Below are 69,317 nucleotides of genomic sequence, written 5' to 3' on the forward strand. Positions count from 1 at the left end.
AATCTCTCCTACTTGGTGTATTAAATCACAAATTGCTGTCACAATTGGTAGTTTTTTGGTGTGTGTGTGTTGTTGTTTTTGCCTTTTTTAAAAAATATCTTTATTGTTGCAAGTATTATATAGGTCCTCCTTTTTCCTCATTAAATTCCTCCACCCCATTCCCATCTCCCCCCTTCCCAGGCCCTTACCACACTATTGTCTGTGTCCATGGGTTATGCATACATACATATACGTACAAGTTAATTGGTTGATCTCTTCCCATCCACCCTTCTCTCCCCTCCCTCTGAGGTTCAACAGTCAGTTCATGCTTCTATGTCTCTGAGTCTATTTTTGATTATCAGTTTATTTGATTCATTAGATTCCACAAATGAGTGAGTTCATGTGATACTTAACTTTCCCTGACTGGCTTATTTCGCTCAGTCTAATGTTCTCCAGGTCCATCCATGCTGTTGCAAATGGTAAGAGTTCTTTCTTTTTGTGTGCATGTGTGTTTTTAATTTTTTTTTATTGATTAAGGTATTACATATGTGTCCTTATACCCCCATTGCCTCCCACCCCCACTGCTTGTGCCCTCACCCCCCTAGTATCTGCGTCCATTGGTTATGCTTATATGCATGCATACAAGTCCTTTGGTTGAACTCTCCCTCTTCTCCCCACCCTCCCCAGCTTTCCCTCTGAGGTTTGAGGGTCTGATCCATACTTCTCTGTCTCTGGATCTGTTTTTGTTCATCAGTGTATGTTTTTCATTATATTCCACAAATGAGTGAGATCTTTTATCTTTCTCTGACTATTTCACTTAGCATAATACTCTCCAGGTCCATCCATGCTGTTGCAAATGGTAGGAGTTCCTTCCTTTTTACAGCAATATAGTATTCCATTGTGTAGATGTACCACAATTGTTAATCCACTCATATGCAGATGGGCACTTAGGCTGTTTCCAAATCTTAGCTATGGTGAATTGCACTGCTATGAACATAGGGGTGCATGTATCCTTTCTGATTGGTGTTTCTAGCTTTTTGGGATATATTCCTAGAAGTGGGATCACTGGGTCAAATGGGAGTTCCATTTTTAGTTTTTTGAGGAAACTCCATACTGTTCTCCACAGTGGCTGCACCAGTCTGCATTCCCACCAGCACTGCACCAGGGTTCCTTGTTCTCCACATCCTCGACAGCACTTGTCATTTGTTGATTTGTTAATGATAGCCTTTCTGACAGGTGTGAGATGGTACCTCATTGTTGTTTTGATTTGCATCTCTTGGATGATTAGTGACTTTGAGCACGTTTTCAGATGACTCTTGGCCTTCTTTACATCCTCTTTCGAAAAGTATCTATTTAGGTCCATTGCCCATTTTTTGATTGAATTTTTATCTTCCTTTGTTAAGTTGTATGAGTTCCCTGTAAATGTTGGAGATTAAACCCTTATCGGAGATAACACTGGCAAATAGATTCTCCCATTCAGCAGGCTCCATTTTCATTTTGTTGATGGTTTCTTTTGCTATGAAAAAGCTTTTTATTTTGATGCAGTCCCATTTGTTTATTTTCTCTTTAGTTTCCATTGCCCTAGGAGCTGTACGGGTGAAGATATTGCTATGACATATGTCTGAGATTTTGATGCCTGTGGATTCCTCTAAGACAGTGTTTCTCAACCTTTCTAATGCTGCAACTCTTTAATACAGTTCCTCATGTTGTGGTGACCCCCAACCATAAAATTATTTTCATTGCTACTTCATAACTGTAATTTTGCTACTGTTATGAATCGTAATGTAAATATCTGTGTTTTCCGATGGTCTTAGGCTCTAAAGCAGCGGTTCTCAATCTGTGGGTTGCGACCCACAGGTTGAGAACCGCTAGCAGGGTCGCCTAAGACCATCGGAAAACACAGATATTTACATTACTAGAGGCCCAGTGCATGATTGAATCATGCACGTGTAGGGTCCCCTACACGCTTTCGCTTTTCGCAGTGGAGCCTGGTGCCGGAGCAGACAGGCACCCAGCTCCCACGCTTTTGATGGTCCGCGGCTGCTGAGGGGGGCTACCCTGCTGTTGAGAGGCGCAGGGGGCAGGACTCCCGCCCCCTGCGCCTCTCAACGGCAGCTGAGGGGGGCTGCCGCGGACACCTGGCTAGCCTGCCGTTGAGAGGCGCAGCTGGGTGTCCGCAGCAGGCCCCCTCAGCGGCCGCGGATCTGGCCATTGAGAGGCACAGGGGGCGGGAGTCCCGCCCCCTGCGCCTCTCAACAGCAGGGTAGCTCCCCTCAGTGGCAGCAGATCCGTGCCTCTCAATGGCAGGATAGGCCACCCCGAGTCCCGCCCCCCAGCCTCCCGCCGCCCAATCGTGGGCATAGCGGAGTGATGGTAATTTACATGTTACTCTATTATTAGATAGGATGATTCATAACAGTAGCAAAATTACAGTTATGAAGTAGCAATGAAAATAATTTTATGGTTGGGGTCCCTACAACATGAGGAACTGTATTAAAGGGTCACAGCATTAGAAAGGTTGAGAACCACTGCTCTAAGATTTTTATGGTTTCCCATCTCATGTTTAAGCCATTTATCCAATTTGAGTTTATTTTTGTGTATGGTATAAGTTGGTGATCTAGTTTCATTTTTTAATGAAAAATTTTCATTAAAACCATTTATTGAAGTGATTGTCTTGATTCCATTGTATGTTCTTGCCTCCTTTGTCAAATATTAATTGAACATAGTGGTTTGGGTCTATTTCTGGGTTTTCTGTTCTATTCCATTGGTCTATACGTCTGTTCTTGTGCCAGTACCAGGCAGTTTTGAAAATAGTGGTTTTGTAATACAGCTTGATATCTGGTATTGAGATCCCTCCTACTTTATTCTTCTTTCTCAGGATTGCTGCAGCTATTCTGGGTCTTTTTTTATTCCAGATGAATTTTTGGAGAGTTCTTTCCAGGTCTGTGAAATATGCCATTGGTATTTTAATGGGGATTGCATTGAATCTACAGATTGCTTTGGATAGTAGGAACATTTTAATGATGTTGATTCTACCAATCCATGAACACGGTAGGTTCTTCCACCTATTTATGTCTTCCTCTATCTCTTTTTTCAGTGTCCTGTAGTTTTCTGCATACAGGTCTTTTACCTCCTTAGTTAAGTTTATTCTTAGGTATCTTAGTATTTTGTGTGCAATGGTAAATGAGATTGTTTTTATAATCTCTCTTTCTGTAAATTCACCATTGGTGTATAAGTATGCCATAGATTTATGGACATTAATTTTGCATTCTGCTAGATTGCCAAATTCATTTAAGTTTAATAAATTTTTGACGGAGTCTTTAGGGTTTTCTATGTACAGTATCATGTCAATTGCAAATAGTGACAGTTTTACTTCTTCTTTTCCAATTTGGATACCTTTTATTAATTCTTCTTGTCTAATCACTATGATTAGCACTTCCAGTACTATGTCAAACAGGAGTGATGAAAGTGGGCATCCCTGTCTCATTCCTGTTCTCAGGTGAAATGGTTTTAGTTTTTGCTCATTGAATATGATGTTGGTTGTGGATTTGTCATATAAGGCTTTTATTATGTTGAGGTATGATCCCTCTATTTCCACTTTGCTGAGGGTTTTTATCAAGAAATGGTGTTGGATTTTGTCAAATGCTATTTCTGCATCAATTGATATGACTATGTGGTTTTTATCTTTCAATTTGTTTATGTGATGTATCACGTTTATTGATTTGCGGATACTGTACCAGCCTTGCATCCCCAGGATAAATCCTACTTGGTCACAGTGTATGATTTTTCTGATGTAATGCTGGATTTAATTTACTAGAATTTTGTGGAGCATTTTGTCATCTATGTTCATGAGGGATATTGAGCTGTAATTCTCTTTCATTGTGTTGTATTTATCTGTTTTTGGTATTAGGGTAATGCTGGCTTCATAGAATGAGCTTGGAAGTGTTCCTTCCTCTTGAAGTTTTTGGAATAGTCTGAGGAGGATATGTTTTAGTTCTTCTTTGAATGTTTGGTAAAACTCCCTTGTGAAGCTGACTCGCCCAGGGCTTTTGTTTGCTGGAAGCTTTTTGATGACTGCTACAATTTCCTGCATAGTTATTAGTCTATTAAGATTTTTCGATTCTTATTCATTGAGTTTTGGAAGGTTGTATTTTTCTAGGAATATGCCCATTTCTTCTAAGTTGTCTAGTTTGTTGGAATAGAGTTGTTCATAGTTTTTTTTTTTGTTTGTTTTTTTTTTTTTACAATCCTTTGTATTTCTGTGGGGTCTGTTTTTATTTCACCTCTTTCATTTCAGATTTCATTTATTTGTGTCCTCTCTCTTTTCTTCTTGGTGAGCCTGGCTAGAGGTTAATCAATCTTGTTTGTCCTTTCAAAGAAACAGCTCTTGGTTTCCTTGATCTTTTGAATATTTTGTATTTTTGGGGTCTCTATGTCATTTATTTCTGCTATGATCTTTATTATCTCCTTCCTTTTGCTCACTCTGAGCTTTTCTTGTTTCTCTCTTTCTAATTCTTTAAGTTGTAGAGATAATTTATTACCATTTTTCTTGTGTTTTTTTTAGGTAGGCCTGTAATGCTATGAACTTCCCTCCCAGGACTGCTTTCACTATGTCCCATAGACTTTGGATTGTTGTGTTTTCATTCTCATTAATTTCCAGGATATTTTTAATTTTTTTCTTCTATCTCTTTGGTAACCCAATCATTGTTTAATAGCATGCTATTTAGCTTCCAAGTGTTTGATGTTTTTCATTGTTTTTATTGTAGTTGATATCTAATTTATGCCTTTGTGATCTGAGAAGATGCTTGTTATAATTTTTATCTTTTTGAATTTGAAGAGACTTTGCCCTGTCCTAATACTTGGTCTATCATTGAAATGTCCTGTGTGCACTTGAGAAGAATGTATATTCTGTAGCTTTGGGGTGAAATGTTCTGAAGATGTCAATTAGTTCCATAGAATCTAGTGAGTATTTTAGGTTTGCTGTTTCTTTGCTGATTTTTTGTCTAGGGGATTTATCCAGTGATATCAGTGGGGTATTAAAGACCCCTACTATGACTGTGTTGTTGGTGATGTCTCCCTTGATATCATCCAGGAGTTTTGTTTTTTTTTATGTGTTTGGGTGCTCCTGCATTGGGTGCATATATGTTTACCAGAGTTATATCTTCTTGTTGAATGGCTCCCTTTAGTATTATGAAGTGGCCTTCCTTTTCTCTTGTTATGGCCTTCACTTTGAGTTCTACTTTGTCTGATATAAGTATTGATTCCCCTGCTTTTTTCTCCTTTCCATTAGCCTGAAAGATATTTTTCCATCCCTTCACTTTCAGTCTGTATGAGTCCCTTTTCTGAGGTGGGTCTCTTGTAGACAGCATATATATGTATCATTGTTTCTTATCAATTCAGCCACTCGATGTCTTTTGATTGGAACATTTAGTCCATTTCAGTTTAAAGTTATTATTGATAGATACTTGTTTGTAGCCATTTTTATTTTTGTGCCTGTGTTCCTTCTTTCATTTTTATTTCTTCATTTTATACCAGTCCCTTTAGCATTTCTTGCATTTCCGGTGTGGTATTAATAAAATCCCTTAGCATTTTTTTTTTTTTTTTGTCTGTGAAGCTCATTATTTCCCCTTCAATTTTGAATGATAGCCTTGGTGGATAGAGCAGTGGTCAGCAAACTCATTAGTCAACAGAGCGGCAAACCGCGGCTCGCGAGCTGCATGTGGCTCACAAGCCGCAGTTTGCCGACCACTGGGATAAAGTATTCTTATATTCAGTCCCTTGATTTGCATCACTTTGTAAACTTTCTTCCATTCTTTTCTGGCCTGATGTGTTTCTGTTGAGAAATCATTTGATAATCTAGTGTGAGATCCCTTGTATGTAACTTTCTGTCTCTCTCTTGTAGCTTTTAGGATTCTCTCTTTGCCTGTACATTTGCCATCGTAATTACGACATGTCTAGGTTGGGCATTTTTTATTTCATTTTGTTTGAGACTCTCTGCTGATGTGACTTTTTTCTTTCCCAAGTCAGGGGAGTTTTCTGACATTATTTCTTCAGATAAGTTTCCTAACCCTTGTTCCTCTTCTGGTTGTTTTGGCACTCCTATTATCCTTATGTTGCTTCATTTCCTGTTGTTGCAAAGCTCCCTTAGGCTCTCCTCCTATTTTTTTAATTTATTTTTTCTCCAATTGCAGTTTAGTTTGTGCGTGTGTTTTGCTGCCCTGTCTTCTAATTTTCTAATTCAGTCTTCTGCCTATCCTAGTCTGCTGTTGAAACTTTCCATAGTGTTTTTTACTGTAGCTTTATTTCCTCTAATTCTTTCATAAGTTGTTGATTTTTTCATCTATCTGGTTTATGAACTGTATGACCCTTATTCTGAATTATTTTTGATTGGGGTGGGAGAGTCCAATCAGGGGCAGGCAGGCAAGGAGAGGGGCTGTGAGGTTGGCCATCCAGCCCACCCCTGATCAGGCCAGTTCGCTGGCCATAGTGGGCATCATAGTGACCAGTCTTTATGGTAGTTATGGCCGTTACAGTTGCTGGCTTTTTATATATATAGATTATATGTTCACCAAAATATATATACAGGCAGTCCTCGGGTTACATAGGAACTTGATGTACATTGTTTTGTAGTTATGTTGCCATCTCCCATTTACCGTATTTTCCGGCATATAAGACGACTTTTTAACCCAGGAAAATCTCAAAAGTCGGGGGTCGTCTTATACGCCGGGTGTCATCTTACAGGGCGGGTATATCCCAAACTCTATATTTTAACTGGAAAAGTTGAGGGTCATCTTATATGACCAGTCATCTTATATGCCAGAAAATACGGTATTTATTTAAAAAAAAAAAGTTCCATCATTTCAACATATGTACATATGTGCTTTATGTTTTTTATTATTTATTTACCACAAGTAAAGGTCAGGGGGGGAGGAGGTCCCTCAGCCCGGATTGCGAGAGGGTGCAGGCCAGGCCGAGGGACTCCACCAGTGCACAATTGGGGCCAGGGAGAGACACAGGAGGTTGGCCAGCTGGGGAGGGACCAGAGGAGTGCCCCAAGGCGTGTCTGGCCCATCTCGCTCAGTCCTGATCAGCAAAGACCCCAACAGCAAGCTAACCTACTGGTCAGAACATTTGCCCCTGGTGGTCAGTGCACATCATAGCGACTGGTTGACCAGTCGAATGTCCGTCCCCTGACGGTCAGTGAGCAATTGAGCGGCCTTAGCATATCATTAGCATATTATGCTTTGATTGATTGATAGGACAACCAGACAACTGGACACTTAGCATATTAGGCTTTTATTATATACAATTCTTTATTCATTTTAATTCCTGTATAATTTTTATTAGTAAAATATACCTAAATATATTATTTCTTCTCTTTGTGTAAATATTTTGCTTATTTCCATTGTCTCCTTACTATTATATTACTGCAAAGGACATTCTTTTTAAAATTGAATTATAAACATTGGTTAATAAATTACCTAGGTTTCAAGTGTACAGTTCTATAATACATTATCTGTATATTATATTGTGTGTTCTCCACCTCAAGTCATATCCCCTCCCATTGCTATGAACATTCTTGAAAATGAGGGTCCATGGACTTCCCTAGAAATCCTGGGTCACATTTTACCGCATTTAAAATGTTCAGACTTAAAAAATTTATCTCCAAAGATGCTATTCCAAGCCATATAATTTAAAATATTTAAACTAGGAAGATTATGATCCCTCACCCTTACTATTCAGTAGTCTATTCTTTATTAGAGAGCCTTTCTAAAGTTATTTCTGAGGATAGAATATGATTACATAATTGGTTGGTAAATCTTTCATTCACCTTGCACCTCTGCTGTTGAGTTACTTCACTAGTTCTCTGGCTCTTTGCTGCCCTGGAGACCAGCTCTCCAGAACTACTAACCAATGAGCACCCATTCTTAAGGCCTTACTGTTGTTCTCTTTGAGCTTTCCCATCTTGTGCCTGGAGCTTGACATTCCTGAATACATTGCATTTAAAGAATATCGTGGGAATATTTTTTTTTCTCTCTCTCATTCCCAAATATATTCCATTTCTAGAGCCAAATATACTTTAGAACAATTGGTGGAGGGCACCTTTACTGTATTGACCTAAGTCCCTATTAAATCACTATACTATAGTCTGATATGGTTCCCATGGCCTGAGCTATTAAATGTTTTCTATTGTCATTTTGTTATATAGATACTTAGTTTGTTTATCTATAATAATAAAAGTGTAATATGCTAATTAGACTGGACGTCCTTCTGGTTGACCTTCTGGACGAAGCCAGGGCTGTGAGGGAAGCCTGGGTCCCAGGTGCTTGCTGGCGGCTGGAGGGAAGACCGGGTCCTGGGTGCCAGAGAGAAGCTGGTGCATCAGGCCTCTAGTTAAAGAACAAAATGAATGAGAGAGAAATCATTGGCTAAAATCTATCTATCTCTATCTTTATTTTTTCCTTTTAAACAAACTATTCTATTTCTCTGATCACTTAGAAAAAAATTTTGATCATGTGTGGTAGGCAGTGTAATGCTGCCTCCCTCCCCAATGAGAAGCTCTCATTTTAGCCCCTGGAATTGGTGAATACATTCTTACAAGACAAAAAGGGTCTTTGTAGTTGCCAGCAAGTTAAGGATCAATAGCTAGGGAGAAGGAGATTATCCTGGATAATCTGGTTGCACACAATGTAACTGCAAGGGTCTTTACAAATCAAAGAGGGAGGTAGGAGAGCCAGGGTCAGAAGAGGCATGACAAGTGAACAGGTGGGAGTGGTGGGAATTTGACTTTAAAGAAGGCAGGGGTGGGTCACTACCCAAGCAATGCTAATTAATGGTAGTCTCTACAAACTGGCAAAATCAAGGACACCAATTCTCCCTTGGAGCCTCCAGAAGCAATGCAGTTCTGTCAACACTTTGGGTTTATCCCAGTGAGACCCATTTCAGAGTTCTGACCTTCAGAACTGTAAGAAAATTAATTTGGGTTGTTTTATGTTACCAAACTTGTATTACTTTGTTATAGCTTCAGCAGGAAACCAGTGCACTGCTTTTCATTTTACTATAATGATTCTATCTGTAGACTATTTTGCGTATCACTCACATCTTTATTCATTAACAGGACATGGTCAAGTATTACTTCTTCTAATAATGCTTGTTGCATTGTCAAAGCATTGCCCTGGTTGGCTACCCTGGTTACCCTGAGAATGCCTAACATCCTAGCTCTCACATCAAACTTGGAGGCTGGGAACATTGGCAGGTGAGACACTTTAATGCTGGAGGCCCTGGGACACCACTCCCACAGCTTCCCAGAGGCCTTTACCACTCTCCAAAGAGCCAGTACTGAATGCTTTTTAGCAGGTGCCCACTCTTCAAGGATTTCTTCCAAGTTTAGGAGGTTCTTTCTCTATTCCTGCTCCTCTGAAAAGCACACCTTGTTTTGCTTTTACTCTTTAAACCTTCTAGCATATTGAGTTTAGTCACTTTAAGCTATTGCAAATCACAAGAAGAATTACCGACTTGCACCAACTTCTGATATTAGGACAGCAAAATTCCCTCAGAGAAAGAAATGCAAAATTATGGCTAACGTATTGAAAGAGAGACTCTAAAATATTAAATGCAAAATAACATCTGAATGAATTATCCTGCTTATTTATATTCATCACTTTAGTTTGTATTTTGTAGTGTCTGTGTTATTTAATTTTACAGATCTCTCAAGCAGCAAAGTCACAGAGTTGTTCAATAAAGAACCACAAACCTTTAATTCTTTCAGACAGAAATAGGTATTTGTTTTGTTTTTTAATGTTAAACTTTGTTGTTGTATTTTATGTTTGGCACATAAAAAGGACAATATTTCATGCCCAGGTGTATTGTGCATTTCCAGAAAATATCTGCACCCTTACTGTGGTGCTGCTTCCAGGAATATCGAGGGAGTGGGGAAAACTTCACTGCTCATCTCTAATCCAATTCCCTTCACTGCCAGCTGTACTTGAGTTTCATGAACCGTATTTCTCAAATAAATGACACCTATTCCTCTAAAAAGAGACTCCTGTAATTCCATTTGAAAGCTATAACAACACAGATTTCCTTTCTTTTCACAACTTTTATGATTTGAAATAAAGTAACAACTAAACCAGTGAGGAAACACTTTAGAACTTTTACTAGAAGGACATTGTTAGGGTCTGCATTTAAAATATTGAAAACTCAGTCATGATAAGACTATGTTCTGGCTAAGAAATATGATAATAAAGTAGTCCCAGATCATGCCCCCCCTATATTTTATAGGGTGTCATTTAATTTGGTATTGATTTTCATCACTTCTTCTAATAAAAACACACATATTTAAAGATAGGTCATTTTCTAGCACATTTAGGAATGTTACTAGCAATGGCCAAAGAGCATTTGGATTGGAGTCATATTTTAAATATTTTTCTATTGCTATCAATGAGAACAGGTCTTTGATTATATTTTCCCATCTTTTAAGTGGTGGTATTTTTCATCCTCACCAGGAAGGAAAAAGAAGACAGGGGAGAGGGATTAGGAAGCAGGAATGAGAACTGAAACAGAAACAGAAACTTGGAAAGCAAAGCAACTGTATCATAACTCACCAAACAGATAAAGTGAACAAACGATGACATGCAACATAGCCTGAGTTCAATTTACTTTTAATACCAACTTGTTAAGGCCATATTTTCCAAGATAAGAGAGCATAGACTGATTTAACTCTAACAACACACAAACTCGTGTTCCAAGAATGAATTTGCCAACGTTTCTTACAAATTGTCCATTTTAGGAAATCCCACCAATCATTCCAGACTTGCCCCTCTGAGACATTGCTGAGACTTTGAAAAGATTGTACTCTGCCTTAAAAGTTAATAAAGCCAGATTTGCATGATCAACAAGTGTTCCTGGTGGCCTTTGTATGAAAACTTCAGCAGGAGAAACAGGTAGAAGTGCAGGACTTTGAAAGCATGGTTGTATACAAGTCAAGCAGAACATATGACAGAACAAAAAAAAAACACGTCAACTGGAACATAGTTAAAGGAATTTCTGTAAACTAGTGATTTTTTTTTTTTGGTCCAAATATTAACCATAAGAGTGACTTCTTAAGGAATTAAGTATTTTTTTTAAAGTAACAAAATGGGAGCAAGTATAAAAACAGAAGAAAGCAGAAGAAAAACTAAATGTGAAAACCATGCATGGAAATAAAGGAAAACAAGTTACATTTAAAAGTGGTTTTGACTAGTTTATCATTTTTGTTTGTTTGTTATTTTCTAGGTGTTTGCATCAAAGATAAGAATCATGAAGATAACAGAGGGCAAAGGAGGTAAAAGTACTTAGGCAGTTTCTTTGGAGCAGCAAAAGAAACAGTGAGGGTTGAAGCTACTTGCCCAGCATAAGATTACTAATTCACCTGAGATCAACATCAATGTTTATAGTTACAAAATACAAACTCCAAGAATAAAGTTTCTGATATGATTTTTAGATGCCTAGGATAAAATGCATGTATTTTGGGATTGTATCAGGTACAAAAGGACCAAGACATATAAAAGTTTAATCTGAAATGAATGATATTTTAATCTTTCTGAAGAATAGATAAGGAAAATATAATAATTTTATATAAAATTTATTTTAATATTTATAATAAAAGAAGAAGATAGAAGTGAAGTTCAGATTAAGATATAATTTAAAAGTTATTTCTTCAGTATCTTCTATATGTCAGATAATGTTCAAAGAACATTACTTATTATACACAATAATCCCACACATCCCTATCAGGTACTATTATTGCCATCTTACAGAACAGTGAATTGGGGATTGATAGATTTAAATTTTACTTATAACCATGTCATTGTGCATGTAGAATTTAAGTTCTTTCCTTCTTTGCAAGCTACTTTAAGTATACAAATAAAACCAAAACCAAAACCAATAAAATGTCTATAAATGAAATAGATATTAAGTGCTTCATATTTTATATTTAGGAATTAAAACCAGTGTCAACTAAATTAAAATCAAAGTTGTATGCTACAATTATCAATAAAACTCTTAATATGAAAGGAATAATGAATTTTCTTAAAGTGTATAAGATGAATAGTGCATACTGCTATGCAAAGTGTCCCAAAGCATCTTAAAATCAAAGGCATGATGGCATAGACTGATTTATGCTAATACTACTGTTATTAGTAGTATTGTCTCCACCACTCAAAAAAAACTATTATATATTTGCGGTGTGCAAAATTTTGTGCTAAGTGCTTTATGTATTTATCACGTGATACTTTTTAATAACTCAGAAAATGAATTACCATTACTATCATTTTAATGAATTTAATAGATTCCTGAGAATACACAGGAAATAAGAAGCAATCCTAATATTAGGAGTCAATTTAAATTGTGTAGTATAAAATATGTTGTCAAAAATAAAGCCAAGTCTGATTTTAGTAAGTACCTGAGGATGGATTAGGTAAATATGTTTAAAATCAATAAATAACATATGGGAAAAATAAACTACTTTATTGCTAAAATTTATATCCTTATAACCCCTTAGGAGTATAGGGATGGTGCAATATAAGAAAATGTAAATAAAGTCATGCTACTTATTTAACATGAGAGATAAAATATTGTAGATAAAGCATTAAAATGGGGAAAGACTTTTTATGCCCATTAACTAAAAATAAACTAAAATTTTATAAGCAAATATGGGTAACCATATATTTTCATGATTTATCAAATGTATTTCATGAACTTAAATTAAAAACACAGTAGACAACATTAAATGTGAATAAATAATAGGCAACTATTATGTATATAAATAGATGCCTTTTTCATTAATATATTAAAAGCACATAAGTCAAGTAGGAAAACATGATTAATTTGGAAGAAAACATGAGCAAAGAGCATAAATAGTTACTTTTTAATTCTATTAGTCACAAAACCATTTAAAATAAGAATTCAACATCACAAGTGATCAAATAAAAGAAAATATGACACTTGCACTATTTATCTTTATATAACTTATATGTGCGTCTAAGAATTCAATAATAGAACTATTATAGGTAAGATGGTATGGAAACAGACACCCCTAATTTAAAGTGAATATATATGTATGTATTTGTATGCTTTTTCTGAAAGGCAAGTTGAAAATGTAAATTATTGATAGTTTTCTTTTGGCAATTTATTTTTAAAAGTCTATTAGTGTTTAAAAAAATCTTGTGTATGGGAGATTCCAAAATGGTGGCAGAAGAAGTAGAAGCTATACTGACATGCTCCCAGGATCAAACTGGAGTTACAAATAAAATACAGATAAACCATTCTGAATAATCAACTGAAGACTAGCTAGAGAACCCTGATATCCAAGGATAGAATATGGAGACCACAGAGAGACTGTTAGGAAGTTCAGAGGTGTGAAAATGCTAGCCAGACTTCCACAGACAACAGCTGAAGTTGCAAAGGGATATGTTAGCTGTGGTGTGTGTGTGGGGAGGGGGTTTCCCATTGAGACCTATGGAGTCTGAACACTAGAGCACTAGAACTGAGAAAGGTGCGGACAGAACATCTGTCTTTGAAAAGCAGGAGGGTTGATGTCTGCTAGGGAGAGACTGCTGGAAATGCAGCCACCCGCTTAAAGGGAAAAGGCATAAAATAGCATGTGCAGGCACTCACCTTGGGCTCTAGAGGAGGGAGGGCAGAATGAACTGGAGCTGTATGAGCAGACTCTAGTGTTGAGGGCTCTGGAGGCAGCCACCTCAGTTTCATGTGCTGAGTCATCCCCTCATATCACAGAGGACATCCTTCTCTGGAAGACCTTTATTATCCAGGCAACTTTTGCCTGGGAGGGGAAGCAATAACTCTACCCTGTTAATAATATCTTGCTTTACCCTGTGGTTGATAACCTGAGGCTAATAAAAATTAATAATAATCATTTCAGGAGAATTTGAGTCTTTGTCTGATCTGCTTCTGGGCGCTGGGCTAGGAAAAGTACACTCTGGTGCACATTGTAGGGCTTTACAAAGGCACCTAGCCCCAGCAGAGGGAGCAACAGCTATGGATTGCTGACAGCTCCAAACAGAGTATTCAGGACCAGTCACAAATAGTGTCTGACAATGTCCTGCATTAGAGGTTGGGAACATAGCATCTACCTAATACATAGACACAAACCCAAACAGGCAGCCAAAATGGGGAGACATAAACACAAACCCCAAATAAAAGAACAAGAGAATTCTCCAGAAGAAGAGCTAAATGAAATGGATTAAGAAATTTATTAGATACTAGATGCCTGGTGCATGGATTCATGTATAGGTGGGGTCCCTTGGCCTGGCCTGCACCCTCTTGGAATCCGGGACCCTTTAAGGGATGTTGGTCTGGCAGTTTCAGCTCGATTCCCACAGGCCAGGCCGAGGGACTCCACCAGTGCATGATTTCTGTGCACTGAGCTGCTAGTATGCATATAAGATCTTTGGTTAATCCCTTCCCACCCTCCCCCCTTCCCTCTGAGATTCATCAGTTTGTTCTATGTTTCCATGTCTGTGCATTGTGCATCTGCCCCCTGGTGGTCAGTGAGCATCATAGCTACTGGTCTTTATATATATATATATATATATATATATATATATATATATATATGCCTTTATATATATAGACTAGAGGCCTGGTGCATGAAATTCATGTATGGGGGGGTCCCTCAGCATGGCCTGCACCCTCTCCAATCCGGGACCCCTCGGGGGATGTCTGACTGCTGATTTAGGCCCTATCCCACAGGATCCCTGCAGGATGGTGCCTAAACCGGCAGTCAGATATCCCTCTTGCAATCTGGGACTGCTGGCTCCTAACCACTTGCCTGCCTGCCTGCCTGATCACCCCTAACCTCTCTGCCTGCCTGCCTGATCACCCCTAACTGCTCCCCTGCTGGCCTGGTCATCCCTAACTGCCCTCCCATGCTGGCTTGGTCACCTCTAACTGCCCTCCACTGCTGGCCTGGTAGCCCCTAACTGCCCTCCCCTGCTGGCCTGATCACCCCTAACCTCCTCTGCCTTGGCCCCTGCCACCGTGGCTTTGTCCAGATGAAAGTCCGGATGGATGTCTGGTCTAATTAGCATATTATCCTTTTATTAGTATAGATAGAGTTCAGAATAATGATGGCAAGGATACACAAAAGCATAAAAAAAGATATCTTAACTGATAAAGATCAGTCAGAAGTTAAGAATGACATAAAACTAATAAAGAACACATTGGAAGGAATATACAGAAGATTATGGGAAGCCAAGTATTGGATTAGTGTTTTAGAATACAAGGTAGGAAAAAAAATCACTCAATCAGAAAACCAAAAAGAAAAACAATTTAAAAAGAGGAGGAGAGATTAAGGGAGCTCAGGTACAACATGAAATGTAACAATATTCACATTATAGGAATAGCAGAAGGGAAAGAAAGTGAGCAAGGGATAGAGAACCTGTTTGAAGAAATAATGGCAGAAAACTTCCCTAACCTTGTGAAGGAAAAAGTCACACAAGTTCAGGAGGCAAGAAGTGAGTCCCAAGCAAGAAGAACCCAAATAAGCCCATGCTCAGACACATCATAATTAAAATGCCAAAAATTAAAGTCAAACAGAGAATCCTAAAGGCAGCAATTTGTTATCTTAAAAACAGCTTCTATAAGTATGTCAGCTGATTTCTTATCAGAAATTCTATAGGCCAGAAAATAATGGTATGAACACTCAAGGTAATGAAAATCAAGGATCTGAAACCAAGATTACTATATCCACCAATACAATAATTCAAAATAGATGGTGGAATAAAGAGCTTTCCAGACCAAAAAAAAAAAATGCTAAAGGATTTTATCACCACCAAACCAGCACTGCAAGAAATTCTAAAGGAACTGCTGTAATGAGAATAGAGGGGGACCAAAACATACACATATTTAAAATAGCAATAAATAAGCACTTATCAATAATAACCTTAAATGTAAATGGGATAAATGCTTGATTCAAAAGATATAGGGAAGCTTAATGATACAAATAAAAGCTTTCTATAAGATACCCTTCTCAGAAAAAAAGACTCACACAGAATACGAGTGGAGAGATGGAAAAATAATTCCTTACAAATAGAGATTTAAAAAAAAAAAGCTTGGTAACAATACACATATCTGATAAAAACAGATTTCAAAATGAAGGCCATCACAAGAGACAGTAAAGGTCAATAAATAATATTAAAGAGATTGATCCAACAAAAGGACCTGGTAAACATATTTGCACACTATATAGGAACATATAGTGTTTAATATATATTTAAAACAAAAAAAAACTTCTAAAGAACGTTAAGGGAGAGACCAATAGCAATACAGTCATATTAGGGGACTTTAACACCCCACTGACTTCACTGGCTAGATCTTCCAGACAAAAGATTAACAAGGAATCAGTGACTCTAAATGACACAGTAGATCAGATGGATTTAATTGAAATTTATAGAACATTTCACCCCAAAGCTGCAGAATCTTCTCAAGTGCACAGGAGTCATTCTCAGAGATAGACTACATGTTAGGATGCAAAACAAGTCTCTACAAGTTCAAGAAGATTGAAATCATATCAAGCATATTCTCAGATCACAATGGAATGGAATTAGAAATAAACTACAATAAAAAACACCCCAACACACTCAAACACATGAAGGCTAAATAGCATGTTATTAAACAATGAATTGGTTACCAATGAGCTCAAGAAAGAAATAAAAAAGTCATGAAAATTTGCACAAAATAACCAAAAATATATGGGACACAGCAAAAGCAGTCCTTAGAAGGAAGTTCATAGCACTAAAACCCTATCCCCCAAATCAAGAAAAGTTAATAATAAACTATTTAATCCCACAACTTAAAGAATTAGAAAGAGAACAACAAGAAAAGTACAGAGTGAGTAGAAAGAAGGAAATAATAATGATTAGAGCAGAAATAAATTATATGAAGACTAAAAAAATGAGATTAATAAAATCAAGAGCTGGTTCTTTGAAAATATAAACAAGATTGATGATCCTTTAGCCAGAATCATCAAGAAAAAAAGATAAAGGACCTAAATAAATAAAATAAATTGTATTAGTGAAGTAACATCTGACACCACAGAAATACAAAGGATTATATGAAAACTAGAGGCCCAGTGCATGAGTTCATGCACCAGTGGCATCCCTCAGCCTGTCCTGCGGGATCAGGCTGAAGCCAGCTTTCCGACATCCCCTGAGGGGTCTCTGATTGTGAGAGGGTGCAGGCCAGGCCAAGAGACCCCACTGGTGCATGATCAGGGCTAGAGAGGGATGCAGGAGGTTGGCCAGCCAGGGAGGGACCACGGGAGGGCACTAGGGTATGTCCAGCCCATCTAGCTCAGACCAGATTGGCCATACCCCAGCATCAAGCTAACCTACCAATTGAAGTGTCCACTCCCTGGTGGACAGAGCACATATAGCGACTGGTTGACCAGTTGACTGTCTGCCCCCTGGTGGCCAGTGCATATCATAGTGACTGGTCAACCAGTCGACTGTCTGCCCCCTAGTGATCAGTGCATGTCATAGCGAGCAGTTGAGCAGCATTAGCATATCATGATATTACACTTTGATTGGTTGACCAGATGACCAGATGACCGGACACTTAGCATATTAGGCTTTTATTTTATAGGATACTATGGACAACTATATGCCAATACGCATAAAATGTGGATGAAATGGGAAAATTACCAGAAAAGTACAATCTCCCAAAACTGAATCAGAAAGAATCAGAAAAGCTGACTAGGCCAATAACAATGGAAAAAAAGAAGCAGTAATAAAAAAAAAAAAAAAAAAAAACTTCCATCAAACAAAAGCCCTGGACTGGACAGCGTCACAGTGAAGTTCTACAAAACATTTAAAGAGCAACTAACAGCTATCCTCCTCAAACTATTCCAAAAGAAAGGAACACTTCCAAGCTGTTTTTATGAATCCAAGCTCATCCTAATTACAAAACCAAACAAAGACACTACAAAGAAAGAAAATTACAGATTGATATCCCTGATGAACAAATGTGCTAAAACCCTCAACAAAATATTAGCAAATTGTATTCAGCAATATATTAAAAAGATCATCCACCATGATGAAGTGGGATTTATTCCAGGGATGCAAGGTTGGTACAATATTCACAAGTCAATAAACGTGATACATCACATAAATGAATTGAAAAACAAAAATCACATGATCATATCAATAGATGCAGAAAAAGCATTCAACAAAATCAACACCCATTTTTTATAAAAACTCTTAGCAAAGAGGGAATTGAAGGATCATACCTCAACATAATAAAGGCCATACATGACAAACCTATAGCTAATATCACACTCAATGTGCAAAAACTAGAATCATTTCCCCTAAGAACAGGAACAAGACAGGGATGTCCACTTTCATCACTCTTATTCAACATAGTAGTGTTAGCCACAGTGATCATAAGTGTTAGCCACCGCGATTGTACAAAAGAAAACATAAAAGTCATCAAAATTGGAAAGGAGGAAGTCAAACTGTTATTTGCAGATGACATGATATTATACATAGTAAATATAAAGACTCCACTAATATTTGTCAATGTAACATGATACAAAATTAACACCGAGAAAATCAATGACATTTTTATAAACCAATAATGAGTTCTCAGAAAGAGAAACTAAGCAATGAATCTCATTTACCATTATAACAAAAAAATTAAGGTACTTAAGGAATAAACTTAACCAAGAAGGATATTGAAAAAAGAAAGAGGAAAATACAAACAAGTGGAAGAATATACGGTGTTCATTGATTGGTAGACTTAACATCATTAAAATGTCCATACTACACAAAGTAATCTACAGATTCAATGCAATCCCTATTACAATACCAATGACATATTTCACAGTTCTAGAACAAATACTCCAAAAATTTATATGGAACTGAAAATAGATGCAGCAATCTTGAGAAAGAAAAAGAAAGTTGGAGGTATCACAATACCAGATATCCACACTGTAATCAAAATAGCCTTGTCCTGGCACAAGAACAGGCTTATAGATCCATATGGATCAATGGAATAGAACAGAGACCTCAGAAATCCATCCAAGTCATTATGCTCAATTAATATTTTACATAAGAGGCAAGAGAGTCTCTTCAATAAATGCACATGCCAAAAAATGAAACTAGTCCACCAATTTATAACATATTCAAGAACAACATAAAAATGGATAAAAGATTTAAATGTAAGTCTTGAAATTATAAAATTCTAGAAGAAACCATGGGCAGCAAAATCTAGTCATCTCTCACAGCAATATGCTTGCAGCTACTTCTCTTAGGGCCGTGGTTGGCAAACTGTGGCTCTTTGGCCCCTTGAGTGTGGCTCTTCCACAAAATACCACGGCCTGGGCGAGTCTATTTTGAAGAAGTGGCATTAGAAGAAGTTTAAGTTTAAAAAATTTGGCTCTCAAAAGAAATTTCAATCGTTGTACTGTTTTTATTTGGCTCTGTTGACTAATGAGTTTGCTGACCACTGTCCTAGGGCAATGGAAACTAAAGTGATAACAAAAAAATGGGAATACATCAAAATAAAAAAGCTTCTGCACAGCATAAGAAACCATCAAAAAAATGAAAATGGAGCCCACTGTATGGGAGAAAATATTTGGCAATGATACATCTAAAAATGGTTAATATCCAAAAATGGTTAATATATATGGAACTCATACAACTTAACAAAAGGAAGACAAACAATCTAATTAAAAAATGGGTATAAGACCTAATTAGTCACTTCTCCAAAGTGGACATTCAGATGGCCAATAGACATATGAAAATAATGCTCAAAGCCACTGATAATTTGAGAGATGCAAGTTAAAATGACATTGGGGTATCACCTCACACCTCACACTTGTAAGAATGGCTAACATCAACAAATCAACAAATGACAAGTGTTAGTGAGGTTGTGGAGAAAAGGGAACCCTAGTACACTGCTGGTGGGAATGCAGCCTGGTGTAGCCATTATAGAAAACAGTATAGAGTTTCCTCAAAAAATTAAAAATGGAACTACCATTTGTCCCATTGATACCACTTTTAGAAATATATCCTAAGAAATGTGAAACACCAAACATAAAGAATATATGCATCCCTATGTTCATAGCAGCACAATTTACAATAGCTAAGATCTGGAAACAGTCCAAGTGCCCATCAGTAGATGAGTGGATAAAAACGCTGTGGTACATTTATACAATGGAATACTATGCAGCAGTAAAATTGAAGGATATCGTACCCTTTGAAACAGTATGGAGGGACCTGGAGAGTATTATGTTAAGCAAAATAGGCAAGTCAGAAAAATAAAAGTATCACATGATCTCACTCAAATGTGAAATCTAATGAACAAAATAAACTGATGACTAAAATAGATCCAGAGATTTAGAGGTATGGAAAAGACTGTGGAATCTTAGAGGAAAAACAGGGTTCTGTGAGTGGGTGGGAAGAGATCAACCAAAGAACTTGTATGCATATATGTATAACCTAGGGACACTGACAATAGGGTGGTGAAGTCCTGGAGCAGGGGCAGGGGCAAGCTAGAAGGGATCAATGGGGGAATAACAGAATAATAGATAATACTTTCATAGGTAATATTTAAAGAAAAACATGCATGAATATTTATTATAATTCTGTTTATAGTATAAAAGTAAAGGAACAACATAAATGTTTTCATTCAAAAAATGATACTCTGAACACCATTGACTACAATTCAGCTGTTAAAAAGTAATACATATATTTATTTAAATTTAGTTATTAAGATAAAAAGATTATATAAAAGGCTCTAATTTATTGTATCTGAATGGAGTTGGATTTGTATGTAAGTGTGCATATATATATGTATGACATGTGTATTACTTATCTTTATTTCTGTAAATGGAACCATACCACAATCTATTCTAATAAAAGGGTAATATGCAAATGGTCAGGACACCCTCACACATAACAACTGATCAGCAGGAGGCTGCATGCGCAGCAGGCATGGGTGGGCAGGGACTTGCAGCATAGGGAACTTGTGTCACACTATCACAATCCATAACCAGGAGGCCTGGGGCCCAGCAGAGGCCTCCACGTGGCCCAGCCTGGGGGTGGGGCCCAGAGGCCTGGAGGAGGGACCCCTGGCTCCGGCCTACCTCTTTGGGGCAATCCATCGAGGAGCCCCGGATGGGTGGGCGAGGCCTAACTCTTTGGGGCAATGGATCATGGGGCTCCCACACTGTAACAGGGCACAGGCCAGGCTGAGGGAACCCTACCCACCCTGAGTGCATGAATTTTGTGCACCAGGCCACTAGTATTAATATAACAGTTGTCTTTGAGAAATGGGATGGTAGATTTTTTTCATTTTAAGTAACTTTATTATATACTTTTTATACAGTTTGGCACTATGTAGTAATTAAACAAAAGAAATATATAAATTTGTTTACTTAAAGGAAAGTAAATAACATAATTTTTGGGAAATAAACTGATTACTTGTTATGAGACTTATATGTTGTACATATAATTATGTATTACACTTGTTAGTAATATTAATTAAATGTATATATAATTGTTAAATATAAACAATGTATTAAACATATTTTATAATTATTAGATTAGAGACAGCATATTAACAGTATTAGCTTTTTTAAAAGTTTTTTTTTATTGATTTCAGAGATGAACAGAGAGGGAGAGAGAGATGGAAACATCAATGGTGAGATAGAATCATTGATCTTTTGTCTCCTGCACACCCCCTACTGGGGATTGAGCCCAGAACCCAGGCAGGTGCCCTTGATTGGAATTGAACACAGGACCCTTCAGTCCGCAGGCCAACGCTCTATCCACTGAGCCAAACCAGCCAGGGCTGGCCTTTTTTTTAAACTATGTAGTCTACATTCATAAACATTTGCCATCTGTAACAAAACTAAAACATTAGTGTCTTGATCTTTTTAATGTCCAACATTAAAATGTTTTGAAAATGTATTTGGAAAGAAAATTATTTAAACACATCTATAATATTAAAAATATTTACCTGTTAATGCATTTATTAAAGATGCTTATTAGATTGTTAAAATATTTGCTTAAGCTTCTATTTTATTCCAAATATTTGTTTTTCCTTTACATTTACATAATTTATGACATCAGGTTTATCACAAATGACCTATAGTGTTATGTATCTTAACTGGCTTTATATGTCATCTTTACTATACAGATATTTAAAGTAATGCTGTTGGGTGTCTTTTGTATGTTGTGCTGCTGAAGAGCACTCAAAATTCCAGGGGGGGAGAATTGAAACTAACTAACCTAATATTTATTTTGTAATGGTAGATAACTTCTTATTATAAAACTCAACTTTCTTAAAATCTAAAATTTACAGTGCTTATTACTTTGTGAAAGAGTGGCAATATAACCTTTGAGAAGGGTGGCAATATAACCTTTGATTCTTCAGATAATGAAAATAAATATTTAAAATATTCAGCTGTTATAATTTTGCTTAATGAAAGGTTGCCTTAATGCTTGATGCTTAATGGAATCCACCATTGTATTCAAATTATATTGAAATCAAATAAATCTCCTGAAAATTTGAAAATTAATTAACCTTATTAAAGAAAATTTGAAGTGTTTTCCTTGGAACAATTATCTTTATTAATTAAGTGTATATAAATGAAGAAAGATGGTACAGAATATAAGGCTAATGAAGGAAACCATCAATATCTCAGATTAAATTATATGAAAGTGTGAAGCTATTTAAAAAAAACATAGTTAGTATCTTGGTTGAATTATGTTGAAGATATAGCTTTTATCTTGTATAAAAAGCACTTTATTCATTTACTTTTCTTTCCTTCCTCATTATTGTTTGTTCCCTGGAGCTTTAGTAGGGAATGAGGGATATAATTGTGAGACTGTATACTACATTTACTTAGACAATTTTTATATTTGGCTAAAAAATAATTTGCTTGCATTTTATGTTACAAAAATTATCAGAAAATGAAAAGTTAACCATCTTTCTTTTTTTTCCCCTTTATTCCTTTTTTTCTTCTCTCTTTCTCTACAACCAGCATATTTTCATCTAAAAGAACTAGAAATCCAAGGTCCAAATAAGCTAGCTCCTTCACACATGAGAAAATAATTCAGAAATATATGAGTCCCATGCCAAAAAAGTTGTGCATGACATAGACAGAGGGGATGTGACATAGACTTATCTACACTAATAAAAGAGAAAGATGCAAATTGACCGTACCTCCACGATGCCCACCAGCCAATCAGGAGTTAGTATGCAAATTAACCCAACAAAGATTATGGGTTAATTTGCATACACAGGCACTGAGCGGCCTGGGTCCCGGGAACATCCTTGGGACCCAGGCCACTCCGAGCCTGTAGGCCCGAGCATAGGCCCTGAGCGTCTGTGGTCCCAGAATGCCGCTGCCCATGAGTGGCCTATGGGCACTGGCGACAAGCAGCCTGGTCCCAGGACAAGTGGCCGGGTGTGCCCAGTGGGCTGGGTCCTGGGACAAGCAGCCGGGGGCCATGGCGACTCGGTGGATGTTCACAGCCGGGGGCGGGGCGGGAAGTTCCCGCCCTATGGCTGCTTGTGCATGCACCAGCACCAAGCTGCCCGGGTCCACGCCCCAGCCTGTGGACACAGCAAACAAGGGGACGCCTGACTTTGGGGTATGCCCCTGGTGGCTGGGGACATGCCCCTAGCCCAGTGGACACAACACAGGGGATCCTCTGCACATGGGCTGCAGAGGAAACACCTTTTCTTTTTTTAAAAAAAAAATGTATTTTATTCATTTTTTACAAATAAGAAGGGAGAGGGATAGACTGTCAGAAACATCGATGAGAGAGAAACATAGATCAGCTGCCTCCTGCACACTCCCCACTGGGGATGTATCCCTAACCAAGGTACATGCCCTTAACAGGAATCAAACCTGAGACCCTTGAGTCTGCAAACAGATGCTCTATCCACTGAGCCAAACCAGTTTGAGCATAAACACCTTTGGACAGCTCATTGGCTAAGCTCCCTGTACACCTCCACTTGCAGTGTTCTTGGTAACTTGGGTAATAAGAATCCAAAAAGGTGATCTAGGGTTTTTCCACCACACTTCTGGAGAAAAAAAGAAGGTCTGCTCCTAGAGGGGCTAAGAAATGTCATATCCTGCCCTAGCTAGTTTTGCTCAGTGGATAGAGCCACTGCCTGCCGACCGCAGGGTCTTGGCTCGATTCTGATCAAGGGCATGTACCTTGGTTACAGGCTCCTCCCTGGCCGGGGCCCAGGACAGGACTCATGTAGGAGGCAACCAATCAAAGTGTCCCTCTCACGCTGATGTTTCTCTCTGTCTCTCCTCTCTCTATTCCACGCTCTCTAAAAAATCAATGTAAACATATCCTCAGGTGAGGATTAAAAAATAAAAGAAAGAAAGAAAGAGAAAGAAAGAAAGAAAGAAAGAAAGAAAGAAAGAAAGAAAGAAAGAAAGAAAGAAAGAAGGAAGGAAGGAAGGAAGGAAGGAAGGAAGGAAGGAAGGAAGGAAGGAAGGAAGGAAGGAAGAAGAAAGAAAGAAAGAAAGAAAGAAAGAAAGAAAGAAAGAAAGAAAGAAAGAAAGAAAGAAAGAAAGAAAGAAAGAAAGAAAAGTCATATCCTATGAAAGACACATCTTGAAAATGCCTAAAGAAAGTTGTCATTTTTTCATGGTGAAGGGACTGGAGTCCGTGTTGATGAAAACACCTTGGCGGCTATGGTGGCTGGCAATGGCAGCAGCAGCGGAGTGATGGGGCTGGCGCCTTCCCCTGATCAGCCCAGTCGCCTCCTGCAGAGGGAGGCCAGACTGCGGCTTAGGCCCGCTCGCGGTCAGTAGGAGATCCACTGAGGGCTCCCAGTCTGTGAGAGGGGGCAGGCTGGGCTGAGGGATTTGCCGCCCCCCCCCCCCGTGCATGAATTTTGTGCACCGGGTCCCTAGTATAGAAATAATTATTGGTGTTAATTAGGTATACAAATAAATGCTGATGTAAACATATACCTATAAATATGTATTTCCTATCCCTGTTCAATAAGAGGCTTAGGATAAGTAGCACTGTAATAGCATAGAGCATATACCAAATATACAGATTTGGGGTTCTAAATACAATTCATCACTATAAGATGCCAGGGCTCTTATTGTAGGTCTGAGATAAAGCATGAGATAAGCAAGGGACATCTTGCTGTACTGGAAGTTAAGAAAGTACTCAAATTAAGATGGAAAAATATCTAAAGGACACAAGCCATTGGAAGGAACTCGCACTAACCAAAACTGGGACTATTTGAGTATCAAATGAATAATGATTAAATCCCATTGCATAAAATAAGTTGATATAGAGAAATAAAATTATATGTAAACTAGAAAAAAAGAAAGCTCTACCCTATACTGAAATGCCCACTAATATATAGAGGAGGAAGAATGGAAATTTAAAAGTCACACTCAGCAATCTTCAGAGTAACAATTTAGAAGAGATTTGTGTATGGATGCTGAAACTGATGTGAAAGTATTTGATGAAGAATAAGGTATAACATAGCCACCAAGTATCTCCCCACGAAGTATGTATTTATTAAAATAGAGAAAAAGCAATTTTGCCATGGTGAACGTAGGAAATACCACCTTAATCAAATGATCAAAATTAATATTAAGATTATTTGGAGAAATTCAATAAAATGCAATGAGAGGAAGACCTTATTATATCTGTAATATTTCTCATGAAATTTCATAATCTGATTCTGTGCATGAAGAATGTAAGAGAAACCCAAGTTGACAGACTTTTTATAGAATGAAAGATTAGAGAAACTTCAAAATTAAAGAATACTAAACATACAAGATCACAAAATCTTCATGTGATATTGAATTTGATTATTTTTCTATAAAAGAAAGTATTAAAACTTGAACAAGGCATATGGATTAGATGGTAGTAAGCATCAATCTCTTCATTTATTTTGGTAATTTCACTCTTTATATAAATAGTGTTTTAGTTTGTAGAATATATGCACTTAAATATTTAGGGAATAGTAGAACTTCAGAAATTTAGTCTCATGTAGAAAAACAATTATTTGTCCATTTATTCCTACTCTTCAGCTATATTATTTGTGTACTAATACAAACTGAGGATTTGAAGTATGTTTGCATTAGCATCAGAGTCCTAATAATTTTAGGAACAATAGTACATATAAATAATATATTTAATTGATTATTTTACAAAATTAATAAGTTAAAAGTTATCAATCAAATGCTCTTATGTTTATTCAAGTGCAGACAAGTATGTAGAGAAGCCTTTGTAATAACTTTAAGTACTCTTTCAGAATTAATGGCAAAAAATAAGAATCATGAATCAACTCCTCCCTCCACCCTATAATTTAGTTGAGACCATGAAATCTCTGCAAAGAAATCAATATATGATGGATAGGTTTTTATGATTAAGTCTTTCAAACTGTTACTTCAGCATTTAATAGGGTTTATACATTACATCCTATCTAATAAAAGAGTAATATGCAAATTGACGATCATTCCAACACACAAGATGGCTGCCCCCATGTGGACACAAGATGGCCACCACAAGATGGCCAGCAGGGGAGGGCAGTTGGGAGGGACCAGGTCTGCAAGGGAGGGAAGTTGTGGGAGATCAGGCCAGCAGGGGAGGGCAGTTGGGAGGGACCAGGCCTGCAATGAAGGGCAGTTGGGGGCGATCAAGCCTGCAGGGGAGGGCAGTTGGGGGGGACCAGGCTGGCAGAGGAGGGAAGTTGGGGGCAACCGGACCTCCAGGGAATGGCAGTTGGGGGAGACCCAAGCCTGCAGGGGAGGGCAGTTAGGGGTGACCAGGCCTGCAGGGGAGGGCAGTTAGGGGCAAACAGTCTGGCAGGAGAGCAGTTAGGCATCAATTAGGCTGGCAGGGGAGTGGTTAGGTGGTGATCAGGCTGGCAGGCGGAAGTGTTTAGGGGCAATCAGGAAGGCAGACAGGCGAGCAGTTGGGAGCCAGCAGTCCTGGATTGTGAGAGAGATGTCCAACTGACCGTTTAGGCCTGATCCTACTGGGATCAGGCCTAAACGGGCAGTTGGACATCCCTCAAGGGGTCCTAGATTGGAGAGGGTACAGGCTGGGCTGAGGGACACACCCCCTCCCCATGCACAAATTTCTTGCACCGGGCCTCTAGTTTAAAAATATTTGTAGTGATAAATGCATTAAACTATTGAATCATGAAATATATGGTGTACCATTATATCTCTACATGGATCAATTAAACTAATTTTCAATCTATAACATAGTTGATGTTAGAGGGACATTAGATAGAATTTACTTTTCCTATGCAAGTTATTACTGACAATTCTTAGTAAGATATTTTACAAACATGGTACTGTCTGCAAAGATGCTACAGTACATTTATTTAAGTTACAGCTGTCTCTCAAGATTGACTGCAGTTTATGAATTATCCAGACATACTTTTAATCCATATTCTTCTTCCTATTGCAAGATCTTTGGAAAGTTTTGTTTTCATCCCCATGGAGATTATTCTATATTTACCTTATCATTAATATTTAGCTTCATCATCTTCTTTTTCTCTACCCTTAAGCAAATCCACCTTGTCATTGCACAAATAAACTCTCTTTACTTTTCAGATGCTAATATTTGTTACAATCTTATTATGATCATGGATTTTCCTACTTGTCACTATCTTTAGTTATATCAATTTGTATGTTATATGATTGCATATATGTTTAGAATTACTGTATAGTCCTGCAGATTGATTCATGAATATGAAATGTCCCTCAATATCTCTAGTAAAAAACTATATTTATATTGATATAAGAGAAGATGGGAGAGGGTAAGGGAGATAGAATCATTAATGTTGAGAGATTAAAAATAGTGGCAGAGTAAGTAGATGCTACACTGACATGTTCCCAGGAATTACAACTAAAATACAAAAGCAAACAAACAAACAAAAAAACACCCTGAATAATCAACTGAAGAGTAGCTGGAGAGAACCCTGACAACCAAAGATTAAAAGTGAGACAATATAGGGACTGGTCAGAAGGGCAGAGGTGCAAGAGGACTGGTTGGGCCATCACAGACAGCAGCTTAAATTTTGGAGAGATATTTCAGCTGTGGGGGGTTCTCACTGGGAAATCTGGGGACTAAATACAAACCTTGGTCAACCAGCCCAGAGCACTAAAACTAAGAAATGTGCCCACATAACATCAGCAGCAGGGTTTCTGTCTGCCAGGAGGAGACAGATGGAAATGCAGGCACCCTCTTAAAGAGCCAATCAATAATACTTTCAATAATAAATATTTAATTTAAAAAAAGGCACCTCAATGATGAGAGAGAATTGTGATCACCTGCTTCCTCCACACCCCCTACAGGGGATCAGGCTGGAAACCAGGGCCTGTCCTCTCATCGGGAATCAAACTTTGACCTCCTGGTTCATACATTGATATTCAACCACTGAGCCACACTACACGGACTCTAGTAAAGCTTTCTAAAATCTGTGTATTAGTATATCTTCTATGTCTTCCAAGTGTGTTATGAGGGCTTTTGAATCTAGGTGCCTTGTCAGTCTCAATGGAGCAATCTTCTAAATCACCTGAGCTGGTGCTTCAGAAATGTTTCTTATGTGTGTTATGTGCTCTCTCCTGTTATTATTGAGTCTTGAGTGTTGTTGCCCCATTGGTGGGGGAGTTAACCCTCAGGCTGACTGACACTAAGGATAGACCTCATTCACAGTGTATGAGTTGCTGTTCAGGGGTTGCCTCTGGGGGCAGAGTTATTCCCAGCTGGTTCTGGTATCTCCAAAGTTCCCCTTTTGATATGCCATTTGTGTGGCCAGTTGAGTCAGGGTCCTTTGATGTTTGAAGCCCACCCCTGGTTGTGTTGGTTCTGGGCCTACTCAATTAGCTGGGTCAGGAGGATGGGACTAGTGGGTCCCCTACTTGGGGGCTCTGTAGTCAGGTAGTCAACGGGGAGAATGTAGCCTCTGCAACAGCCATACAACTCAGTCTCTGCTAAAGTCCACAATTCTAGCTCCCTCAGGAAGAGCACACCACTGACTCAGATTGGTGCAGTCAGTTGTTCCTACTGCAAGAGCAAGCTCAGCAGGTGGGACCACCGACTTGGAAAAACAGATCAAGATAATCGATTGGGGTGGCGCCAGTCAAGCCTGAGGGGAGAGCAAACCCTATGCCTTTTATGAGCTATGTAGCTGCACTGCTTGAGCCATACCAGAGTCTCTGAGGGTGATGCACTTTGAAGGTCCCAGCTCTGAGCAGAGTTCCTTTACTCTGCAGATCTGAGCTCAGCAGGGCAAGGCCACTGGACTTGAGAAGGTAGCACAAAACAGTTTTCCTGGGGGTGGTATTGGATGAGCCTGTAGGTTCAGGATAAATCTGGCCCTTTTCCAAAGCCTCACAATTACATGTCTATCTGAGTGTCTGCCTCTAGTTTCTCCAGTGAAAAAGCACACTAAAGGACCTTGTTGGGTACAGCCCACAGTCCTTTCTTCAGGACTTGAGCTTGCCAGCAGTTGGGGTTCCAGGTTAGTGGACTCCGCAGGCTGGGAAGATGGCACCTGAGGGCAGTGTGGGATATTGACCTGGGACTGGGATCTCAGTAGCTCATGCCCCAAATCCTCTGTATGTCTCTTATATGCCCTGTGTCACCTTCCCAATTCCAGAGCCCCAGGTTAGTGCTCAAGAGCAAACTCCTCTGTATTGGCCATTTAGGAGAGCACCTGCTATTCTAGCAGACTCCCTCCTCTTCCCAGCAGAGAGAGTCCCCATTGATTTTAACTTCCAGATGTTACACAGGCTCCACTTCATGGCCTTGGTGCTCTGAGTTGGGGGTCCCAACCTGGGGTTGATACACCACACTCCTCAGCAGGTCTTTTGTAGCCAAGACATTCTCTCAGCTTTTCAGCCACCACACCTGGGTGCAGGGGCCAGCCCTCTGCGTCACCTCCTTCTTCCCAGTCTCTGTGTAGCTTCTTCTATAAATTATTGGATGTGATACTCCTGTTAAGCTGTCCTTCAGTTTGTCATTCAAATTGATTGCTCTATAATTTAGCTGCAAATGCGGTTTGATGCCCAGAAGAGGTGAGCGTAGCTTCCACCTACTCTGCAACCATCTTGAAACTCCCCAAATTTGATTTCTTTTAAGTAGTAGTAAAACATTTATGTAATATATTTAACATAATATAATACTTAACAAATATTTAATAACATTTATTGACAAAAATTAATATCCAACATAATATAAGATTTTATGAATATGTACATTATTGTGAAAATGGGCAGGGGGAATACATTTGTGAAACTGAGATAAGTTCAGACCTATTGCAGTGGGATCAGGAGTAGTTCTATTTAGTGAATGCACAGATGCAATAATTAAGATTACTATTAGTGATATGAAAGTAGAAGGTCAGAAAAAAAATGATCAATAAATTATTTAGGACACAGAAGAAGCAGGGAAGGGGATATATACTTATTTAATTCACTTGAGTAAAATGATGATTTTGAAGATGGTAAATAAAAGTGATTGAATTCAGTTTTAGTTTGATTATAGTTGACTGGGCTTGTCAAAAATAAACAAATAAAAATTGCAGATCAAGGAAAGTTAACTTTATTAGACTTCTTACATAAAGGGAGTCCACTCCATCAGTACTTAAGAAAGAGTCACTGTAGCCTCTTTTTTTATTTATTTACTTTTTTTAAGGTTGAATATTTATTTACTTTTTTTTAGGTTGTGGGCTGTGGTATTTTAAGGTGACTTTTAGATGGAAAAAATCTGGGTAGAGTATGAGTACAGTTGTGGTGTATTAGTTTTAAACTGGTGGGCACAGAGAAGGAAATTTGCCGGAAGCCGATCATTGTTTTAATAATAGAGAGCTGTGGACAGGGAATCCGGAGGGCTGGTCAATCTTAATTGCTCTAAAGGGTCAGAGCTAATTATCAGATATTGGTAGTTGAAGAAGCCCCCACCTGTTAGTCCTAAATTCACTGATTGGCTTTTATTGGAGTTTCCTGCCTAGGGGATATGGGTGTATCCTATAATTTTAATCATAATAAAAGGGATGGAAAAGCCAGAGCGAGGAGTAGTTCTCCCACTAGAGTTGGACTACCACCTGGCCCCCATTTCCCAAATTAAATCTTTTCTAAAGTCTCTTTTCATTTGTGTGCGGCCTTCTCCAGATCCCGAACCCTGAACTGGAACCCTGAATCACACAGGATGTGAAAGGGGGGCTCCCACAGAAGTTCAATGAACAGGTTGTTAGAAGGTAAATGTTTAGGTCATTCACACAATTAATGTAGCTCATTAGATGTATTTGTTCATTTGAAAGGTCCCTTAGGACAAAAATGGTAAAAACCCTAGTGAGAAATTTTTATAGCTAGATCTATCTAAAATAGATGCAACTTAAAGAGAGACTACTTAAAAATAAGCTGTAAAAAATCTTTTCTTTGAGAATCAGTGTGTGCACACGTGCAGGTTTCAAAACAGGCAGCACGTGATCATTTTCTCTTGCAGAGGGAAGATAATTAGCTTCTAACAATGAAAATTCTATTTTTGTCTAAAGTAAGCTCCATCTTAATTTTCCTGTGTGTGTATGTGTACATGTATGTTCTTCTCCCATTCTTTTTTCCTCTCATTAGATATTTTGAAAATTAATCAAATTTTGTCTTCATTATGGTATAATCTAAGAATATGCATTCTAAATAAATGTTTAGGAGTTTCTTAAAGAATTAAAGCAAAATTATACTGCTGTTATTTTGCTTAAAAAAGTGATCTGTTTTTAAAAATCTTTAACTTAACATGTAAATGAGTGATAACTTTGTTTGCTAGTTACTAGATGAGAAAAAGAGCTTTTTTTATATATAAAAAGAGTACTTCTAAACATGATTTAAAGAGTCACTGCACATTAGTTATGTTCACATAAATTATATTAATAAAAGTGTGTGTACTATTGTGTATAAATATATGATTCTTGGGAAAATTAGCATTATTTAATGACATTGATTGAATAATTGCTGTCTCTTTCTATACCCTATTCTATAAAATTAATGTCAACACAATATTTTAGTATGTGTAACATAAGATTAAACTTCTTATCATTTAATGTTAATAAATTTCCTACATTGATTTTGAGGGTCAAAAGATTTCTTGTTTTCACAAATGTTTAAAATTTCGAATATAAAAAAATTATGTTTAAATAAACTTGTAATAATAAATGTATTTTTAAAAAGGTTAATACCATAAATGTGTTCATTTTGGTTATAATTTTCATTTTTAATTAACTTTAAAGCATATTAAAGTGAGTATCTGAATATTTTAAAAGAAAAAAGCTATAAACTTTAGTGACTAAACTTTGTTTTGTTAACCTAATCATTGTAAAACATTTTATAATAAACATTATAAAATATGCAAATGCCTTTTGATAATGCTGTATATGCCTGTTTATCTTTCTTGCCATCTTAACATTTGTAAGTTAATAAAAAATATATGCTCATGAAGATAAAGGATTATGGAGTCTGTGATTTTTCTATCTTCCAGTTTTCCCTGGTTCTCACAGGAAGAAATTAGAATTCATTAGTTTGATTAAATATTTAAATTAATAAAAATATTTGAGACTATGCTCAGTATAATAATTATAGAGAAGCATGAATATACAAGATAATGCATATTGTTTGTATATTTCTTAAATAAATAGCCGGGCCACCATAGCCCAGTGGTTGAGCATCCACCTATGAACCAGGAGGTCACGGTTCAATTCCTGGTCAGGGTACATGCCTGAGTTGTGGGCACGATCCCCAGTGTGGGGCATGGAGGAGGCAGCCAATCAATGATTCTCCCTCATCATTGATCTTTCTATCTCTCTCTCCCTCTTCATTCCTCTCTGAAATAAATAAAATTTTTAAAAAATGAGTAAAAAAAGAAATAATTATAATTCAATGATATGGAAATTTTAATATAAATAGGCATTGGTTAATATGTTGATAAAGTTACTTATATGTTAAAACTAAAAGTATGGTTTATGAAGGTATGATTACTATACTTTAATATAAACCATGAATATGTTAATATTTGACACACAATCTAAATTTTTGTGAGGAAAATTTTTATAACTTATTCACTGTAAAATATTACTGGCTATTATAAAAATACTAGAATTTTTATAAAGTAAACTAGTTTCTCTGCAAAAAAAAAAAAAAACCCTGTTAAGCTCCTTCTAACCATTGTCTTTAATGCTCTGATTTTTCAATAACTATTTCTTCCAACCCAAATTCAGGACTATGCAGAGTAGTAGAATAAGACTGTAGAAGTTCAGGACATGCTACCCCAAAGTGTACTGCTTAGGTATATTGTTCTCAGCTGTAGGTACAGTGAATGCAGGAAGAGGCTCTCTCAGAATCCTTTTATCTGCCTAAAGACAGACCCTCCAAACAGAACTCAGTTGTCATATATCTCCTCTCCTGTAGTTTCATCAACCAGGGAAGACAAATATTACACAGGAGAGGAGACTAGAAGTCAACATTAAACTTAGTGAAACCTTGTTATAGATTATCGTATCTCTCATCTACAGAATGGGTCAAAAGTCGGCTTACAGTTATAAGTATGCAAAAGACAGAGTTTATTCTTGCATTATTACTTATTACTTATTATATTATTTTCCTTATGAACAACTGTAAACCTACTTTTGTCTTACCCTGTATTTCTCTAAGGGTCAATTCATCTTTCCTAAAAATTGTTTCCTCTGCCCAAGAGTCCCACATTCCTCCTCCATTTTCCCTATTAAAATTTCATTCTGGATTCTGAAGAGACTTCTTTGAATTACTAATTTTTCCCTGGGTATCTCCAAAATACCCATGTCATATACATGTTATATTTTTGTGGTTTTCTTGTTAATCTGTGTGTGTGTGTGTGTGTGTGTGTGTGTGTGTGTGTGTGTGTGTGTTTTATTACAGGAGTCGCAACTAAAAACTCAGGTGATGGAGGGGAAATTATTTTTTCTTCTTTACCAATGTAATTGTTAAGATACCATTTATCTGTGCTGTTTAATCTCCACATATTTGTGTTTTTTTAACTTCATTTTTATAATTTATTTCTAATTTCAAAACATTGTGATCACAGAATAAGCTGGGTATGATTTAAATCTTCTTTAATTTATCGAGGTTAGTTTTGTGACCTAGCACATGGTCTGTCCTTGAGAATGTCATGTGCACTGGAGAAGAATGTATAATCTGATGTTCTGTGATGAAAGGCATTTACATTGTCAATTATGTCCTCATACCTATTAGAATGGCTATTATTAGCAAGACAAGTAATAACAAGTGTTGGATAAGTTGTGGAGAAAAAGAAACTCTCATTCAATACTGGTAGGAATGTAAACTGGTACAGTCACTATAGAAAACAGTATGGTGATTCCTCAAAAATTAAGAATTGGATTACCATACAACCCAGAAATCCCTCTTCTGGGTATCTACTAGAAAAAAATTGAAAACATGTATTCACAAAGATATATGCACCCCTATGTTCATTGCAGCATTATTCACAGTGTCTAAGACATGGAAACAACTGTCCTTCACTAAATGATTGGATAAAGAAGATGTGGTACATATATACAATGGAATACTATTCAGCCATAAGAAAGGATGAAATACTGCCATTTGCATCAACATAGATGGACATTAAGCATACTAAGTGAAGTAACTCAGAGAGAAAAAGCTAAGAACCATATGATTTCAGTTATATGTGGAATATAAAACTGAAACTCATATTGTATGGTGGTTACCAGAGGAAAGGGGAAGTTGGAGGTAGTTAAGGCTAAGGGAGGGCATAAATATATGATTTGACTTTGGGTGGTTGGCACACAATGCAATATACAGATGATATATCATAGAAATGTACACTTGAAACCTACATAATCTTATTAGCAAATGTCACCCCGATATAATTAATTTTTAAAAAAGCATACTCAAGTTCTTTACTAAACACAAACTGGTGCAAAATCTGTCTAGATTTATTTTTTGTTTCTAAATATTAGCATTATCTCAGATGGAGACAATTAGAGGCAGTTGTTCATGATGTCATGTGATTGCATCAAAGATTCTGGAGATGGGTCAGTATCCTGTCCTTCTTGTTTACAATATGAAATTTCTTTCAGAGTAATCATTGACTAAATGTATATGAATTAATTGCGTGTTATCCCTCAACACAGGATTCCATACTTTTCCATTCTTCTATTGCTGGATAACAAAATAATAGATTTAAAATGACTAAAACCTTAGATCAATATTGGTAGGATAATTTTACTTTAAAACTTTGGGAATATCTCTAGTAAATATTTCATCAGCCAAGTTTATAACCCAGACAGAATGTAAAGGTGGAACATAAATAAGAAGGGATACATAAAGATCATTTGAACATTTGAAAATGCATTTTAAACAATTGCCTTCATCTAGTGGTTAGGACTAGGGAGATAAGTGGGACATTAAGGAATCATTTCATGGTCTATTAATGATACTGCTTCCTGTGTTCTTTAGCAGAGTAATCCCATATTTTATGCTGCACAGAATCTTAAATGCTTCTGTATAGAATGCTAACTCAAGAGATGATTGCCACCATCATTGAAAATCAAAATATTGTACTTTAGCCATCCCCCCAAGAATCATAGCTTCCAAATGTTCCTCATCACTACTTATTCCTAAGTGCAAATTAAGTAGCCAATAAATGTTAAACTGAGGTTCCATCTTCCTGAATCTACATCCTGTCCCATGATTAACATAATTCATTTTTTCATATGCCTTCTAAGAATCTGAACAGTGAACAATTCTTACCCGCCCCAATCAGCCTTGTAAAGTCCTTCAGCTACTTGTTCACTAGAGAACCCTAATTTTAAGCTGCTTTTGATATTGTAGCATTCTTAATAAATGTTTGCATTAATGACTTTTGGTTGTTTGTTTTCTTTCCCTTTTAGGTAATATTTACCTTACAAGGGTAAGTATTTACAAATGTAAAATATGTATACAAATTATTTTTTACTATATGGTTTTATTGATTTTAGAGAGGGAGAGACAGAAACATCAATGATGATAGATAACTATTCCCCCACTGCCTCCTGCAGTCCTCTACTGGGGTCTGAGCCCTACAACCCAGGCATGCGACCTGACCAAGAACCAAACCATGGCCTCCTGGTCCAAAGGTCGATGCTCAACCACAGAGCAACACCAGCCAAGCTGTATGCAAATTATTTAGCACAGAATAGGCTTCATAGGAAATCTTCCATAAATGGTGGTAATACTGTTGCTGCCAATAATTAAAACAATATTCTTAGACTTTCATTGGATGGTGATGATAATGATGATGATGGTGATGATGATAATGATACCAATGAAGTCTAGGAAAGGCAAACATCAAATAATTGAGTTACAACTTAATCACCTTGAAACAATGAATTAACATTTTGGGGATAGACCAAACCCAGATAGAGAGCAACATTGCTAGAAGTAAATTGAAACATGAAACATCAGATTACTTTGGAGATTTTAAAGTACTCTTTCAATTAGTAATATCACACAGTGTTAGGGATTTCAGGTCTTCAGTTCTTTAGTGATATTCATCTCCAACTTGCTTACATTTTTAAGGAGAGAGAATTTTGTAGGTTTCTTTTAGAGATTTCCAAACCAGGTCTCTAGAAACAAACAGGGTCTTTTCCTGCCAGATAAACCTCTGACATTAGGTTAGAAATAATAACAGAGCATTTTCCCCCTCAGTGTAACAGGGAAAATCTATTGTCCCTTGATACCAAGTTTTGTATAGTTAGGTAAAGAACTTCTACATTTCTTTTAGAAAATGCATAGATTCAGAGAGTGGATTCATTTTAAAAATGATAAGGGAAAGTTAGTTTGTGAAACTCAAACCACTGAAAGGCCAACCTTACCTTGAGGGCACAGACCCATTAGCACTTGTTCAGGGTCCTGTTCTTCTCCCAGGAGAAGATCAAACTTAGCAAATACAAAATTGGTGGTCATTAATTCTTGGCATTTGTAAAAGCAGTTGCTTCTGAACTTTATTCTTAACCCAATCCACTTGAGATCCTGATTTCTTAGGTGAACTGACCTTTAGTCTTGTAGCCAGAGTTTTTATAGAACTGTATACTAGTTCAAGTTTTGGGAGCTTAGATCTGTTCTTAGTGGAGTTCTCTCTTGACTTCAAGAGGTAAATGAGGGTTAAAATTTCTTAGAGTAAGCAATTTCTTAAGGATATATTTTTGTAATGTGATTGCTCCAAGTTTGACTAGGAATAGTTTTTCACATATCTTTTTATTATAAATTAATTGAAGCACATATGTAAGTTAATAAATTTTTTGTTTTGTTAATCCTCATGTGAGGATATTTTTTCATTCCCCCCCCCCCTTTTTTTTGGAGAAGTAGAAGGGAGGGAGGGTAGGGAGGAGAAAGAGAGAGACATTGACATTCAAGAGACCCATTGATTGGTTGTGTCCAGCACATACCCCAACCAGGGCTAGGGAGCAAACCTGCTACCCAAGTACATGCCCTTGACTGGGAATCAAACCCTCTAGGCCAGTGGTCGGCAAACTCATTAGTCAACAGAGCCAAATGTCAACAGTACAACGATTGATATTTCTTTTGAGAGTCAAATATTTTAAACTTAAACTTCTTCTAATGCCACTTCTTCAAAATAGACTCGCTCAGGCCCTGGTATTTTGTGGAAGAGCCACACTCAAGGGGCCAAAGAGCCACATGTGGCTCGCAAGCTGCAGTTTGCCGACCACGGCTCTAGGCAATTGATAGATTTTCATTTTCTGCATTGAACGGCAATGTGCAATGGTATCCCACTGCAATGCAATTTACTTTATAATGGATTCAGTAAAAGTTATTCAACTATGGTTTCATGCTAAAAGGCAATGAGGCAATCAAACGAACTTATTTTCATTTGTCTTGCTCATGGAATCACCTCATAGCATAGAAAATCAAAGGTAGAAAAAGGGCATGAAGCCAGTGCTAGAAGTGGCAGGATTAGCGAGAAATACTGGCAGTTGAATCATTATGAAATAGTGGACTGCAATTCTTCTTACTACAAAACACAATTCAAATTTTATAACTTTCTTCTCAGTGCCAGTATGCAGCCATCATTATCTTTGTCACAATTATTTATTTAGCATTCACAGGTACATGACAGGTACTAGGTGCAGAATGAAGAAAGTAAAATATGCATTTTCCATGTTCCTCTAGGCTCTCTGCCAGGGAGTGCTCTTTGATTTCCAGACAGAGCATATGAAAATGTGAAGTTTTCTTACTTTCCTCAATGTGGATACAAGGAAATATATAATTTTTGTTATTTTTTTGTTTGTTTGTTTGTACACACATTATCCCTTGAAATAGAAAATCCTAGGTAAAAAGTTTGGGGATTTTGATTGATTCTAAAATATATTATTAAAGATTTGAATTGATTGACGCCACATAAGGGCTATGCTTCTTGTGTGGACTAATGGTAACATACCAAATCCTTGTATCCCCACAAAATTCATTTGTCAAAATCTTTACCCTCAATGTGATTGTATTAGGAGGGGAGGCCTTTGGGAGGTGATTAGTTCATGTGGGTGGAACCCTCACGAATAGGATTAGTTCTCTTACGGAAGAGACCCCAGAGAGCTTGGTGGTTCCTTCTGATATTTGGGGACATAGGCAGAACAGGTCCTCCACAGACACCAAACTTCCTGGCTCCTTGATCTTGGACATTATAGCTTCCAGAACTTTGAGAAATATATTTCTACTGTTTATAAGCCACACGGTCTATGGTAATGTGTTACAGCAGCCTGAACAGTTTACAACACTAACATTTTATCTTTATTATAATGATGGTACAGGAATCACTTGTCCCCATAAAAAAAACATCATGCAGCATATGATATTATAAATCATTAAATTTGTAGATACTAAAATATTTCTTAAATACTTACATATTGTATTTTTGGATTTGTTGACTTTGTATTTAATAAGCTCATAAAAATAGTATTCGTAAATATAAAAAAATATCATTCTCCTATAAGTAAACATGAAATAGTTATTTAGAAGATAAAATATTTAAGATTTAAAATGAAATTGAATAAAAACTGGCTTTTCTGTTGTTCCGAGGCACATTGACTTATATTAAGACATGTTTAAATTATACCATTGACATGTGAGGAATAAATGGAGAGAATTTTAAAATAGCCAATTTCTAGACTCCAAAAAAATCACTTTAAAGACAGTATGTAGAAGTGAAAGATAAAACTTTAGGAAATATATATATATATATATGTATATATATATATATATATATATATATATATATATATATATACATATATATATATATATATATATGATTTTTTTTTCAATTTAAAGGGGGGGGCCATTATCTGCTATCTACCATCTTTTCCTAAACTCACCTTCTTCTATTATTACTGAAACTCTACATTAACAAATTGAGTCTGAGCTATATTTATTACTATAGCTCTACTTTTGAAATATGGCATATGAAACTAATCTTATGACATTGTATTAGTTGCATGAGTGTAATTATTATAAATAGATATCTCCTGTTTCTTATGTTTGAGAAGAATAGAACATTGTGGCTATGTATCTAGCAATGAGTTTTCTAATAAACTGTATAAAAGGGCCTCTCCATTGTACTTCATTCTTGAAACATACAAAGTTAAAATTTCAAAGCTCTATTTTCATATACTATAAACTTTTGACATTGTAGAAAATTTTACCCATTAGCAACATTTCTCAGAAACCTAACCATGTGAAAAGAAGTGAAGAAATTCTAGCATTGTTCTTCCTATTACAGTGGAAGAAGTATTCTTTACCCTCTCTGCAGCTAATCCTGCCATCTGTACAATGAATTCTGTCCTGTTCCATTAAGCAAAGGACAACACACCATGAAGTATCTACCTTCCTTTTTTCTTTAATTTCTTCTTCCCCTTCAGCACACAAACCTGCTACAAATATCTGAAGAGCATTTCTCCTTATAACTTAACTTCCCTTGATATAACTATGTTTACTTTTATCTTAATTCAGAATTTTCTGGTGTTCTTTATTCAATGCTCCTACCCTTTCCTTTTTCTGTCTTCAATTCTCTTCTCTGAACTCTCTGCAATTTGATTTCTGTTTACAGCTTCACTGACAAAACTATTACCAAGGTGATTAGCATTATCTAATTGTACATATTAATTGAGATATTGACTCTATATTTACAGCTTACTTTATTCTCTAAAACTTATCTTTCATACCCCTTTTAAATTTTGATGTTACCTCCATTATTTCCCAAAAACATTTTTTCTTTCTTTCCTTAAAAAGTCTTCCTGGACAGTTTCATAGGCTTGACTGTCAATTTGCCTAAGGTTTCTTGTATAGGAAATGTTGAAACCAGATCTGTCCAATTCCTTTTTTTTTTATTGTCTGAAGTTTTACATATGTCTCCCTTTTCCCCAATTGACCCCACGCAGCTGTTCCCACCCCAAGCAAGCCCCCACTACCCTGTGTCCATTGGTTACGTTAATATGCATGCATACAAGTCCTTTGGTTGCTCTCTAAACCTCCTCCCCTGCCATTTGTCTCTGGATCTATTCTTGTTCATCAAATTATGTTGATCATTATATCCCACATATGAGCGAGATCATGTGATATTTATCTTTCTCTGACTGGATTATTTCACTTAGAATAATGCTCTCTAGGCCCATCCATGCTGTTGCAAATGGTAAAAGTTCCTTCTTTTTTATAGTGGCACTAGAGACCTGGTGCACGAAATTCGTGCACTTGAGGGTGTCCCTCAGCCTGACCTGCATGCTCTTGCAGTCCGGGAGCCCTCGGTGGATGTCTAACTGATGCTTAGGCCCTCTCTTCACAAGGAGCAGGCCTAAGCTGGCAGTTGGACATCCTTAGCGCTGCCGTGGAGGCAGGAAAGGCTCCCGCCACCTTCACTGCGCTCACCAGCCATGAGCCCGGCTACTGGCTGAGTAGTGCTCTCCCTGTGGGAGCACACTGACCACCAGGGGGCAGCTCTGGCATTGAGCATCTGCTCCATGGTGATCAGTGTGCATCATAGTGACTGGTCATTCAGCCATTTGGTCAATTTTCATATTAGCCTTTTATTATATAGGACTAGAGGCCCAGTGCATGAAATTCGTGCATGGGGGGGGGGGGTGTCCCTCAGCCCAGCCTGCACCCTCTCCAATCTGGGACCCCTTGAGGGATGTCCAACTGCCAAGTTAGGCCTGATCCTGCCAGGACATCCCTCAAAGGGTCCCAGATGGAGAGGGTGCAGGCTGGGCTGAGGGAAATTTCATGCACTGGTCACCTTCAGTTGGACATCCACCGAGGGATCCCAGACTGCAAGAGGGTGCAGGTCAGGCTGAGGGACACCCTCAAGTGCATGAGGATCGGGCCTAAACGGGCAGTCAGACATCCCTCTCACAATCTAGGACTGCTGGCTCCCAACTGCTCACCTGCCTGCCTTCCTGATTGCCCCTAACCACTTCTGCCTGCCAGCCTGATCACCACCTAACCACTCCCCTGTCAGCCTGATTAATGCCTAACTGCTCCCCTGCCAGCCTGTTTGCCCCTAACTGCCCTCCCCTGCAGGCCTGGTCACCTATAACTGCTTTCCCCTGCAGGCCTGGTCCCCTCCAACTGCCCTTCCCTGCAGGCCTGGTCACCCCCAACTGCCTTCTCTTGCAGGCCTGGTACCTCCCAACTGCCCTCCCCTTCTGGAAATCTTGTGGAGGCCATCTTATGTCCACATGGGGGCAGCCATCTTTGACCACATGGGGGTAGCAATCTTGTGTGTTGGAATGATGGTCAATTTGCATATTACTCTTTTATTAGATAGGATAGTATTCCATTGTGTAGATGTACCAGTTTTTTAATCCACTCATCTGCTGATGGGCACTCAGGCCGTTTCCATATTTTAGCTATTGTAAATTGTGTTGCTATGAACATAGGGGTGCATATATCCTTTCTACTTGGTGTTTCTGATTTCTTGGGATATAGTCCTACAAGTAGGACTACTGGGTCAATAAACTTAACTAAGGACATAAAAGACCTGTACTTGGAAAACTATAGGACAATGAAAAAAACATAAACAAATGGAAGAACATACCATGTTCATGGATTAGTAGAATCAACATCATTAAAATGTCCATACTACCCAAAGCAATCTACAGATTCAATGCAATCCTCATTAAAATACCAATGACATATTTCTCATACTTAGAACAAACTCTACAAAAATTCATCTGGACTAATAAATGACCCTGAATAGCCACAGCAATCCTGAGAAAGAAGAACAAAGTTTGAAGGATCACAATATCAGATATTAAGCTATATTACCAAGCAATGGTTCCAAAACTGACTGGTACTGGCACAAGAACAGACATATAGACCAATGGGACAGAACAAAAAACCCAGAAATCGACCCAAGTCATTATGCTCAATTAATATTTGACAAAAGAGGCAAGAGCATACAATGGAGTCAAGACAGTCTCTTCAATAAATGGTGCTGGGAAATTTGGTCAGATACATGCAAAAAAATGAAACTAGATCACCAACTTACACCATACACAAAAACAAACTCAAAATGGTGAAAGGACTTAAATGTAGATGGGAAACCATAAAAATCCTACAAGACTCCATAGGTAGCAAAATAGGAGACATATGTCATAGCGATATCTTTACAGACACAGCTCCTAGGGCAATGGAGACTAAAAAGAAAATAAACGAATGGGACTACATCAAAATAAAAAGCTTCAGTACAGCAAAGGAAACCATCAACAAAACAGCAAGAATGCCCACTGCATGAGAGAACATATTTGCCAATGATATTTCAGATAAGGGTTTAATCTCCAAAATTTACAGAGAACTCATAAAACTTGACAAAATGAAAATAAACAATCCAATCAAAAAATGGGCAAAGGATCTAAATAGACACTTTTCATAAGAGGACATAAAGAAGGCACAGAGACATATGTCCAATTCCATTTTTTATGTAACTTCAATTGAATTTCAGTCAAATTAATTAAAGGAAAGATAGAATATATTTCTCTTTTAATATTAAAATATTAGAATGTTTAATTTAACAAATGTGTAGAATATTGTTTTCCTTGTTCTTTGTTTTTAATTCTTTATTGTTTAAAGTATTATGTATGTCTCCTTTTTCCCCCATTGACCTCTCCACGGTCATTCCCCGCTCCCCCAAGCACATGCCCTCACCCTTTTAGTATCTGTGTCCATTGGTTATGCTTACATGCATGCATACAAGTCCTTTGGTTGATCTCTCCCCCTTACCATCCCTCTCCCCGACCTCTCCTGTCTTCCCTCTGAGGTCTGATGGTCATTTGGATGCTTCTCTGTCTCTGGATCTATGTTTTGTTTATCAGTTTATGTTGTTCATTATATTCCACAAATGAGTGAGATCATGTGATATTTATCTTTCTCTGACTGGCTTATTTTGCTTAGCATAATGCTCTCTAGGCCCATCCATGCTGTTGTAAATGGTAAGAGTTCCTTCTTTTTTATAACAGCATAGTTTTCCATTGTGTAGATGTACCACAATTATTAATCCACTCATCTTCTGATGGGCACTTAGGCTGTTTCCAAATCTTAGCTATGGTAAATTGTGCTGCTATGAACATAGGGGTGCATATATCCTTTCTGATTGGTGTTTCTGGTTTCATGGGCTATATTCCTAGAAGTGGGATTACTGGGTGAAATGGGAGTTCCATTTTTAGTTTTTTGAGGAAACTCCATACTGTTCTCCACAGTGGCTGCACCAGTCTGCATTCCCACCAGCAATGCACAAGGGTTCCTTTTTATCCACATCTTTAACAGAACTTGTCATTGAAAATCATTGGTTGATTTGTTGATGATAGCCATTCTGACAGATGTGAGATGGTATCTCATTGTCCTTTTGATATGCATCTCTTGGATGATTAGTGACTTTGAGCATATTTTCATATGTCTCTTGGCCTTCTGTATGTCCTCTTTCAAAAGGTGTCTATTTAGGTCCTTTGCCCATTTTTTAATTGTATTATTTATCTTCCTTTTGTTAAGTTGTATGAGTCCCCTGTAAATTTTGGAGATTAAACCTTTATTGGAGATAATATTGGCAAATATGTTCTCCCATGCAGTGGGCTTTCTTGTTGTTTTATTGATGGTTTCTTTTGCTGTGCAGAAGCTTTTTATTTTGACATAGTCCCATTTGTTTATTTTCTCCTATGTTTCCATTGTCTTAGGAGCTGTATCGGTAAAGATATTGCTAGGACATATGTCTGCTATTTTGCTGCCTATGGATTCTTCTAAGATATTTATGGTTTTCTGTCTTACAATTAAGTCTTGTATCTATTTTAAGTTTATTTTTGTGAATGGTATAAGTTGGTGGTATAGTTTCATTTTTTTGCATGTATCTGTCCAATTTTCCTAACATCATTTATTAAAGAGACTGTCTTGACTCCATTGTATGCTCTTGCCTCCTATGTCAAATATTAATTGAGCGTAATGGCTTGGGTCTATTTCTGAGTTCTCTGTTCTGTTCCATTGGTCTATATGTCTGTTCTTGTGCCAGTACCAGGCAGTTTTGAGAATAGTAGCTTTGTAATATAGCTTGATATCTGGTATTGTGATCCTTCCAACTTTGTTATTCAGGATTGCTGCCACTATTCGGGGTCTGTTTTTAGTCCAGATGAATTTTTGTAGAGTTTGTTCTAGGTATGAGAAATATGCTGTTGGTATTTTAATGGGGATTGCCATTGAATCTATAGATTTCTTTGGGTATTATGGACATTGTAATTATATTGATTCTACCAATCCATGAGCAAAGTATATTCTTCATTTGTTTATGTCTTTCTCTATCTCATTTTTCAACATCCCATAATTTTCTGAGCATGTGTCTTTTACCTCCTTAGTTAAGTTTATTCCTAGGTATCTTAATTTTTTTGGTGCAATGGTAAATGGGATTGGGATTTTTTTTTTTAGTTTCTCTTTTTCTGTGAGTTCATAGTTGGTGTATAGAAAAGCCGTAGATTTCTGGGTGTTAATTTTATATCCTGCTACATTGCCAAATTCATTTCTTAAGTCTAATAGTTTTTTGATGGTGTCTTTAGGGTTTTCTATGTACAATACCATGTTATCTGCAAATAATGACAGTTTTACTTGTTCTTTTCCAATTTGGATGCCTTTTATTTCTTCTTCATGTCTGATCGTTATGGCTAGTACTTACAGTACTATGTCAAACAGGAGTGGTAAAAGCAATCATCCCTGTCTTGTTCCTGTTTTTAATGAAAATGCTTTTAGTTTTTGCCCATTGAGTATGATGTTGTCTGTAGGTTTGTCATATAAGGCTTTTATTATGTTGAGGTACAATCCCTCTTTTCCCACTTTGCTTATTCATTTTTACAATAAGATGCAGGCAAATAAACATGAAAGTACATAGAAATTTGAACTCACAACTAATCTATACATTGTTTTGAAACACATGAAAATTATTGTCCTCAATTTCCCTTCTATTCCTTGGCCTTGCTCTCCAATAGCCAAATATTTGTAAACTAGAGGCCTGATGCATGAAAATTAGTGCAAGAGTAGGCTTTCTTTCCCCAGCTGCTGGCACCAGCTTCCCTCAGGCACCTGGGACCCGGGCTACTTCCCTTGGGCCCTGACTTCATCAGGAAGGACGTCTGAAATGACGTCCGGAAGGACATCCAGTCTAATTAGCATATTACCCTTTTATTATTATAGATTATTATAGATACTTTCAAAGATGAGGGGCTCTCTTGGAAAACACATAATCTAAGTCATTTAACTAAAAAGCTATGTCCTTTAATTTTCTAATCTCTTACTTAAAACATTTTAAACAACTTTAAGCATTGCCAAACAGAGCAAATCTAATCACTGTTTGTATGAAATCCTTTAAATAGTTGAAAAGATGATAGTTTCTTATGGTGGGTTTAGTCATCTCTTGATTGTTCAAAGAACTGTTCAATCAAGTTATTTTTCCCCATGGCACAGTTTCTAGTTCCTAGAATTAGGACATTACTGCTAGGGTATGACTTTGTGTCCAAGGCCCCAAAACTTGTTTTTGTCAGTGCCCAGTATTGACTGAGTCTAGTCCCTAGAATGAAGAAGGCACCAAACTGAATTTTGTTCATTTGTCATAAAAGTAAACCTGCCACACAGCTAAAGTATTAATGTTAGGATTATTCCAAATAGTACTCTCTGAGTTTTAAAACTAACTGGGAACTCTATTTCTAACAAATTTGTAGTGATTTACCATGAAAATGTATTATCGCTATTATCAGAAACTATAAAATGCCATGTGGTGGCCTATTTTTTCCCAGAGTTGAGGATCTATGTTGAAAAAATCCCAAACATTATATAAATGTTTTTTGAATATGCATTTATAATGAAGGGAGATAGAGAAACTGAGCATTTAATGACTTTATATTTATGTAACCTATTAATTTCAACAATTATAAGATCAAGAAATTGTCTAAAGTTTTTTATAAAACTCCCCCAACATATACTATAGAAAAAGCTTTCTGAACAGAGTTTATATTCTCTTCTACTTATTCCCTACATGCATATGAGCCTGGCCTCAGTAACTCTTTGTGTGATTTTATTTTAGTTGTTGGTTTTTGGTCTGTTCTGATTATAAACTATATAACTACACATTATTAAACCATTATTTCCTTAGATTTATTAATTAAGCTTTAATTAGGATTTAGAGCTTTCTATCTACTTCAGTTATATCACATATTAGCTACTTATACTTACATTTTTAATTCTTAATGGGAAATATTGCCTTATTTGTAGGTGGTTGTGGGTGTGCTGAGAGCAAATTATTGTTAGCTTTAAGTACCGGTAGCATTACAGGTGAGTAGAATAGTTACTCTTTATTACTCTACATATTAAATATCAACTAAAGGAGTATCAGTTTGTGATCATTATTCTTTTGATTTCTAGCCCCTCAAAATAATATATACTGAGTTTATAGTAAATAAAGATTCCTATTTAAGTTGTTTTCATTTATATTTTTTAAAGCCATGTCACTGTAATGATTACTGTTTTTATATACAAAGGGGATTTTCTTAGAGCTATACAAGTGTGTGTGTTTTTTCTATGAAAATATTCCTGGATATTCACTCTTGAATCTAATTTGTTTTTTGTTTTACGATTTTTATTTATCTGTAAATTTTGAGATATGGTTTTCTTATATTCAACATGCCATTGTTAAAATGAGTACAGAAGTAAGTTCTCTAATTATCCTATATAATAAAAGTCTAATATGCAAATTGACCGAACAGCGGAACAACTGGCAGAACGACCAGTGGAACAATCAGTTGCTATGATGTGCACTGACCACCAAGGGGCAGACGCTCAATTCAGGAGCTGTCCCCAGCCCGCAGGCCCCAGACCAGCCAAGGCGAGTGCCAGTAGGGGCCCCTTGATTGCCCTGCTGGTTGCCCCGCAGATGGAGGGAACCAGTGGCGGTGGTGAGGGGTGGGGCCAGAGAGCAGGTAGCACCAGGCAGCCAAGGCAGGTGCCAGTGGGGGCCCCCTGATTGCACCACCAGTCACCCTGCAGATCGGCCCTGATCGCCAGCCAGGCCTAGGGACCCTACCTGTGCACAAATTTCGTGCACCGGGCCTCTAGTATATTATCTCAGTCATTGCACACAATGCCAAAAATAAAAGTGAAATTATCTAGAAAATGTCTATGTGCTAGCCTCTTTTCTGATGTAGAGTGAATTTTTGTGACAATCATAGGAGGCTCATGAAACTTTTGAGAAATTTATACTAGCAGAAACACTGCCAGCTTGGAATGAAAGGGACAGAGAGAGTAAGAAATGAATGAAGACTGGTGAGTCTCCCACCTAAAATTTCTACTTGCAGGAAACAATTGATAACACTCATGGCAAGTAAGTGTTACCTTTCATGAAAAAGTAAAAATGACTGAGTGGGCAGAGCTCTGGATTAAGCATCAATCAAGCCACAGAAGATTATTCTCAGACCTAGGAAACAAATAGAGTGGGCTCAGCTGGATTACAAAACTGCTTGCAACACATGACTATTTTGCCTTCTATTTCTCCCTTTTTGAACGAACAAGAATATTTACAACTGTTATCCTCTGTCTGTCCCATGATTGCATTTTGAGATATGTCCACAGATGAAGAAATATTTTGTTACTGAATGGATTATATTCAGAGCTTTACTCAACTGAATTTAGATGATTTAGGTAATGAGATTTGCGATTTTCAACCTGATGAAATTTAAATATTTTTAGACATTGAGTTGATGCCGGAAGGGGTTGAGACTTTGGGCATATTGGGGTAGCATGAGTACATTTTGCATGTGAGACAGACAATAATCTCTGGGCACCAGTGGGCAGACTGTGGTAGGCATAATAATGGCCCTTAAATATGTCCATCCACTAATCTATACATTCTGTCAATATGTTCATTTTCATGGATAAAGGGACTATGCAAATGTGATCAAGGTTAAGGAGCTTGAGATGGGGTGATTATGCTGGATTATTCAGGTAGACACATTTTAATTACAAGAATCCTTAAAAATTGAAGAGGAGCAAATAAGGGTAAATCATAGAGATTCAGTGTGATAAATTCTTAACACACCATCGCTGGTGTTGAATATGGAGGAATGGGTACACAAATCAAGGGATGTGGAAACCTCTAGCAGCTGAGAATAACCTGTAATACATAGCCATCAAGAAAACTGGGAAAACAGTTCTGACAATTGCCAGCAAACAAAATGAGTAGGGAATACAACCTCCTTTATAATCTTCAGAAAGGAATGTATTCTGCCAACACTTTTTGTTTTCATTTTTAAATATATGTTTTATTGTTGATAGTATTACACATATCTCCCATTTCCCCCTTCCCCCTTCTCTTCCCAGCCCCTATCCATTCCCCGCCCCCCAGGTCTTCACTACCCTATTGCCCATGTCCATGGCCTATGCATATAAGTACATAAGTTCTTTGGTTTATCTCTTCTCGCCCCGCCCCCACCCCCCAAACCGCATATCCAGGTATGTCAGTTTGTTCCATGCCACCCAGCTTTGAGTCTTATTTTGTTGGTCAATTTATTGTGTTCATTAGATTCCACAAGTAAGTGAGATCATGTGATATTTGTCTTTCTCAGTTTGGCTTATTTCACTTAGCATAATATTTTTCAGGTCCATCCATGGTGTTCCAAAGGGTAAGAGATCCCCGTGTTTTTTTAGAGCTGCATAATATTCCATAGTGTAAATGTCCCATAGCTTTTTTATCCATTGATTTACTGATGGGCACTTGGGCTGTTTCCAAATCTTAGCTATTGTAAATAACGCTGCTATGAACATAGGGGTGCATATATTCTTTCTGATTTTTTTGGGGGGGAGGTGTTTGAGGGTGGTTAGGATATATTCCCAAAAGTGGGATTGCTGGGTCAAATAAAAGTTCCATTTATAATTTTTTGAGGAAAATTCATACTGTTTTCCATAGTGCCTGCACCAGTCTGCATTCCCACCAGCAGTGAACTAGGGTTTCCTTTTCTCCACATTCTTGCCAGCATTTGTTGTTGGTTAATTTTTGATGACAGCCATTCTGACAGGTATAAGGAAATATCTCATTGTGTTTTTAATTTGCATTACACTGAAGATTAATGACTTTGAGCATTTTTTCATATATCTCTTGGCCATTTGTATGTCCTCTTTGGAGAAATTTCTATTCAGGTCTTCTACCCATTTTTTAATTGGATTTTTTCCTTCTTTTTGTTGAATTGTATGAACACTTTATATATTTTGGATATTAACCCCTTATCAGATGTATCAATTGCAAATATGTTTTCCTATTAGTAGGTTCCCTTTTCAATTTGTTGATGGTTTCTTTTGCTGTGCAGAGGTGTTTTTTTTTTATTTTGATGTAGTCCCATTTGTTTATTTTCTACTTAGTTTCTTTTGCCCTAGGAGATGTATTCATAAACATTGCTACATGAGATGTCTGAGATTTTACTATGTTCTTCTCTAAGATTTTTATAGTTTCATCCCCTACATTTAAGTCTTTTATCCATCTTGAGTTTACTCTTGTATATGGTGTAAGTTGGTGGCCTAGTTTCAACTTTTTACATGTGTCTGTCCACTTTTCCTAAACACCATTTGTTGAAGAGACTATCTTGACTCCACTGTATGTTCAAACCTCCTTTCTCAATAACTAATTGGCCATAATCGTGTGGGTCAATTTCTGGGGTTTCTATTCTGATCTGATGGTCTATATGCCTGTTCCTGTGCAAGTACCAGTCTGTTTGGTTCTAATGGCTTTGCAGTATAGTTTTATATCAGGTATTGTAACCCCTCCCACCTCATTCTCAAGATGGCTACAGCTATTAGGGTTTTTTAATGATCCCACATAAATTTTTGGAGTATTTGTTCTAGCTCTGTGAAGTATCCAATTGGTATTTTAGTAAGGATTGCATTGAATCTGTAGATTGTTTTGGGTATTATAAATATTTTAATGATGTTAATTCCTCCAATCCATGAACATGGTATATGCTTCCATTTGTTTGTGTCTTTCTCTATTTCTTTTTTCAATGTCTATAGTTTTCTAAGTACAGATCTTTTATCTCCTTGGTTAAGTTTATTTCTAGATATCTTATTTTTGTTGTTTTTGCAATGGTAAATGGATTTCTTTTTTTAGTTTCTTTTTCTGAGAGTTTATTATTGGTATATGAAAATGCCATCAATTTGTGGATATTGATTTTGTATCCTACTACCTTGCTGAATTCATTTGTTAAATTGAGTAGTTTCTTGGTGGAGTCTTTAAAGTTTTCTATTTAAAATATCAGACCATCTACAAATAATGATACTTTTACTTCCTCCTTTCCAATTTGGATGCCTTTTTTTTCTTATTGTCTGATTGCTGTGGCTAGGACTTCAAGTACTATGTTGTATAAGAGTGGTGAAAGAGGACATCCTTGTCTTGTTCCTGTTCTTAAGTGAAATGCTTTTAGGTCTTGCCTATGAGTATTATGCTGGCTGTAAGTTTGCCATATATGGCCTTTATTATGTTGAGGTATGTTCCCTCTATTCCCACTGCTGAGAGTTTTTATCAAAAAAAGGTGTTGGATTTTGTCAAATGCTTTTTCTGTATCAATTGATATGATCATGTGGTTTTTATCTTTCAATTTGTTTACGTGATGTATTACATTTATTGATTTGCAAATATGGTATCACCCATGCATCCCTGGAATAAATACCACTTGGTTATGGTATATGATCTTTCAATATATTGCTGGATCTGATCTGCTAATATTTTGTTGAGGATTTTAGCACCTGTGTTCATCAGGGATATGGGCCTGTAATTCTCTATCTTTGTAGTGTCTTTATCTGGTTTTGGAATTAGGATAATCCCGGTTTTGTGAAAAGAGTTTGGAAGTATTGCATCTCTTAGATTTTTTAAAATAGTTTGAGGAGGATGGTGTTAGTTCTTCTTTGAATGTTTGGTAAAATTCACCTGTAATTCCGTCCAGTGCAGGACTTTTATTTGCTGGAAAATTTTAAATTACTGCTTCAATTCCAACAGTTGTTATTGGCCTACTCGGGTTTTCTGATTCTTCCTGATTGAGTTTTGGAAGATTGTATGTTTCTAGGAATGTGTCCATTTCATTCAGGTTGTCTAGTTTGTTGGCATATAGTTGTTCATAGTATTTGCTTATAATCCTTTGTATTTCTGTGGTTTCCATTGTTATATTGCCTCTTTCATTTCTAATTTTATTTATTTGGGTCCTCTCTCTTTGTTTCTTGATGAGTCTTGCTAGGGGTTCATCAACCTTGTTTATCTTTTAAAAGAAGCAGCATCTGGAATTATTTATCTTTTGTACTTTTTTTTTTTTTGGTCTCTATGTAATTTATTTCCACTCTGATCTTTATTATTTCCTTTCTTCTACTTCCTCTGGGCTTTTCTTGCTGTTCTCTTTCTAATTTTTAAGCTGCAGGGTTAGATAGATTGTTAGTCCTTTTTCTTATTTCTTGAGGTAGACCTGTAGTGCTATGAAATTCTCTCTCAGGACTGCTTTCACTGTATCGCATCGGTTTTGTTCATTTTCATTTGTTTCCAGAACGTTTTTAATTTATTTCTTGATCTTATTAGTAATCCACTCATTGTTTGATAACATGGTATTTAGCCTCCATGAGTTTGAAGTTTTGGAGTGTTTTTACTGTAGTTTATTTCTTCTTTCATTCCATTATGATCTGAGAAGATGCTTGATATGATTTCAATCTTTTTGAACTTGTAGAGACTTGTTTTATGTCCTAACACATCATCTATCTTTGAGAATGTTATATGGGCACTTAAGAAGAATGTATATTCTGTTGCTTTGAGGTGAAATGTTCTGTAAATATTAGTTGGATCCATTTGATCCAGTGTGTCATTTAAGTCCTCTGTTTCCTTGTTAATTTTTTATCTGGAAGATCTACTAGTATCCAGTGATGTCAGTGGGGTGTTAAATTCACTACTATGACTGTATTGCTGTTAATCTCTCCATTAAAGTCCATCAAGGTTTTTTTAATGTACTTGGTTGCTCCTATATTGGGTGCATATATGTTTACAAGGGTTATATTTTCTTATTGAATCATTCCCTTTAGGATTACGAAGTGGCCTTCTTTGTCTCTTGTTATGGCCTTTGTTTTGAAATCTATTTTGTCTGTTCTGAGCATTTCAACTCCAGCTTTTTGTTTCTTTCCATTTGTATGGAATATATTTTTCCATCCCTTCACTCTCAGTCTGTGTATATCTTTTGTTCTGAGGTTGGTCTCTTGTAGACAGCATATATATGGGGCATGTTTTTTTGTTTGTTTTGTTTTGTTTTTTATCCATTCACCCTATGCCACTTGACTGGAGTGTTTAACCCTTTGTAAGCCATAAGCATCTATAGACACAAGAGGTGGACCTTCCCCACATGTCACATGCATCTATACCTGAAAAAAATAAATAGCAATATTACACTTGGTGATTTCTAGTTACAAGTAATCCAGCAATGGAATAAAAAACATGAATTAGCATGGCCTGAGAAAAAAAAATGTTATGCCACTGACTTGCCATCCTGATTATAAAAATTACATTTTTAATTAATATTCATTGCAAATTGATTTTTTTTAATTAAATTCAAAATATTGTGGCATGTGGGGATGGTTTCTGTTTTGGATGTGTGGCTATTAACTGGTTAATCCATTTACATTTAAGGTTATTATTGACAGGTATTTATTTATTGGCATTTTATTTTCTTTATGCCTATGATCCTCTCTCCTTTTCTTCTTCTTCTTCAAGCAATTCCTTTAATATTTCTTACATTGCTGGTTTGGTGGTAATGTACTCCTTTAACCTTTTTTTGTCTGGAAAGTTTTTTATTTCACCTTCAATTTTAAATGACAGCCTTGCTAGATACAGTGCTCTTGGATTTAGGTCCTTGCTGTTTATTACTTTGAGTACTTCATGACATTCCCTTCTGGCCTGAAGTGTTTCTCTTGAGAAGTCATTTGACATTCTAATGGATCTCCTTTGTATGTAATTTTCTATCTCTTGCTGCCTTTAAGATTCTCTTTGTCTTTAACATTTGCCATTTTAATTATGTGTCTAGGTGTGTTTCTCTTTGTTTTCATCTTAATTGGGACTCTCTGTGACTCCTGAACTTGTGTGATATTTTCCTTCACCAGGTTAGGGAAGTTTTCTGTCATTATTTCTTTAAACAGTTCTCTGTTCCTTGCTAGTCCTCTTCCCCTTCTGGTATTCCTGTAATGTGGATATTGTTACATTTCATGTCCCAAAGCTCCCTTAAGCTATTTTCTTTCTTTTTAATTCTTTTTTTTTTTCTATTTGCTGCTCTAATTGGGCATTTATTTCTATCTTGTCTTCCAAATCGCTGATTCAGTCCTCTGCTTCATCCAATCTACTTTTAATTCCTTCCAGAGTGTTCTTCATGTCAGATATATCATTCTTCATTTCTGTCTGGTTCTTGTTAATGGCACCTATTTCCCTTTTTGTAATCTGCACTAATTTTCTTAAACATCTTTATAACCATTGCTTTGAACTCTATGTCTGATAGGTGGCTTGCCTCCATCTCATTTAGTTATTTTTCTGGATATTCCTTCTTTTCTCTCATTTGGGGTTTGTTTCTCCCCATTTTAGCTATCTCCTTGCATTTGCTTCTATATATTAGATAGAACTGCTATGCCTCCCAGTCTTTGTGTGATGGCTTTATGCAGAAAGTGTCTAGATGGGTCCAGTAGTGTAGTATCTTTGTTCACCTCAGCTGGATGGTCTAGGAATGCTTCTTGTGTGCATTATTTGGGCTCTCCTGTTGTAATTGGGACTTGATTGTTGATGTCCCATGTGTGGGAAGGATCTCCCTCCAACTTGCTGCAAATGAGGTTCACCCAAAGTCATTGTGCCAGCTGTCCAGTGGTTAGGGACTCCTTAGCCTAGAAGCTGTGTCTGCCTTGAATCTCACATCTTGATTGACCCTGTTTTGAGCTGTACTTTCTTCCCTCATGGAGCTGGTCTCTCAGGTTTCAGCTTCATATCTTGATTTTAAAACGTTCAAGTTGCTGTGTGAAATACGAGTGTGGGGGGGGGGGGGGGTTGACTAGATCTGCCTTCTGAGACTTGTTGATTTAGTTCAAAGTCAAGATGGAGATTCAGTGACATGACATTGACATGCCTCCTGCATATGTCCAAAGGTATGATGAATAATTTGGGTCTCAGTTTGCCACTGTTCACCCTTTATACACTTTCTGAACAGGTTGGCTGGTACAGTTATTTTTGAAGACTTGAATGTCAGGTGGATAATGGTAGTGCAAAAGTTTACTTAAAGCCAATCCTCTTGAAATTAACCACTTTCCTGTGGACCATTTCTCATAAAATATAGGATTACTAGTTTATATAATAACTCAGGAATAGCCAATCAAAAGACATGCAGAGAGCAAGGTATATGGGATGGGTCATAGGACTTTCATGCCCTCTGCATGGGTGCCAGTCCCAGCAACTCCACCTGTTCACCAACCTGAAGCTCTCTCTGCCAATACTTTGGGTTCAATGTTGTGAGATTTGTATCAGTCTCTTGAACTAGAGAATCCTATCTAATAAAAGGGTAATATGCAAATTAACCATCACTCTGACACAAAATGGCGGTGCCCATAGCCAGAAGATGGCGGCGCCCAGTCCCCTCAGGCCTGCTGGAGTCCCCAGTACTTTCAGCCCAAACTGATTACTATGGCAAGTGGACAGAGAAGGTTTTCAGCAAGTGTGAGAAGCAAGCCTTGGCGGGATCGAGGGAGAGCCAGTGGGCTCAGGGCCTCTGCCACTGGGGAGGCCACCCTTGGAGTTCAGTTCTGACACTGCAGGGACCCACTCCAGTGCAGGCTGGGGAGGAAGCTTTGCTGCCACGCGCCCAGCACCAGGTCCCTGGTTAAGGAAGCGAGTCCAAGTCACAGCCATGAGGCCTGGCTGGACTGTCTCACCCCAGACCATCCATCGTGGCTGACCTCTGGCTGGGCCGGCCAGTGCTTCTGCGATCACTGTCTGCCCCCAGGCCACCTGTGGACACCAGTGGAGTGGGCCTGGGTTTAACATTTTAATGAAAATGGGATGCCTGTGCCCCGCCCCACCGCACCCATCCCTGGCGAGGAGAGGGCAGTAGGATTGGGCCTCGGGACCCCATTAGGAGGCACTGGGGCTTGGAAGGGGCTGGGAGCAACCTGTAGGCACGCTACGAGGAAGAGGTGCTGAACCGCCAGGACCTGAGGGCTGGCTGCTGGAGGCGTGCAAAGGTGCAGATGAGGTGGCTCTCATCAGCGCTGAGCTCGAAAAATGTATCGACAGTGTGAAGGACAAAATCGCCATTCTGAAGAAGGTGCACGAAGAGAAGACCACTGAGCTGCAGATTCAGATACAGTATGCTCAGATCTCCGTGGAGATGGACATGTTCTCCAAGTCTGACCTCTCCGCCACACTCAAGGACATCCGTGCCCAGTACAAGAAGCTGGCTGCCAAGAACATGCAGAATGCCGAAGAATGGTACAAGAGCCACTTCATCGTGCTGACCGAGATTGCTGCCAAGGACACCTATGCGGTGCGCGCCGCCAAGGACAAGGTGTCCAAGAGCCACTGCCTGCTCAAGGCCAAGACCCTGGAGATCGAAGCAAGCCAGGGCATGAAGGAAGTGCTGGAAAAGCAGCTGCAAGAGCTGGAAAATAAGCAGAACGTCGACATTAGTGCTATGCAGGACACAATCAACAAATTAGAAAATGTGTTGAAAACTACAAAGAGTGAAATGGCAGGATATTTAAAAGAATACCAGGACCTCCTCAATGTGAAGATGGCTTTGGACATTGACATTGCAGCTTACAGGAAACTCTTGGAAGGTGAGGAGACCCGGCTCAGTATCACCAGCGTGGGAAGCATAGCCAGCAGCTACTCCCAGAGTTCCCAGGTCTTTGGCCGATCTGCCTACGGTGGTTTACAGACCAGCTCCTACTTGATGTCTGCTCACTCCTTCCCTTCTTAATACACCAGCCACATCCAGGAGGAACAGATCGAGGTAGAGAAGACCATTGAGGCTGCAAAAGCCAAGGAAGCTAAGGATGAACCCCCCTCTGAAGGAGAAGCTGGAGAGGAGGAAAAGGAGAAGGAAGAGGAAGGAGAGAAAGAGGAAGAAGGTGCCAAGGAAGAATTTGAGGACACAAAGGAGGAAGAAGGAGGTGAAGGTGAAGGAGAAGATGCCCAAGAAGCTGAGGACGAGAAGAAAGATGAAGGTGCTGGGGAGGAGCAAGCCACCAAGAAGAAAGATTGAGACCCCTTTCCTTAATTATTTCAGGAATAATCCTCCTGAAACAAGGTCAACCCCCTCACCAACCAAGCAGTTGAGTTCCCGATACTATATGAATTCAGCAGTCAATATATGTAACATTCTGAGGTGACTCAGGCTGGACATTAAATGTTGTGCTCTGACTTTTCTCCTTATGCAGAGTATCTGTTTCCTTGCAGAGTGGCTTCCTGGCTTGCTGCCAGCCTGTGCATGATCCATGCGTATGAGTTCAGGATCTATGGCAATGTGAATAATTCAGATGTTTACAATAAAAACACATGAATACATGAATTCACTAATGTTAATGTTAAACTTCATGGAAAAAATAGTCCTTTGAAACTTTGGTGGTTAGAAATTAAAGACCTCAAATCATGTGCAATAAACAGTAAATAAAGTTACATTGAATTACAAAAAACAAAACAAAAACAAAACATTAGGGGCCAGGAAATGTTCAAAGAACTGGGGAACCATTCCCAAATCAGGAAAGGAAGTCACAGGGTGTATGTTATTGCTAAGAATACAGTATTTCCTACTACTTACAACATATACAATATAATGTATTAGATGCTTTTCTATCACATGAAGTACATATTCTCATAGAGTAATACTGGTAGATATGTTATAGTTATGGCGGTATGTCATATCCTATCTATACTAATACAAGGATAATATTCTAATTAGACCATGAGACCTTATGGACATCCTTCCGGACAAAGCCATGGTGGCAGGGCCGAGGAAGAGGCAGTTAGGGGCGATCAGGCCAGGAGGGGAGAGCAGTTGGGGACAAACAGGCTGGCAGGCAGAGTGGTTAGGGGCGATCAAGCAGGCAGGCAGGTAGGTGAGGGGCTAGGATCCAGCAGTCCTGGATTGTGAGGGGTTTGTCTGACTGCCACAGGGATCAGGCCTAAACCAGCAGTCGGACATTCCTCAAGGGGTCCCAGATTGGAGAGGTTGCAGGCTGGGCTGAGAGACACTCCCCACCCCGTGCATGAATTTTGTGCACCGGGCCACTAGTTGTAATATAATAAATATGCTGTTTTAAGTCACTAAATCTGTGGTAATTTATTATCTTAGCAATAAAAAAATAATACAGTATATCTTGCAAAATGTACATCACATTGAACCTACCATTCACTGATTTTTTAAATAGCTTTCCTCATTTCCTTATATTAACCCATATGATAATCCTGTCCAAATGAGTAATAAGTTTTCAAATCAATGTTTTGTGAAATGCACTTTATCCTCCTGGTGAAAATTAGAAGATTTGTTCATCTTCAGTTTTTGTTATCTCTTTTTCTTGACCTGGCAATTCTGGAAAAACTTCCAATAACAATTTAAAATTCTATACATACAATTAAATACATTGGATATACTCTGTTGAGAAAATGTAAATACACTTTAATTTATATTTATTTTACAATCTATTGACTTAATTTAAATTGGTTTCTATATACTAATACTGCTTCAAGTTTTGGTGTGTGTTTTTTTCTTCAGGGTGAATATTATTCTTAATCAGGAAACAAACAAAAAACCAGCAAAATGAGTTGTGTTATTCAATATACACCATTTTCCACTGTCAGCATCATTACATTTCTAATGAACAGTTAGTCTATTTCTTCCTTGATATTTTTCTTGTTCTAAATTTAATCAGTAATTTGATTTTTTTACTTGTGTCTTTTCTTATTTTATATTAGGTTGTAGACTTCTTTATAATATTATTAGATATGTCTTCATATTCTTCTTTTTATTTATGTAAAAATGTGGCTTTTTAAATTATATTTTTCAATTTTCCTTCAAAATGTCAGTTTAACTAGACAGGTCCTTTTGTGTTCATATTGGGTTCTTCCTATAATAGAATCATTCAAAAGTTTATAGTCTCAATTTTATATTTAGAACTCTCATTTTACTTGCTTTTCACTTTTGAAGACTCTACTTGGTCATTCTCGAATAGTAAATTTCTATTGCTCTTTTAGGGCTGTTTAAAACATAATACTGTATTCATGACAGTTGTATCATTCATTAAATGTCCTCTTTTATTAGAACATATTGATTATTTAAGTAAAATAAATTATATTAAGTTTAAGAAAATTGCTAGGCAAAATATTTATAGCAGAAATTTAGAAAACTATAAGTTATCCATCCTGCATGCTAGAATCTATAACGTTGCCATTTAATTTTTTATTTAAATTTACAAAGAGTTTTCAATGTTATCATAGCTTTTTCCCCAAATTCTTTATTGTTTAAAGTATTACATAAGTCTCCTTTTTTTCCCCATTGACCTCTCCCCACTGCTCCACTGCCCCGCCCCCCCAGCAGATGCCCTTGTTTATGTTTTTGTTTCTCCTAGTTCTAACGTAAAAACTGAAATACATTTTTGAGGACATGAAGTTATTTAAATGTTATTTACTGTTATGAATCTGTGAAAATTTTCAGAGCTGTTTCTTGGTTCACCTTGTTAGGTATCTCATGAAAATATAATGTTTGTTCTTATTGATGTTGGTGATATTCTTGATATTGCAAGAATTCAGCCACTTCTTGGAACATTCTCAAAAATTATTACAAAATTCTTTTTAAGTATTAATTTGTACAGCAATGCAGGGTGGAGGTCATGATTTATGTCAACTTTTCTAAGAAAAACTAAAACAAAAAATAAATAAAAATGCCTACCAAAATTTCAAGATCATCTAACAATTTTTTAACGTACAGTAATGTGACCATTAATGTAAAAAATATGTGATAGATTAGGAATATGACTATAGTTTTATTTTTCAACACAAATGTTATCAATGTAGTTATAACAGTAGATTACATGCATATAAATACATACATATATGATCTTTTTATTTTTTCAGTTACAGTTTACATACAATATTATATTAGTGTCAGATATGGAACACAGTTATTAGACATTTGTATACCTTAGAAAGTGATCACCCTGATAACTCTAGTACCCATCTGACACGATGCATAGTTAATATAATATTATTGACTATATTCCCTATGCTATACTTTACATCCTACAAATATATATTTAAATGTACATCTACATTTTTATACTATTATAAAGCTATTCTAGAATCATATTAGATTTCCATATCTCTGCCAATTCAGAAACATTGTTGAATATCCTGAATATGTTAATCCAGTGATATTAATATAGCTATTAATTGAAAATGCTCTCTAAATCTTAGTTGTTTCCTTTGTTTGCACTTATATGAAATGATTACCACATAGTCACTTCTGGTTACCTCTTGAAGAAAACCCATAGCTTACTTAATAAAGATAATAGTTATTTCTTTAAATAGAGTTGTGTGGTTTTTTTTTAAATTGGTTTATATCCAGAATAGTTCCTAAAAACATACTATATTTTGGATATTCCATGTTCTTTGTTTTCAAAGATATCTGTTGTTGTTTTTTTTTTTTCTAGAACAACTCATAAAATTATCTAATGCAGGGGAAATCCCTTTATTTCTTACAATGCTATGTATCTATTCATGAAACGCTGCATCTGTTAAGGAAAGCAAGTTTCTGTGCAGCCATTTACTTCTAGGTTCTGAAGAAATGTCTGCAGGCTGGTCAAAATGAGAGACAAATTTATGTCCCTGTGAGGATTGTGAGCTCTTCTATAGATTATAAATTTCAGGAGGTATTTGTATACATTATTATCTTTGTATTGTCAGGTCAAATAAAAATTTGGCACACTAAATACACATGTTGGTTAAATTAGCAGATTAATGATTTGTTTTGTTTCAACTGTCCTTTTTAGTGAGCCTTCTAAGATATTTGAATGTCCTTTGCAACCACCCCAAAAAAGACTTTTCCCTTCACAAAATTGATGAAGCACCTCTGACAATACAAATTTACTTCAAGTTCAAGTTGCAGATTAACCTCAAGATGCAAATTTGACTAAAATGATTTAATATGTAGACAAATGATATTGATTTAAGCATATTTACTTTTCATTTCATAGAAATCTAAAAACAGAAAGGAGGATAGGGTTTCAAACCCTCCCTGAGATAAATTGAAAGTTGGCCCTTTTTGTTTAAAAAATTCAGAATAGAGATAAGTTGTTTTTGAAATAAAAAGGTTGAAATTTGACTCTAGCAAAGAAAAACAATCAAGCATACCCTTTTAGATGACTCCTACTGACATTTACTAGTAAATTCTTATTTTATAGTAGCTGTGTACACACATATTTATTCATAGTTATGTTATTTACATTCATTTTAAAATGTGAATTTATTTTCTAAATATGTAATGATCACTTTGAATATACAAACATCATTAATAGTTTATGTGTGCATCATTATGCTTGACATTATTTGAAGAAACATAAACAGATATTAATCATCTGTTTTTTTTTTTCAAAAAATAATACCATATTAGTCATTCCAGGTTCCAGAAAGATAATGTAAGAATAATTTGTCAATGCTATAATGACTTAAAATTTGACCTATTTTAAGAACTCTTGGGCAACATTATCTGTTGTATGCTTTGTTTAATTCAATGAATTAACCTATGTTTTTTTAAGGGAAGTCAATCATGTGTAAAAATAAATTGACCGCTTTGGAAATCAATACATATTACAGAGCCTCTGACCATAATTCTCAAATGGGATTCAGATATGTTCTTGAGTAGAGGGTGTAGGTATTTAAGTTTGATGATGGAACAGCTAAACTAAACCTCCATGTTTGCTAGTTCATATGCATTAGGCTAAGATGGCATCAACTCATGTTAGCATTCTGGAGTCTAGTCTTCCAAATTTAATTTATTTACTAGTTGCACTAGATACTAACTAAGCACCATTTGGTCTGACAACCAAAGGGGAAAAATCATTTTTTTGAAATAATGGAAAAGACTATCTTGGAAAAAAGCTGTATAATATCTGTATTTCTAACAGGTGTTGCTCTAAAAGATGTTATTTATAGTGAAACATAATTGGGTCACTTCCAATTATGAGAATTTAGTTTCCTTATCATCCTGGATGCTATGGATCATCTCTTATTCCAAGTGTTGGCTGGATTTGCATGGTGATATCTTCATAATGACTAAAACCAATGGTTCAGTTAATGGGGTTATCAGTATGATTGTACATGCTGCCAAAATATTTTGGCTCAAAATCAACTGCTACAAACCATGTCCAATTTATTTTCAAATATGTAATAGAATATAAAGGAAGAGAGCAACTCCATCACAATGTAGAATTATAAGAACTACATACTATGGTTATACATGCAAAACATTAATGTACTAATATAATTGTTATCTAATAAGTATATTATTTTTCAATTTACACATAGCCACCTATTTCTTTTCAAATTAATTAAGGATTAAAGAAAACTATGTGGACATATTTGGTCTTAAATATTATCAGATAAATTAGCATTTACTGCCCAGCCAGTGAGACTCAGTGATTGAGCATTGACCCATGAACCAAGAGGTCACACTTTGATTCTTGATCAGGGCACTTGCATGGTTGCAGGCTCTATTCCCAGTTGAGAGCATGCAGGAGGAAGCTAATCAATGATTGTCTCTCATCATTGATGTTTCTATCTCTCTCTCCACCTCCCATCCTCTCTCTGGAGAAAATAAAAACATATTTAATATAGCATGTTCATGGATTGGTAAATTAACATCGTTAAAATGTCCATACTACTCAAGGCAATCTACAGATTCAATGCAATCAATATTAAAATACCAACAGCATATCTCAAAGTTCTAGAACAAATATTCCAAAAATTTACATTAAATCAAAAGACGCCAAATAGCTGCAGCAATCTTGAAAAATAACAAAGTTGGAGGAATTACAATACCAGTTATCAATTTATACTACAAAGCCACCATAATCAAAACAGCCTGGTACTGGCACAAGAACAGGCATATAGATCAGTGGAACAGAACAGAGACCCCAGAAATTGACACAAGCAATTATGTTCAATTAATATTTGACAAAGGAGGCAGGAGCATACAATGGAGTCAAGACAGTCTCTTCAACAGCCCAGGGGCTCTATATTCTGTAGCCAAGCGCCTGGCTGTGCCAGCTGGGGTGACCCTCTCTGGGGACAGTGCCATGTGGGGAGTTTGAAAACAAAACAAAAACAAACAAACAAACAAAGAACAGTCTCTTCAATAAATGGTGCTGGGAAAATTGGATTGATACATGCAAAAAAACAAACAAAAAGAAACTAGACCACCAATTTACACCATACTCAAGAATAAACACAAAATGGATAAAAGACTTGAATGTAACTCGGGAAACCATAAAAATCCTAGAAGAAACCATAGGCAGCAAAATTGCAGACATCTCTCATAGCAATATGTTTACTGATACATCTCCTAGGGCAAAGCAAACTAAGGAGAAAATAAACAAACAGGACTACATCAAAATTAAAAGCTCTGCACAGGAAAAGAAACCATCAACAAAATGAAAAGGGAGCACACTGTATGGGGGAACATACTTGGCAATTATACATCTGATAAAGGGTTAACATCCAAAATATAGAAGGAACTCATACAACCTAACTAAAAGAAGAGAAACAATCCAATTAAAAAATGATGTCTCCAAAGTGGACATACAGATGGCCAAGAGACATTTGAATGAATGATCAAAGTTACTGATCATCAGAGAGATGCAAATTAAAACCACAATGAGGTTTCACCTCCCACCTGTCAGAAAGTCTACCATCAACAAATCAACAAATGACAAGTGCTGGCTAGGATGTGGAGAAAAGGGAACCCTAGTATACTGCTAGTAGAAATGCAGACTGGTACAGCCATTATGGAAAATAGTATGGAGTATCCTCAAAAAATTAAATATGGAACTGCCATTTGACCCAGTGATTCCACTTCTAAGGATATATCCTAAAAAAACCCCAAAACACCAACCAGAAAGAAGGCATGCATCCCCATGTTCCTAGCAGCACAATTTATAATAGCTAATATCTAGAAACAGCCCAAGGGCCCATCAGTATATAAGTGGATAAAAAAAGCTGTGGTAGCCCTAGCTGGTTTGGCTCAGTGAATAGAGCACTGGCTTCTGGACTGAAGGGTCCCAGGTTCGATTCTGGTCAAGGGCACATGCCCAAGTTGCAAGCTCTATCCCCAGCAAGGGACATGCAGGAGGCAGCAAATCAATGATTCTTTCTCATCATTGCTATTTCTATCTATCCCCTCTCCCTTCCTCTCTGAAATCAATAAAAAATATATATAATTTTTAAAAAGCTGTGGTACATTTATACCATGGAATACTACACAGCAGTAAAAAAGAATAGTTCATCCTTTGTGACACAATGGAGGGATCTGGAGAGTACCATGCTAAGTAAAATAACTCAGTCAGTGAAAGACAAGTATCACATGATCTCACATGTGGAATCTAATGAACAAAATAAAGTGATGTACAGAGGGATCCAGAGACATGGAAACAGGGGACAGTGTGGAATCTCAGAGGGAAGGCTGGGTAGGTTAGGTGGGTAGGGGATAGCAACCAAAGATCTTGTATGCATATATGCATAACCCATGGACACAGACAACAGGGTCGTGAAGGTCTGGGGAGGGGGGTGAGCGCAGGCTGGAGGAGGTCAATGGGAGAAAAAAGGGGACATATGTAATACTTTCAACAAAAAAGATTAAAAATATTTTTAAAAATAATATTTACTTAATTTTATTAAGACATTAAGCAGAGAGAAATATTTTCTCATTAAAAAAAAAAAACACCTCAAAAGTTAGAATATTCACAGATTTTTTTTTTTTTTTAGACAGTTTTAAGAAAATGAGAAAAAAGTTTAGCTCTCTTAGGTTTTATCAAGCCTGGAGGAATTGCAGACAGAGTTACAAAGGATTTCCACCAAAAGCATAGGAGGGTACCATTCCTGTTTATGTGATTGATGCTAGGGACCAATCAAGAATAAAGAATCTTAAATCTAAGAAAAATTGAGACAGAACCTTTTCAGAAAATGTAACAGATATTTGTTCACTCTGAGCAAATAGATAAGCAAAGTCTCAGGAGATATTGATAATACATTAGTTATCTTAATTTTATCTTAGATCATTAGGTTTAATCAAGCTGGTTGCAAGAAAGGATGCTTTCTTTTTGTGCTTCCTGCTGATCTGCTGAATCCTTGTAATCTTTTTTTATGCCTCAACTCAGTTGGAATCCTTGTCTGAAGCCATATTACTCCATGCAGGAAAGGGCTTTTGAGAAAATAGGATAATGCTATTCACATTGAATCTTTGAACCTTTTTCTTTTTTTTCAAGAGGGAATTATTGATTGTGTCAGCATTTTTCACACTGCATTGCAAAGATTCAGTTTGGAACAACGATTAATTCTATAAAGGAACACAGGACATAATCACCTTGCCCCTCATGCTATTAGTACTTTAACATTGGGCTGTTTTACCCAGATGTTTTGACATACAAATCACCCCAGTTGGTTTCTAACAATATAAACTATATTTGTATGCTGCTGTCATTTTATTTTTCATTTACAAATCTTATTTGTGAATGGAAAATGGTATTGAAGCTTGTGACCTGATCTCTGGATATAAAGTTAATTGGAAAAATAAAATAAACAGTACCTAACCATGATCTTGTCAAAACTCGAACTTATTGTAGCTTACATGACAGATCATTTTTTGTGACTAAAAAGTCAGAAGTACAGTAAAAAAGAAAATGAGGGCACATAAAATCTGCATGCCAGACAGACATTTTTGGAGGTTGTAATTTTCAAGGTTTTTTAAAGTATAAGTCATACTTTAAGTAAATGATCAAGGGAAAACTATTTTTCACAAGGCTATTAACATTTTTATTTGTAATAACCTTCATGCAACATAAAATTAATTAATATCTATTTCTATATCTAAAATATACTACTCGATGCTAACAATTACCCAAAATAATGTTTAACAATTAGATATATGTCCATACTGTTTTAAAATTTAAAACTCTTTGTATTCCAGAATTTTAATCACTGCCTCTTAAAAACTTTACATATTTTCTATTTATGTAGGACATTAATTAATTAGTTTTCACAAATGTTTTTAGTTTTATAGTAAAGCATAATATAACATATCATCAATCTTAGTAATCCTATATAATAAAAGCCTAATATGCTATGTGTCTGGTCATCCATTCAACCAATCAAAGCATACTATGCTAATGATATGCTAAGGCCGCTCAATCACTCGCTATGACGTGCACTGACCACCAGGGGGCAGACGCTCCGACTGGTAGGTTAGCTTGCTGCTGGGGTCTGGCCGATCAGGACTGAGCAAGATGGGCTGGACACGCCCTGGAGCCCTCCCTCAGTCCTTCCCTGGCTGGTCAACCTCCCATGTCCCTCCCCACCCAATCTTGCACCAGTGGGGTCCGTCGGCCTGGCCTGTGCCCTCTTGCAATCCGGGACCCCTCGGGGATGTCAGAGAGCTGGTTTCAACCTGTTCCCCAAGGCCAGGCCTCTAGTGTTTTATAAGTATCCATTATCACTTAATATCCCAGGTGACATAATAACAAAGCTTAACAGAAATTCCCATTTCTTCTCATGAGATATATGAAGTAAAAAATCAACAGAATTTGTAAACATTTCCGAAGAGTTTACATAAAGAGTTTAAGATTTAATGGCTAGTTTGAAAAAGAAGAGTAAATGTGGAGGTGTTAGCATGTGAACCTTCTTTTAACCAGATAACTATGTGCTTGGTCTTGCAAAATATAGTAAGAAATTCCAAGGAACACTTTCACTGTTCTATTTCAATTGTGTATGTGCTTGTTAGTGTATATGTGAGAAAAAGGTTAAGGATTCCAAAGACAGTGAGTGAATCATGAAAACATAAAAACAAACAAACAAACAAAGCACAGAAAATGAGTCAAATAAAGAATATGCTCTTCTTATTAGTAAACTAGAGGCCCGATGCACAAAATTTGTGCAAGAGTAGGCCTTCCTTCCCCTGGCTGCTGGCACCGGCTTCCCTCTGGCACCCAGGACCCAGGCTTCCCTTGCAGACCCGGCTTCATCCAGGTCATCCAGAAGGACGTTCACTCTAATTAGCATATTACACTTTTATTATTATAGTAGTAGATAGAACAGGCATGCTTGAGACAGCCAATTAAGTTTTTTTTCAGGAAGTACAAAGGCTTTATTGGGAAATCAATCTTTACTTAATTTTTTAAATTATTTATTTTAAATTATTTATTTTAATTTTAGCACAGATAGTAATGTTTAATGTTATTGAATTAAGTAGCATTTAATTTAATGTGTCTGATGCTCCAAAGTGAATGAGCTACAGTCAAAATGATAGTCAAAGTGCTGCCATGGACATGCCATTCTGACTCAGAATTCTGCCTATGATGAGACACAGTGTAGTTCATTTAATAACATGCTCAGTACAAAATTGGTTATAATTTTTAGCCAGCTCATGGGCAAATTTATTGATTTTTGTAGTAGGAAAAATCTCTGCTGTAACAGCTCAAAAGACAGAAACTATTTCACAAAACTGTCAGATCTTTTTAAAATATTCTAATGATGATTTCTCCCCAATTTGTTATTGTGAGTCACATAAAATCATATTAGTGATGATATTTCTCACCACATTTTTACAAGCACCTTAAAAACCTCAAAGTGGTCTGTTTTCTTCATACATAATATCATTCTTATCTCCTCCACATCTTCTTTCCATGGATTCTTCTATTATTAGTATTTTAATCTATGAGTTGACAAATGTCTAAAATAAGATTCAGAAGTCAACAAATCCAAGAAGACTCTTTCTATCAATCCCCCCGCCCGGGTTCCCGCTCCCCACCGCACATGAACTGATTGCAGGTGCACTGAGCAATTATTCTCCTTGGCATCTAAAATATAAATGGAAGCTGGTATGGCCAGAGTGTCTAGGCTGATCCAGCTACATTTCTTGTCTCTCTGTCTTAATGTTCCATAAACATCATCATTTTATGTGTGTGCTTTGTAAAATAGTTTTGAACGTATTGCTGTAAATGCTTAGTCATATAATTTGCATTGGCTTGCATGCATTTCTCTGAAGGTTAAAAAACATTTTTAAAAATTTACTAATCTATATATTTTATCTCCCTAAATAAAATGTAAAGACTACAAAGGAGAGACTTACCTTTTACACTTTTGCGTATAGGGGAAGATCATAATAAATGCTATACTCATTAGAGTTGTGAAATACATTTCTATGCCTAATTAATAAAGAAATTAATGAAAAAATATTGGGGTCATGGAGGTAAAAAAAGATTCATATGTTCTTTTTTATTGTTTAAAGTATTACATATGTCTCATTTTTCACTGTTTGACCCCCACCCACCACTCCCACACCCCAGGACAAGCCCCCACTGTCCCAGTGTCCATGTCCATTGTTTATGCTAATATGCATGCATACAAGTCCTTTGGTTGATCTCTAAACCCTTCTCTCTGAGGTTGGATGGTCTGTTCAGTGTTACCTTGTCTCTGGATCTATTTTTGTTCATCAGTTTGTTTTGTTCATTAGATTCCACATATGAGTAAGATCATGTGATACTTGTCTTTCTCTGACTGGCTTATTTCGCTTAGAATAATACTTTCCAGGTACCTCCATGCTGTCTCGAAGGGTAAGATATCCTTCTTTTTTATACCTGCTCTAGGGGCCCTGTGCACGAATTCATGTACTTTGAAAGGAACTGTGGGCCGCGAGGCTGTGGTGGGCACAGGGACAGGTCTTGGCTCATCCTCTATGCCCTGCCTGGCCCCTCCCGCCACAGCCCCGGGTCCCCTCACTGATGGCAGCCCTGCTCCTGCCGCTGTTGCTCCCATGCGCTGATGGTGCCCACCCCGATCACACCCACTGATGGTGCAGAGCAATTGGGACCTGCACCAACAGCGGGTGTGAGCAGGGCCAGCACAGTCAGCAGGTGCGAGTGGTGGCTGCTGCCCAGATCACCCCTCAGGAGCAGGGGGAGGTGGAGAAGCCCTCAGGGGTGATCCTGACTGGCAGCCGCTGCTTGCACCCAATGATGGCGCCGATTGGGACAGGCAAGGGGCACCAGCAGCAGGTGCGAGCAGCGGCTCTGGCTCCAGCTGCTGGTTCGAGTGGGGCCGGTGCCAGAAGTGGATGTGACTGGTGGCTCCAGCACTGGCAGCAGGTGCAAGGGGGGCTATGGCCAGAAGCAGGTGTGAGTCATGGCTGCTGGCCCCGATCACCCATCAGCAACAGGAGGAGGTGGAAAAGCCCTGAGGGGAGATCAGGGCTGGCAGCCACCACTTGCACCCGCTGACAGCACCGAGCAATCAGGGCCAGCTCCAGGCACCGGCAGCGGGACCAAGCGAGGCTGGTGCTGGCAGCAGGTGAGATCTCAGGGTGGGACTGTGGTGCATGGGAGCAAAGAATTTTCAGTAAACACAGGAGGCTCTCCCCAATGACAGCGACCTGTGCCCTATCTTGCTCTGGTG

General features: G+C 37.3%; 1 protein-coding gene across 1 annotated transcript; it reads left to right on the forward strand.

Annotated features, from left to right (window-relative positions):
• Positions 1-23,384: 23,384 nt before the first annotated feature.
• LOC307096761 (neurofilament light polypeptide-like) lies at positions 23,385-56,868 on the forward strand (the record flags this gene model as incomplete). Its single annotated transcript, XM_079766341.1, is given in 4 exon segments — positions 23,385-23,639; positions 55,781-55,814; positions 55,817-56,580; positions 56,584-56,868. Coding segments are annotated over 4 exon segments (1,338 nt in total).
• Between the last annotated feature and the right edge of the window lie 12,449 nt (positions 56,869-69,317).

The sequence above is a fragment of the Cnephaeus nilssonii genome, assembly GCF_951640355.1.
Source record: "Cnephaeus nilssonii genome assembly, chromosome: 3".
NCBI classification, from domain to species: Eukaryota; Metazoa; Chordata; class Mammalia; order Chiroptera; family Vespertilionidae; genus Cnephaeus; species Cnephaeus nilssonii.